A 72,089-nucleotide genomic window follows, 5' to 3' on the forward strand; every position below is an offset into this window, starting at 1 on the left:
TTATGCTGTAATCGTTCTGGAAGCTTCATTATTCCAAGCATTGGTGTGAAGGGCGGTCTGATCCTGCAGACGTGCTGATGCACCGACGGCAGCGACAGATGTGGTGCTTTTCATCCACGACCTGGGCCTCTCGCCGATTCATCTGCTTCCGTTTCCATTTCCCTGTCACGGATTTATTAATGATGTCTTACTTATCTGCGGCTCTCTGATGGGGTGGGCTTCCTATGGCACTGTCTCAAGAAAGATGATCCGCCCCTTCCTCCAGCATCAAAAACCCAGCCTCCACCTTCTCCAGTGTTCTTTATCATGGTTCCAGAGATTAGAGACTTTAATCACTTAGTAACTGAAATAACCTCCATGGCTTGCAGAGTTTATGGCCAATTTGTCTTCGGCACGCAGTTTTCAGCTGCTTTTCCTTGCTGAAGAATGGGCCATGCCTCTTGGTGGTGCTCCTTTGCTCTGTGGGCAGGAAGTGAGTTGGCTGCAGGCCCGAGGCAAATTCTAGGTGGTTGCAGGCAAACAGCTCAGGACCAGGAAAGCCTGGCTCAGCATAGCCTAGAGAACACACGGATGCATAGTAAGTGGCTATTAACATTGGACTTGCTCAGAGAGTCAGTGGGTGGTTTTAGCATCAAATAGCAAAGAAAGGGAGATGGAGACAGGAGAGTTGAAGTTCAGGTGTAATTTACAGAGCCATCATGGAGGTTGTCTATATCGAAGAGCCCTGCTTAGCAGATCCTTGTCATTAGGCTCCTGCATGTTAGCAGGTGGCTGGGATGGCAGATAGCATGATTCTCTCTCTGGCTGCTCTTGGAGGGCTCAAGTTCTCACTCCCCCATCTTCCCAAAGCCAACAGCTTTAAGTCCTTGACTGGAATGAGCTCTGGCTTAAAGAGGGATGGTTACCTTGCCAAGTTCACACACTTTCTTCCAAGGACAGCCCTTACTAGGTGGCCACTGGAGGCCTGCAATCACCCATCCCCAGGTCCATGCCATTCCCAGAGCTACCTGTGGGGTTAGAGAAGTATTCTCCACAATCCAATCAAAGTTCCCTCTTCCTGATTGTTTCTTCTTTTGCTCTGAGATCGACACCAAGAGTACCCTCACATCCCAATAAGTGCTCTGTGCATAAATCTTTATCTTAACCATAGCAAGTGATAAATCACAAACAAAACACTTCACTGCAGAGATATAGATCCCAGTCATAGGCAGAAACACTGAACAACAGGCCAGGGGCAGAATTCTTTAGCAGAGAGAACTCAGAGAAGGTTGGTTCTTCACCTGACATTTCTTCCTGGGCTAGGAATGGAACCTTGCTACCTGGATTGGGGGTATCTGAGTAGATGGATGTCCACTGGGCCCAGTTATGGCTCTTCCTTTCCTGGTAACAGCTAGTTCTTTTCTTTCGGCTGAAGGTGTCTTAGAGGCCTCTGCCTTATGAGATAGCTCATGCTTTCTCCCCCAGATCCACGCACAGCTCCCCTCCTGATCAACAGGTCGAAGAGGAGTAGTTGGCTGGAGGAATGCTGGGTCTACTTAGAGAAGAAAGGACTCTTCACGGAGAGAACTGCAGGACTTAGTGAGCCTAGATCAGCAGAGCCAGAATGCCGTATCTAGGACTATACCCCTGGGTATGGAAAGTAAGACCTGGACAAGGAAGAGCTCATTATCTCATGATACAGAACACGGTACATTGATTAGGACCTCAGGACAGCACTCTGAAACACTGCCGGAATCGCTTAAAGCTTGGGGAAATCCATGGCTCGTGCCATGTTAAATGGCAATGTCAGTAGGTTGGACCAAATCAGCAAGGATGCTAAAGTAGATGTCCCCGTGAGGCCACAAGGACTGAAATACACTGCTTCTGGAACTCTGACACTCATAAACTGGGAATAGGGAAATACTAAACATTTTAGGAACTGTGTGGAGGCTGAGATGAGCTAACACTGAGGGTACAGGGGTATTGAATAAGCTCCCTGTTAAGAGTACACAGAGGCCAGGAAATAGGTGAGGTAATCAGGTACAACTCTCAGTGTCCTCTGAATACATAGACCCCCCCAAGTGGTCTATTTTCAGACACAGAGCGTATCATTGTAACAGACCTAAGTACTAATTAGCAAGACAGCCATGTTCATTCCTTAGCTGTGAGGTCATCTTTGCATAGAAGGTTGTATGGAAAATGTCCTCCCTCTCCACTGGCCAAGATAGAAACTATATCTACAACTATAATTCAGGGTTCTCCAGAGAGACAGACCAATCTTAGGTACCTGTGGACACAGGAGAGGAATTGGTTGGTGAATATCGAGGCTGGGAAGTCCTGTGATGAGCAAGCTGGAGAACCAGGGAAGCCAGTAGCATGGATCAGTCCCAGTTTGAAAAACTAAGATCCAAGGATGTGGGTAAAATCACTAGACTGTCACTGATACACATCCCAGAATACAAAGGCCGAAGATTAGACTTCTGGTAATGAAGGGATGCTAGCCCACGGAGCATGCGGCTCCGGCAGGCCTTGCCCTCCTGCATCCCTCTGCCTTGTTAAAATCTGTCACATTCCTAAAGCTAGCCACCTAGATCTATTCCCTCATTTGGCCACTTCCTCCTCCTGGGGCTGACCACTAAGTTTCAACTATCAAAGTATTGAAGTCCAGCATTCAAAAGCTCCCTTTGGCTCACCTAATTAACATGCCCAATTAAAATCAAACACCTCATGCTAACATTGCCCCCTTTACCTTTATAAGCTGGCATTTGTGTGTGTGTGTGTGTGTGTGTGATGTATATATACACCTGTCTCTTCTCTTTCCAGAGGCAGTCCTTTATCCTTCCAGGACAAATATCCCTGACCCCTTGTTCCCTTCCCCTTCTCCCTCATCCTCTATCCCTTGTGTTAGTCTCTTATTCTCTGCCCTCTGTCCCTCTGGGGCAATAAATCTCCTTGGTGCTGAGAACTTGGTTTTAGGGATCCTGAGCCCATACTTTTCAGGTAGAAAATTCACATGTGCTCTTCTGTATCTGGACTCCCACCCCCCTCAGTATATTCAGGCCGATGATTCAAACACTGATCATCAAAGTTGTGGAGGGAAGGGATAGATAGCATAATCAAGATATACTATGTGATGTGATTGTTAAAAAATATGTATTTTCAGTAAGAGGAGAAAACCCGAATAGCCATCATGTTTGGTCAGCTTCCTGCTGTGGAGACAGCCGCCTGAGATAATCAGCTTACGAGAGCGAGAGGGTTTGAGCTCTGTCACCCTGAGCTCCATGGTGAAGAGGTCTTGGTCTCAGAGGGGATTGTATCCACTGCAAGACAAGCATCGCACTAAACTTGGAGCTGTGGATTCAGCTGAGACCTGCAGGCTTCCCACACCATGCAGTTAGCATGTAAGGAAGGGCATAAAGACCCTAGTCAGTCAGTCAGCAAAAGCCAGGAAGGCTGCTGTCACGACCAAGGGAAAGCAAACATGTGTGTGCTACCCAGGGATCTGCTTAGATGCTGCCTGACCCTGCGGAAGCAGTACCTGTGGCCCGGGTAGGGGTGGTGGGAGTGATGGGTAGCTATTCAGGAATGAGGGCATGAGTTCCATCAGCAGCCAAGCCAATCAAGCTGCTAGTTAGAATACAGGGCTCTAGAAAGGAAGAAAAGCAGGATGAATGCCAGATATACCCCAAGACTAGCCTCAGTGACAAAGTTTGCGGTTTATATCACCAACTTTTGTGTTAGAAGCTGAAAGTGGAGTCTCATGCCTGCAATTCTAGTACTCAAGATATAGAATGCAGGAAAATTGACTCCACTCTCGGGTCAGCCTCATTTACATTATGAGTTCTAGCCTAGTCTCCCAGAAAAAAAGAACATTCAGTATTTCGAGAAGCTACTCCCAGAATATGCTCTAAGAGATAGAGGATCAGAAGAGTACAGAATGATTGGGTTTTGCCAGCTGGACACAAACCTGGACATATCTGGGAAGAGGGAATCTCAATTGAGTGGATGCTTCAATAAGATCGGCCTATGAAAAAGCGTGTGGGGGCATTTTTTTTTTTTGATTATTGATGTGGGGACCCAGACCACTATAGGTGGTACCACCCATAGGCAGGCGGTCCTGAGTTAGATAAGAAAGCAAACTGAGCAAGGCCTGGGGAAAAAGCCAGTAAGAAGTATTGTGGAATATTATTTGAAGATGTGTTACATTTGTTTATGCTGTGGGGGGTAGGAGGGTGGATCAGAAAGGATAACCCAGGAAAGAGGAACAATAATACAGAGGTTGCTACTCAGCCACAGGGATTGTAAAGTGCAGTGCAAATGTCCTTCTGCTGCCCTCCTCTGAGCCCATTTAGTACAAACCTCAAAGAAATGCCCTTGAAATTTTTCTCTCACTCTATAAATTAAATGTACAATTAGCCCTCTGGGTTTAGGGCTGCGTCAGGTCTGAGCCTCAAAGCCTCTCACATGAACCAAAAAGCCTTCTCTGCGCCCTTCCCTCAGAGACCGCCCCCTCTGCTCTCAGTTCACAGCATGCATCCTGCTGTGAAACTAGACACAGCTAGTTTCACCAGCTCCCCGTGGTGCTATGCACTGTTACCATACCACTGCTGGCCTGCTATTGCTTTGATAAAGACTATGACCAAAGCCAGCTTGGGGAGCTCAGGTCCCAATGGACCACAAAGGAAAGCCATCAAGAACCTGGAGACAGGAACTGCAGCAGAACCCACAGACTCTATGGCATAGAGGAACACACTGCTTACCGCCTTGCTCCTCAAGCCCGGCTCAGTTTGTTTTTTTACACAACCTAGGACCACCTGGGGGAGAGGGGGCACCACCCACAGTGGGCTGGGCTCTCCCTCATTAATCATTGATCAAGAAAATGCCTCCCAGGCTTGCCTGTAGGTCAACCTGATGAAGGCATTTTCTCCTTTAAGGTCCTCTTCCCTAAGGCCTCTAAACTCAAAAACTAACGGGTACAGCCACATTCCCCTCTCCTAGCTTGAAGGTCTTCAATATCCACCTACAATTCCTGTCCTTCTGGGTGGCTTTCCTGCTGCTCTTGTGCTAGGGAAACCCCTCCCGTTAGTGACACCATGGATGGTAAGTGATGCTGTCTCGGGCTGCATGCAGGCTTCTCGTTTTCCCACCTCAGAGCTTGTGGAAGCCCAGGAGTGCGGCTGGACCATGGCTTTAGTCCCAGTATCCACCATTTCCATCTTATTGTGTCTTCTTCACTCCAACGGTGCAGCACTGGAAGCTTGGAATTGCTTGCTGCTGATCCGTACTGGCTGACAAAGGAATTCTGTGAGGGGAAGATCTTGAGAAACGTGCGCCCAGGCCTCAGCATGGCTGCAGACACCCAACTGGGTTATTACGCTATGATGTGAGGTTAACGATTCTTGTATATATTTGTACGCACTTTAGGACTTTTTAAAAAGCAATATCTTTACTGAGCGGTGATGGCACACACCTTTAATCCCTACACTCAGGGAGCAGAGGAAGGTGGATCTCTGAGTTCAAAGCCAGTCTGGTCTACAGAGCCAGTTCCAGAACAGCCAGGGCTACACAGAGAAACCCTGTCTCAAAACACAACAACAACATCAGATCACTTCACATGAAATGCACACTCGACTCCAAGAAAGGCGAAGTCCACTTGAAATGCAGGCTGGGAAATAGTAGCCTAAGCCTAATAGCTGTCTTCAGCTCTTCTCCTGTGTGGAAGCTCCTGTGTGGAAGCTCCTGTGTGGAAGCTCCTGTGTGGAAGCTGTGTAAACGGACTTTCATGCTGCTGTCTTCCGAGAGCTAAATTCTGAACTTTGGGTTTGACGTTAACGTGACTAATGTGCTAACTGTCCTGAAAGCTACACCCCTCAGGCTTCTCAGACTCAGGGGAGAGGGAAAAGAAGGGAGTTTTGTCTGGGCATTTGCTTATTTCAGAAGCAGGCAGGCCAGGAGCAATGTTCTCACTGGGGCGGTCTGAGTGAGGTCTGCTAATCACTTCCTGATGTGCATCCTCCATGTGCCTCAGGTGTGGCAAAACCCTCTTGTTCCATAGTTACCTAGCTACAGGACATAATCAGAGTTTGAAACTTCTCTTTTGAGGAGAGAAACTAAGAAAATTAAAGTCCTGTGCAGTTTGGGTGAGTAAACACACACACACACACACTCACTGCTGCTGGAAGGCTATTCTAATCGTTTTGAATCTGAATCCAAAGACAGCTTATAAACCACAGGTCTGACCTCATTTGCCTGTAGTTGAATTCGTTTTCTTTCTACTGCCTTGACCCTCCCAGGAGCTGACTCACGGGAATAGCAGACGTCCAGTACAGTTCTAGTGGGTCTGACCCAGTGTAGGGCTCGCTGAGTCGTCAAGGCATTAACAAAGCCACATCCCTTCTCGGAGGCACCAGGAGAGAATCTATCCCCTTTTGCAGCTTGTGGAGGTCTCCCGTATCCCTTGCCTGTTTCCATCTTCAGTCACCAATGGCTGGTTTTATTTTCCTCACATCTCACTTCTGACAGCAACCGACTTGATCTTCCTGTGGTAAGTTCCCTGATGCTGATAGCGGGATCTCCTCTGTCAAGATCTTCAGCCACAGGGCTGGAGACGTAGCTGGGCTGCTGTTAAGCAAAAGGACTGCAGTGGGCACAGGACACCCCGGGACTAAGTTCTCAGCACAAAAGGGATTTAAATGCCCCAGAGGGACACAGGACAAACAACAGGAGACAAAAATAGGAGATAGACAATGAGAGAGAACGGAAAAGGAACTTGAAAGGCTCCTGTTTCTATCAGTTTGATAAATCACAAATTAATGCTCACAGAAGTTTAAAGATTGGTTGAGGTTTTTTAGGGGAGCCTTGCAGACCCCCACTTTGGACATTGCTTCATCATGACCTGTGTACTTTCTTGAAGGAAGAATAAGGTGCTGTAGACTCAAGCCACAGGGGCCTATGGACATACCCAGTGTGTTCTGCCTTTCTTTAATTCTGCCGACACCTGGCACCTTGCCCTTGGAAACTGGCCTCTCCACCCAAGACTGCCTATTTGGGACTAGATGCAGATATTGTGAGGTGATGGCAAGAGGCTATGCCGCTGGCTGAAGATGAACACTGACATCATGAGCAAATGGTGAGGGAAGGAATTCTTCCCCAGATGTCATTACCTTCTAGGGGTCTTGATTAGAATCAAAAGACAGGAACAGTCTGGGGTTCCTTGCAGAGCAAAGAGGGGACCAAAATCCAACCCCACCCCCGAAGGCCTGGGGTTTTTAGTATTTTTGGTGGTGTGGAAGGGTAGGCTGATTTGGGGTTGATCAGCTTAGGTGAAGAAAGGAAAGCTGTTGGGCTCACAGTTTCAGGTAAATATGTTAAGGCCTTGGACAAATCTGGCCAGCCTGGACTGATCAGCCAGAGAAGAAGGGAGACCTGTTGGAGGGAGAAAAGGCCCCCCAGGATCAGGAGGGTGAGGAAGAAGCTGGACATTTGCCATTTTCACTATCTCTCTGTACTCCCCCCACCTGTCTGCCTCTCAGGGAATCTGCCGAGCACCCAGCTCCCCACACCCACATGGGGACCGGACCTTGTTTAGAAGAAGGCGGTCTCCTTCATGACGGTTACCCTTGCTGTGTTCTGCTGTGCGGCACAGCACAGCACTGCTCCCAGAAGCTGCCCCCCAACCCCTGTGTGATAGAAACATCCCGAGTTTCCTCAGGGAGAATCAGGACTTCATTTAGGAACTGGCTCCTCCTTCTCGGTCTCTGCCAACACAGCTGCAGCTGGCTCCTCCGGCTAGAAATCTGGCAGGCATCCCAGCTGGAAGCTACCTGCCAGCACCACTGTGAAGACCAGTCAGAGGAGAGAGGAGCAGGAGGGCAAGGGCTGAGGGGTGAGGGTGGAGATGGGGGGGGGGGAGGGAGGGAGGGAGGGAGAGAAGGAGGGAGGAATGCACCTCTTACTACTTGGCCTCCATCCGGTCCTGGTCTCCATGAATCCCAGGATGACGACATCCCTGTATTCAGCAGCCAATACAATAGTGCTTGGAAAAAGCCAATTATGTGTGAGCATGTTTTCCCCAGGATGTTTTAGACTCTAGAATTCTCCTCCTCCTCTTCACTTTACCGTTTTGCAGAACTAGAGCAATCCTCGCCAGCTAGAATGATAGATAAGTTGGTATAATTATGTCTTTCTGTCCCCGTGTTTGCCAGTAAATATACACCCCCTCCTGCCTCTCCAGCGAGTTTCAGTACTGTTAACTCTTCTAGGATGAGGACCTCTTGTTAATGTCAAATTTTCAGCCCTCTCACAAGACAGTAATTATAATTTTACAAAAATACGTGATAAAAAAAATTTGTTCTGCAGGCCTTAGGTAAATTCGTGGTTTGCTAACCACAGTAGCATCTAAATCTTTTACAAAACTAGGGAAGATGGGTGTGCATGGCCCAAATACATAAGGATGAGTGAAGGCCGCAAGGCCTTCTGGGTTTGGATTCATAGGCCTCTGTGTAGTAACTTGACTCCTTACAGGGTTGATGGCACAGCAGATAGGACCATATAGGACAGAAACAGGGATCAAACCTGCCTGGGGTTTCTGTGCCTGGCTGGGCCTTTCCAAATGTGTTAGTCTTCAGAGGGGAAACATTGGGGCTGAGAGCAGACCACCCACAGACTCACTGCTGAGACCTCATTTTCATGGGTCAGAAAACAAAAAAGCAACTCTACAAGCTGGGACTCTAGTACATAGCTGGAACCCTGGTACATACAAGGCTAAGTGACCCCTGGGCAGCTGGAGCTAAAAGGAAGACCTAAGTAGACAGTCACTGACCTAGACAGGCAGCCCACTAAAGGGCCTCTCTGGAGAGAGTGAATTCGGCTTCTTCTCTGCTATTCCACAAGTAAGTCAGGGACTAAAGAGAAGGCATAGGGTGAACACTAGTCCCTAACAGAGGAGACCTGTAAGTAACAGCCAGCTAGCTAGACAAAAGAAAAGAAAAGAAAAGAAAAGAAAAGAAAAGAAGACATGAAGCATGCCTCATGCCTTCCCTCCAACCCATTGGCTTTTTGGTTGGAAAAATAAAGAGAAGGCGAGGGGCCCCAGGGTGGCTGGCATTGTCGGGACTTGGTGAGGAGGTACCTCGGCAGCCTGGGAGGCAGCTTCGGTACTTCACTAGAAGGGCTGAGCCTGGCATGCTGGGTGGGAGGTCTAATGGAGACCGTCAAAGGAGGATGGGTATGAAGGCCTACAGTCCCAGCTATTGGAGAGGCAGACACAAGAGCACTGCTTGAGCCTAGGACTTGAAGGCCAGCTTGGGCAACATAGTGAGAGCAGTCAAAAACAAAACCCAAGAAGATCCCGGTGGCTTATCAGGGCTTTGGAACCCTGGGGAAGAAGTGCTGGGGAGGAAACTCTGGAGGTAAGAGTCCCTTTGGGTTATCTCAACACTTAAGTGACTACTAAGACCCAGATGCTCTTCTGAGAGTGAGGCCTCCAGGTAGAGCCTTTCCTCCCACGCTGGAAGGGAGATTGCTCCACACTGCGAATCTACTGTGTGTTGGTTTGAAGCCTAGCACTTGAAGTCTTCCTTCCCCTTAGGATGATGGAACATAATGCATCATCCTTCTAGTGAGAATGGAGACAATGGACCACCTGCAGCGGGTAGGGGAAGCACTGGAGCTATTCCAAAAGCGTGCCCCTCCTGGAACAAAGAAAGCACGGGGATGCTACTCAGAGAGGCTATGCGTGTATGTGGGGAAGCGCTGTAAGGGATGAGTGTTGTCATCCTTGGGCCTGGTATGTCACCTGGGTATCCTGTCCCTTTAAGTGACAAGCTCCGCCCCCTCTCAACCTCCCCCTCCCTCCCGCCTCCTCTCCAGTCCCGCCCCCCCCCCCTCTTTCTCACCAGCTGCCCATCTTCTGGAGAGGCTGCTTCTGTCTCTCTCTCCTCTTCCCCATTCTCCCCTTCCCTTTCCCCTCCATAACCCACCATGTAAACTCTATACCCAAACCCTCTCTGCTTGGCGTATCTGTCTGTCTCCTGCCGAGGCCTCAGGCCACCGGCCAGGGAACCTACCAAGGCCTCTGGTCAGTCGCTGCTGCCCCTCACGGCCTCCCCACATCTTTATAAATGATAACAATTAGGACTTTAATCCGTGCATACTGGGCATGCACCACTGACAAGCAAGAAGCAAAGAGGGCAACTGTTGGCCTGGAACCTAGAGCTGAAAGAGCCCCACTCCTGCCTCTCCGAACCCATCCCTTCAGAAAACTGCCAAGTGGTATTTTCTCCCCTGAGGCTGCCAGCTGCTCAGTCCCCGCCTAAAGTATTGTAAGTGGGCGCAAACCCGGCTAATGGAGGACACATCCACCACCCTCCCCGCACCTACAGGTATTTAAGCCCCCTCCTTTAGACCAGCTACGTGATTTCTCTCCTGTCTCCTTCCCCTGCCTCATCTCTGGGCCCTGGAGAGTTGCCTGGGAGTGCTTTGCTCAAACATGCCTGGTCTTTGACTTTTTAATTTGGCTTGATCTGGCTTACTGTGTCAGCGGAGAAACCTATTATGGGGCACAGAAAAACCTATCAGAAACCACATTTTTGTGCTCACACAGAACGTATGTTTGAAAGGTTTGTGTCTGGGTATCACAGACATGATGGACAGGATTGCCTTTGAGCATGCTCACTTTTCTCCAAAATGTGTTAGCTGACAAAACAAAAAGTGTTTTGAAGATGTAGTGCTATTAACTTTCCCTCTTAAGCCATTTTAGAAGCTAATGTCACAGCACAGAACTGAGTGGGTGGTGCCATTCAAGATTTACAGATAGGGAGCCTCCAGCAAAGGGTGGAGCCAAATGGTCAGCTGACAGCTCCCAGCACATAACACTACCAGCTGGTTTTTGGTTTGGTTTGGTTTCTCACAGGCAGGCGTTGGTACTGTGTTCTTCATCAAATAGGCCTGTTATCTTTGATTCCTTCCCCATCAGTCTTCCTAGTAACAATATTTTCACTTTTATTAACTCAACTAGTAACTTGTCAATCAAGGTAATCAAACTGAAGGTATTCCTTTTCCTGGGACAGAGGAAGAAGCCATGGGTAAAATATCTGATACTGTAGATGACAGCCCTTTGGGCTATTTTCTTTTTAAACTTAAGTTCCCTTTTCAAATGTGAGAGGCCACGCAGTTACACACACACACACACACACACACACACACACACAAAGAAAAAATATCCCAAAAGATAAGGATTACAGGAATTTTGCGATGTTTCCTCGGCCTTTTAATCGAAAGCATTTCCCATGGCAATCAATTCCATGAACTTGCTAGTATGAGCAAGTGCCTCCTGATAGTGATTATGTCCTTTCCTGAGCGATTTCCAGCCCATCCCCCATCACCCCTCAGCCTTTTTATCTTCTCCCGTGTGTTGATAATGTATTGATTATCATCAGATGCTCATCAGAAACAAATCAATACTGATAAATGTCCACTTGCAACTCATTTTATCTTGCATCAACTACAAACTAGATTGTGAAAAGTGGGTCAATGAGAAGAGCCTTTCTGGGGAGGAGCGAAAGTTTGTGGAGCAAAATACCATTGTTTCTGATTGTTCTTTTCCTTCCCCCATCTCCCACCCTCCTTCTCCTCCCCTCTTCCTCCCTCTTCCTTCCCTCCCCCTCTCTCCTTCTCCTCCCTCCTTCTCCTCCCCTCCTCCTCCCTCCTTCTCCTCCCCTCTTCCTCCCTCTTCCTTCCCTCCCCCTCTCTCCTTCTCCTCCCTCTTTCTCCTCCCCCCTCCTCCCTCCTTCTCCTCCCCTCCTCCTCCCTCCTTCTCCCCTCCCTTCTCTCCTCCTCTCTTTTCCTTCCCTCCTCCCCCCCTCCTCCCTTCTCTCCTCCTCTCTCTTCCCCTCCTCCCTTCTTCTTCTTCTCCTCCCTCCTCCCCTTCTCCTCTTCCTCCCCTCCTCCTCTCCCCTACTTCTCCCTCCTCCTACCCTTCCTCCTTCCTCCTTCTCCTCCTTCTCCTCCCCTACTCCTCCCTCCCCTTCTCTCCTCCTTCCCTCTCCCTCCATCCTCCTCTTTGGGTGGGCTCAGCCTCCCCGTGGCATCTGTCCAGATTCCACGAGCTAAAGAGAAGATTGCGCTCCTCTGGGGCAGCCTACAGGAAATCCATGAAGGACGGTTCTCAGAGGACTTCGCAGACTCCAGGCCAGAAGAAGAAAGGCAGTGCTCTGCCGCTTTAGAATTTCACTCCAGAGCAGCCCAATTTGCTTTCTCTTACCCACACGGAGATTTAAGCTCTGTAGGCCTGCTGGGGAGTAGTTTCTCTGAACTTCTGAGTCTTCCCTCAGACTCATCAAGGACATTAAGTTTTAAAAGATACCCTACTGACCTGTTTTCCCACGCAGGGAAGAAAAAGATACTGAAAAACAAACCGAGGTACTTGACTCAGAGATCAGACTCTGGGGAAACACTTCAACCTGCTTCTGTTTAGTGGCTACTTGGTAGAGCTTGTAGCTTCCTTCAGTCACTTCCTGACCCTGGGACCCAGGCTCTTGGCTTTGCCAATCTTTTTCAGGCCCTGGAAATAGCCCTGGGGCTCTGACCTTGCTCTTTCCATAGCAGGGACCACACCAGTTTCAAGTCTGTGGATTAGCCATAAAAAAATCTTGAATTTAGCTATACGTTTATACGTTTGCCTCCATCCCCATTTTTTTTCATGGCTACATCAGATAGTTTCTTGTGGCTGCACTTTCCAGAAAGTTCGAACACAGGTCCCATGACTCGCAAGAGTCCTTCATGATGGTCTGAGAGGCTAGAGGGAGCTCACCAAGCTCTCTGAACTTGAGTTATGGAGGCATCGTACCCCAGCTTTGGAATCTCAGCCCTCTGCTGACCCTTTTGCTGACGAGATGGCTGTTTGAATGGGCACAAGGTTGAGCCATGCCTTCTGTCCGTGAGCCTCACATTTTCCAGCCATGACACTGTCCTGGCTTGAGGGCAGAGGACCAGAGCGTTCGTCACTGAGTTCTAAAACGGCTTTGTGGAGTCATTTTTTGGTAAAGAACGGGCTCTGAGGATCACATTTCTCTTTGGATGTAGGTTTTGGTTGAAAATAACATTTAAGGCCCAAAGGTTTTAAAGAAAAAAAAAAAAGCAAAGCTTACTGGGTCCCCTCCCCCATGGTTCCCATGTATTATAGCCAAGTAAATGCCACCCCCCCTTTATTTATGTCGTAGGCCAGTCATTTCTCCTTACACAGGAACCTTATTAAAACGATAAATCAATGTTAACCTGGGTCTTAAATTGGTCCAATTTGTTTGGAGAACTTGCTGGTTTAATTTTCCTATTTTTCATTTTTCAATTAACTAATTTAGCTTTCCTGGTGAGGATACCCCAAACCTGAACACAGCACATATAACCAGGAAGTTCCAGCACACAGCTCCCCAAGAGAGAAAGAGTCAAGAGAGTGAAGCCTGGTCCTGTCATAAGCCATCAAAACAGCACAGATGCAGAAGTCACCTGCCATCATCACTGCGAGCTGACTCACCTGAGCTTGGAGAAGCAGTTCCACCACCAGCTCGCACTGTGTGCTGTGTGCTCGCCACACTTCCTGTGACTGGCATTTTTCATAGCATCTCTGCCATAAGCCAACAATTTGAATGCCACCTCCTGCCAGGTTCCATATTGAAACCTCACCCCTCCGTGCAATGGCATCTGGAGACAGGGCCCTAGTGAGTTAGGTTAAATGATATCACAAGGGTGGGGCTCTGATCCAATAGAATGAATGACCCAAGATGTTGCGGGAGCGCCTTCCGCTGCTTCAGCCAATAGCTGCTGAGATACCAGCCCATTGGGGTGTGGTCTCTCTCTCTCTTTAAAAAAGCGGCCACTGTCCTCCACTCACGCTTTGGCTTCCCGCTCAGCTTCCAGCGGCTAGGCTCCCTCCTGATTGCGCAGAGAGCTGTTGTCTGGGACAGTGATCTGTAAGTTTTTCCCCCTTAAATAAATAACCATTCTATTAATCATAATTTCCACCTGAACTCAGGAGGGAGAGAGAGCTGTTGCCAGAGAAGAATGCCAAGCAGGAAAAGTCAACACACAAGTACACAACAGAGACACAAGGGTTGTGTGATTCTGGGCAAGTCATTTAACCTAGGATCCTCAAGTTCTAAATTCATCCTTCCTCCTTTCCTCCCTCCCTCCTTCCCTCTCTCCCTCCCTCCCTCCCTCCCTCCCTTCCCTCTCTTCCTTTCTTCTTTTTTGTTTTGTTTGTTTTTTGAGACAGATTTTCTCTGTACAGCCTTGGCTGACCTGGAACTTGCTGTGTAGACCAGGCTGACCTTGAACCAGTGTCTCTGCCTCCCGAGTGCTGGGATTAAAGGTGTGCACCACCGCTGCCTAGTTCTGGGATTAAAGGTGAGCACCACCACCGCCCAGCTCTCAAACTCTTTCTTAATGAGATGGCTATACCACTATCTAAGTGGAAAACAGAAAAAATTGACTATGTTTCTAGCATTGTCAAAGACATAGAATGTGTGTGTGTGGGGGGGGGGGGTGCATGCAAGTGTGTGTTATATGCCTGTTCATTCATTCCCTTCTTCCTTGCTCTGCTCCTGGACCTCCTTAAGGACTGGGAAGAGCTTGAAAAAAAAAAAATATATGCCAGCATAGAAAATAAAAAGATGAAAGTAACTAACAATACCTCTCTCTCTCTCTCTCTCTCTCTCTCTCTCTCTCTCTCTCTCTCTCTCTCTATCTCTCTCTCTCCTCCCTCTCCCCCCTCACACCACTTTGTGACTCATTTGTCTACACGTTGAAAAAATATGAGTACCTGTGCTCCCTCCACATCTGGATTTTCAATGGACAAGATCAGAGAAGTGACTCTTAGGATGCTGACCTCACTTGCGCCACCTAGAGGTCTAGTACCGCAACAGCCACTTCTTATTCTTTTCTTCCCCATGCGGAGCCACATACTCCTGTGTGTGTGCCTTTGTGAATTCAGGTGTGCATTTTCTGCATGTAAATCCATACGGAAAGTCTTGGGCATCATTCCTTGGGTTTTGAGGCAGGGTCTCTTATTGGCCTAGTACTAGGAAAATGCAAGGATTCTCCTGTTTCTCCCCACCAGCTCTGGGATTACACGCACATGCTACCATGCCTTACTTGTATTTTTACATGGATTGTGGGGTTTGAACTTGAGTTCTCACGCTTATGTAGCAAGCACTCCACCAATTGAACTGTATCTCCAGCTTTGCCTTTCTTTTTTAAGCTTTTTATTGATTGTGTGTGTGTGTGTGTGTGTGAGAGAGAGAGAGAGAAAGAGAGAGAGAGAGAGAGAGAGAGAGAGAGAGAGAGAGAGTATCAGTACACACAGAAGCCAGAAGAGAACACTGACCCCCCCCCCCCCAGAGTTTCAGGCAGTTGTGAGCCACTGGGAAATGAACCTGGGTCCTCTGCAAGAGCAGCAAGCATTCTTACCTTTGAGCCATCTCTCCGTTCCGTGCCCCTCATTCTCAAGCATTGTCCTAGGAAATCCAAACGTTTCTCAACAAAGAGTATAACTTGTTATCCCCTCTCTGGACAATCAGTGGCTCAGTTAGAGTAGAAATTTAGGGACTAGGAAAGGTGATTCTGAAGCCAGGCAAGGTGTCCTCATCTGAATCCCAGTGCTCAAGGAGGCTGAGGCCACAGGGTTGTCACAGCCTGGGCTAGAATGTGATAGCCTACCTCAAATCTCAGAAAGCTGCCCCCACCCCTGAAAAAGGAAGATGGTTCTGCTAATAACATGGGACCTGGGTTTCGGGATGGGAGAATATGCTGGAAGTGGTTTCGTGTGAGACCTAAGTGGCCCTGGGGATATCCCTTCACCCGGGACAGTGTTGTATGAACAGATTCACCAAAGTAGAATGGTTCCCAGGGGCCTTGGGGTCAGCGGAGAGGCATGAGAAGGAAGAAGAGCCACGTCAGGGCCTGACTTGACCCCTCTGAGGGACTCCAGCAGTTTCCGATTTGTGTAATTTGGGTCTTTCATTTAAAAATCCATTTTCTCAGGGCAATTTCATTATGTGGTACTTGCTTGCAGAACTGCTAATTTTCAGAGGATTTCTCTTGACAGGCTGAAGAAAAGCCCTTCGTGTGCACTGCACGGGTGGGAGTGGGAATCGACAGTTTACCCAAAAAGCAGCCGTAACAGTGTCTAGCAGAGTGAAAAATCCCAAATCCTACAGTTATAGTTTGTAAGTAGGCCCTACTCACATAGTGGTATATGGGTGCCCAGGGGCTGTGTATATACCCAAGCAGTAGAATAAACCCAAATCCTGCTTAGTAAAGAAGTGGCAAGATTCACTATAGAATTCTGTGGCTATGGGCTGGAGAGATGGCTCAGCGGTTAAGAGCACTGCCTCCTCTTCTAAAGGTCCTGAGTTCAATTCCCACCAACCAGATGGTGGCTCACAACCATTTGTAATGAGATCTGGTGCCCTCTCCTGGCCTGAAGGCATGCTTGCAGGAAGAATACTGTATACATAATAATAATAAAGAAAACATTTTTTTTAAAAAAAAGAATTCTGTGGCTACATGAAAATCTAGAATAATCTATACTTGATTGTTTTTGTTTTGTTATTGTTTTTGAGACAGGGTCTCACTAGGTAGCTCTGGCTGGCTTAGCCCAGGCTACCCTGGAACTCAAAGTGATTGTCCTACCCCTGCTTCCTAGAGTGCTGGTACTCAAGGACAACACCACTTCACTTGGATACAATCTATGCTTGTGTCAACGGAAAAGAGCAAGACAGAAAATGGTGTGTATATCTATTGCTTCCTTTTGTGGAAAAGCGGCAAGTCAACGCATGAGAACTGTTGGAGGAGCACTAAATGTTATCAGGGGTGGTAACACACTACCAGGGGTCTGAACCAAGAGAGACATGTTTGTTTCCCTAGGATTAAATATACTGTGTCCATTTTTTAAAATCTTGCTCAGACGTTTATTAGCTAGGAAAGACACTGAAGAACAGGAAAAAATAGACCTCCATGGAAAGGGGCCTCCCTTTCCATGACAATACTGCTCCCACACAGGATGGGCTGTGCAGAGAGACGCTGGCCCGTTTGAGCACTTGTATCTTAAAGATCACGGGATTGGCGTTCTGATGAAGTGGAGGGGCACGGAGTGGTTCCTCTTGTCTGTCGTATTGCTGAGCCGCTCTCTCTCAGGGTTGATCTAGTCTCATTCCCGATGTGGGGGCTCAAGGGATTGAGAGCAGGCATGGTTCCAGAATGCCTTCCCGTCTGGTGTGGACCAAACACTCCAAAGAGTGTACACATTTTTATAGAGCAGTGGTTCTCAACCTTCCTAACATTGCAAGCCTTTAATATAGTTCTTCATGTTGTGGTGACCCCCCCAACCATACTGCATAACTGTAATTTTGTTGCTCTTATGAACTGTAATATAAATAGCTGATATGCAGGGTATCTGGTATGTGACCCCTGTGTAAGGGTCGTTTGAGCCCGAAAAGGATCAAGACCACCGGTTGAGAACCACTATTATAGAGGGATAGAGAGATGGAGGGACATGTCCTCATTCTCACGGGGGTACAAGGTGGTGAGGGGAGGGGAGGGGGAAAGATGGAGAGGCTGGGGAAAGAGAAAAAAGGGGCTAAAAGTCAGCAATATCACCAGACCCAGAAGATAACTATCGATTTTGATACCCTCTAGTCCTAGGAAACTGAGAAGGAGCCACTCTGAGACTGATAGGAACATGCCCTGCAGTATCGTCTGATGACTTGTTAGCGTCTAAAGCTGGGGGAAGCTTTAAGAAGTACTCAATTGACTCCCACTGCCGCTTACCAGTTTTAAAATTTGTTAATTAGCTCTGGCTGGTGAGACGGCGCCACAGACAAGGGCACTGGCTGCCAAGCCTAACTTGAATTTGATCCCTGGAATCTGCATGGGAGAGAACAGGTTCCCTGCAAGTTGCCCTCTGACCTCATACACATGCCATGGTGCCTGTGTCCTGCAACACACACACACACTCACAAAGAATAAATAAATGTAAAATATTCTCATTAGTGATATATTGTTAACTATCTTTTGTAGAACATTTTATATCTTACATAATAATAAATCCAGGTGTAAGATGCTTAAACAAAACATCTTTATCAGCTTAGCAATGCTTTAGTGCTTACAAGCGTAAGTACAAGTCTGAGAGGAAAAGGGAGAGGCTGATGTGTATAATTACAGTGGGGGACAGTGAGGGGCACTTTTACTGCACATGTCACAGTTAAGATGTGCACAAACCCTGACCCAGCAGTTCTCTTTGTAGAAATTTATCTTGCAGGAACACCCACAGAGATGAAAGGGGACTGTTGTAGAAGCGTCTTCTTTATTTAGCTCCTTAAGGTCATCAGAAACAGTCCCAAATGCATAGCAGCGGCTGGCTGAATGGTCGGTTGCAGCACTTCCGCAGTGGGGCGCTGTGCTGGTGGGATCCCCAAATCCAGAGCAGCAGCAGGTTGGACGGTCCTAACTCATTAAATGCTTCAGCAGTGGGGCTCTGTGGTGAAAGAAGAGGCAAGCAACCCTGCTTGACCCTCGTAGGTAAGAGTCCAGTGTTAGGACTTACGAGCCAGGCTTGGTGGCTCTTCAGCACTCAAAGGCCAAGGCATGGGGATTGCCGCAAGTTCAAAGCCAACTTGGGCAACATAATGAGTTCCAGGACAGACTAAGACAGAATGTGGGAGACTGTGGCAGTGGGGAAGGGGTGGGAGAGGCTGGCTGTGCAAACATGAAGACGTTAAGTTCTAGTCCCCAGTACCCGCTTAAGGCCCAGCATGGCCACACATGCCGATAACCTCCTCTGGCTTCAATATGTGCACTCACAGATGTGTATACTTGCACGCACGCACGCACACACACACACACACACACACACACACACACACACACACACAAAGCTTGAGAAATGATCAGAAAGAGAGCATGCACAAGCGAGCTGTGGCGACCTATGCCTGCTGTCACCACACTTGGGAGGTGAATAGAGATCAGGCATTCTAGGTCAATCCTCTGCAACACAGTGCTTGAGACCAGCCTGGACTACAGGAGAGTGACCTTGGCTGCTCCCCAAAAGGGAGGAAGGACTAAGATCCAAATTACAGGGAGAGAAACTGCAGGGATAGCCACACTGTGTCCAAGCGCTGTAAACACCTGGGATCACAGCCTCTGGAGAAGGCTCTGGTGCTTGTCTCTGGGGCTGGAGGGAAGTTCCTGGTTCTGTAGCATGCGTGTTGTAGCCTGCAGCATGGCCACATGCTAGTTTTATTGTGAGAGATAACAACAGCAATGTAGTAAGCAAAACTGTTCTGGGCAGAGTAGAGCACCGCTCACCCCTTCATAAAAACAGCTCACTCAGAGAGCTCATAGATGCGCTCCTTCCCCCGCTCCCCCCTTTTTTTGATCTTTTAAGACAGAGTTTTTCTGTGTAGCCCTAGCTGTCCTAGAACTCACTCTGTAGACTAAGGTGGCCTTGAACTCATAGAGATCCGCCTGTCTCTTCCTCCCAAGTGCTGGTTAAAGGCACCACCACCAGGCACATAAACACAATTCTTAAGTCAGTGTCATCTTGTGAACAGATCTGTGCACCAGTGGCTAAAATCTGGGAAGATACACTTCCTTTCTGTGTCCAGCTGGTCACATCCTCCCACCCTGGACCGTTAAACACACACACTGTCTGGGTCAGCAGGATGGCTCCTGTGGTCAAGGCACTTGCTCCCAGTTCAATTCCCAGGATCCTTGGCGTGAACGAAGACACTGACTCCTGCAGGTTGCCCTCTGCCCTCTGCTGTGGCCTATGTGTGCACATGTGAGGGCACACACAAACACAAGTATGTGAACATCACACGAAGTGCACTTTCCCATTGACTGGGGATACAGAGAGCCGAGGCCTCGTCTCCTAGGATTCGCCCAGAATGCTCACAAGTTGTTTTGAAGATACTTAATGCAAACACAGCTTAAGAAGTGACGGGCCTCTTTACGTACATTCAGTTTTATTTCAGATGAATGAGAAGACAGAGATGGAAAGGAAGGCAAAAGGCAATTGGAAACATCTAGGAGTCTTCGTAAATGTTTACTTCCACTTCTGACCGTGGACACAGCACGCAAGCCTTCTGCTAGACGATGTCTGCTCAGCATTTCTCTTGGAAAGCCCTCCACCCTCCCTTCCTTTTGCTTTTTAACTTTTCATGCCTCACGGTTTTGGTAAATTGAGGTTTAACTTCCAACACAGTTCTGAGAGTAGACAAGTTCTGCTCTTATTGGGTGGTTTATGGCGCCCTCTCTTGGACAGCCTTTGAAGTTCCCAGGCTGGTGGAGATCTTGACCTCCCTCAAATGAGCCAGCAAAGGTAGCAGGGTCTGTGTCCCTTGCTCAGCTACTTGCTTCTTGCCACTGGGCTGCCGTTTATTGTGTGTGTGTGGGGGGGGAACTCCCATTCATACTGTAGGGGAGGGACTCCCATTCATACTGTCGCCTGCCTAGCCGAGAATGCCGAAAGGGACTGGGCTGGTGACCAGTTTGAGCTTGGTTTTCAGTGAGGAACTGCAGAAGTGAATGAATTGCTTGCCGGCTGCAGCCGAGTACAAGCAGTGATGTTTTGCCCTCCGGGCTGCTAGCCCAGGGCTCCCTCCCACAGCTGCTTTGCCCTTGCCAGGGTTTGCAATGAAAATCGCTCAAATGAAGATTTATGCCTTCACGTTGGTGGACTGTCTCAGGTGTTTGGCTCTAACGACCCAAGAGCGCTGTTGCCTTTTAGCTCACGCAGTCTGCAAGCTTCTGCCAGCATATTCTGTTTAGGCCTGGCTGTGGGAGACCGTGGCATGAATAATAAAACCCAGAGCCAGATACTGGGGTTCAAGGTGAAGAACAGAAAAACAAAACAGCCAAGCCACTAGAGAAAAGTCTTACCTCTACCAAGGCTGACTGCAGACTGAGCCCTGAGTTTCTGTCTCCTCCCATTTTATAGTCCCCTCTAGTGCTGGGATTAAAGGCATGTGACTTCCTAGTACTGGGATTACAGGTGTGAGCCACCACCACCTGGATCTGTTTCTGCATTGATCTTGTGTAGCCCAGGGTGGCCTTGAACTCAGAGAGATCCATTTGCCTCTGTCTTCCAAACTCTGGGATTAAAGGTATGTTCCACCACTGCCTGGCCTCCAGTGATTTAGTTTTGCCCTCTGACTTTCAGGCAGGCTTTATTTATTAAAACGTAAATAAACTATCACTATAGGAGACCTGGTCTCTACCTTAGTAAGACCGGCTTCGCTGCATCTCTACATTCTAGCATTTTTGGTACAGGAAGGTACTCTACATACTATCAACAGAGAAACAGAGCCATCCACAAACCCTTTGATCTACAAAGGTGTCCTGCTTACACGACATGCTAGAGCAATGGTGGCACAAAGCTTCTGGCAGTGACCAAATAATAACGATTTGACTTATGGCCTATTCTATGAGATGGTCACCCAGGCAGTGTTGGGTGCCCAAGGACCAGAGAGTAGATAGCCCAGGGATCTAGTGGAAGAACAAATAATGCTGATCTTTAAAAAGAAAAAAAAACATAATGATAAAATGACTCCGAATGATATTCTTCTATACTTATAGATCATCGATCAGCCATTATCAGAGAAGCTTCCTCCTGCAGCAGAGGGGGAACAAATACAGAGACCCACAGCCAGACAAGCAGAGAGTGAGGGGCCTTGGAACACTCTGCCCTAAATGGGATGTCTCCATCAAATCACCTCAGAGCTCAGGGAATACCGCAGAAGAGGGAGCAAAAAGAATGTAAGAGCCAGAGGGGCTGGAAGACACCAAGAGAAGAAGGCCCTCTAAGTCAACGTGAGCAAAGCTCATATGGTCCTACAGAGACGGAGCAGCACGCACAGGGCCTGCGCGGCTCTGCACCTCTCCTCTGTGTGCGTACCATGGCTTCTAGTTCAGTGGTTTTCTAAGTTTGGTGTGAGAACGAGTGGGTCTCTGATTCTTGTGCCTCCTCTTGGACTCTTCTTTTGTTGGTTTGCCCTGTCCAACTTCAATGCGATGGTTTTTGTTTTATCTTATTGTATTTTATTTTGTGATATGTTAATATTATCTCCTAGGAAACCTGTTCTTTTTTTAAATGTATTTATTTATTTTATTATGTATACAATTGGATGCCTGCAGGCCAGAAGAGGGCACCAGACCTCATTACAGATGGTTGTGAGCCACCATGTGGTTGCCAGGAATTGAACTCAGGACCTTTGGAAGAGCAGGCAGTGCTCTTAACCACTGAGCCATCTCTCCAGCCCTGTTCTTTTCTAAAGAGACAGAAGGGGAGGGAATCTAGATGAGAGGGGAAGTTGGGAGGTAGGAGGAATGAGGGGACTGTAATCAGGGTATAGTATACAAGGAAAAAAAAAGGCAAGGCTTCAGGTCCAGGAGCTGCCTGTCTCTGCCGTCCTGGCAACCCTGGTGTCGTCCAGGACCATCATGCTGCTGCCTCCAACCTGGGAAACGAGACCTAAAGTACTCTGGAGGGCAGGGTACCAGCTTCTCCGAGGATGGCAGCTATGGATGAGCCTCCAGATGAGGCCAGGAGCGCTCAGCTTGCTACAGGCTGTGTGTGGGGCTCCGTGCTCTGAGAGGCGGCAGGCTCCAGCACTCCCTCCTCTGGATTCCTCTTCGGACTCCAGTGTGAATGCCATCAGTTTAAGGAGTGTATGAAAGCAGCCAGGACCTGACACGACTGGCAACGGCCTGCAATCCTCAGTTCATCACAACAGTCTATGTCCTGAGATGTGTGTCCTCAAGGGTTCTCCAGGCCGAAGACGCGCCTGCAGTTCACACGCCATTTCCAACAACCAACTGTGAAAGAGAAAGAAAACTGTCCTAGCATTAATATTAAAACTGCATTTCTACCTACAGTTCTAAGAAAGAATTAATTTATTTTCTATGATCTTCTTAGCAAACGATACTGCAAAATGGTTGAGATTCGGTGGGGCAATCAAAATAGGGAATTCAGCCTGTGAGGACAATCAGGGGTGGAGAAATACAGGGGAGAGTTAGGCCAGTCTCTCTTATGTCATTACTCTGGTTGTTCGAAAGTTTATGGACGTTGTCACAAGTTTTAAAAAATTCGTCATGATTTATTTTCTCCCATGTGTCTTAGCTAGCAATAATCATCAACTTTACACAGCTTAGAGTTAATCTGAGACAGAAACCTTGATGGAGGAATTGCCTTCATCAGATTGGCCTGTGGGCGTGTCTGTGGGATAGTATCTTGATTATTAATCGATGCAGAGTCCAGTCCACTATAGGCAGCACCATGCCCTGAGCATGTTGTCCTGAACCGTACTAGCCTGAGAGCTAGCCGGCAAGCATTCTCTCATGGCTTTTGCTTGAATCCCTGCCCCGATGCCCTTAATAATGGACTGTGACCCGGAAAGTAGAACGCAAACAAATTCTTTCCTAGGTTGCTTTTGGTCTAAGTGCTTCATGGCATCAGCAGAAAGAAACTAGAACACCCTCGAAACAAATATTCTTTTGGTACCTAATTCTGAACTCTTAAAGAGGAACCGGAGATTATATAATGCTGTGCTCTCATAAGCCCAGATCATCTTTCATACTCGCCTCTTGACTAATTCCCAGACGCCAGACGCACATGTGTGTCCGGTCAGTGTCCAGGCAGTCCAGTCCAGGCACATTCCTGCAGCTATCCCCAGTGTCGTCATCGCCCTCTCCGAGTGTCCATTGCTCCTGACTTTCCAAAGCAGTCTCACGTCTGCCATCTCAGATCTAGTTAGACAATGGGTTCTTTATAGCATGCAGTTATTTGAGTGCCCCGAAAACTTCGTCTTTTCATCTGTACAGTGGGATGGTCCTTGGGCCTATCTTACAGAGTTGATGTGGAGATTAAATGAGTTAACACAGGCCAGGTGTCTGGAAGCAGACCAAGCACAAAGTGAGTATCATGTAGGCATTTATCCATTGCCTACTATTTATATGGACTCCACGGAACACAATAGAGCAAACCCTCTCCTGCTCTTTACTATGGTTATATAGGGAACTGAGAGGGGGCAGGGAAGTCATTTTAGGACTTGGGGAAGAGGCAGCAAAATCTTCTATATATAGGATGTCAACAGACAGTATAAAGAGGCATAAAAACAAGATAAAGTGTGTTGGAAACAGAATACAAGTGATAAATACCAGAAGAAATAGCTATGAGATTTGAAAATTGTGGCTTGTGAGGGGTTGGAAACTGCTGTTTTCCATGGAAAACCTCCTGTCTTTTCAGTATGAGCATGCAAAGCTTTGCTTTTGAAAACGTAGCCATTTGAAAATGTTCCAAACACAATATTTGAGTAGAAATCCCCTTGGACGGGATTCTTTGGTTGTAAGATGGTGTTTATCCCCCTGGTGGGATGACAGTGCTCTTTTACTCCTTGTAGCCACTTCAATAAAAAAAAATTAATAAGCAGGAAATTGCAAGGAAAGGGGGAGGGGCTGTTTAGGTAAACGGTAGGTAAGCATCCCTTGTGGGTGGCAGCTGGCGGTAATCCGTCCCCTTCGCTGTGTCTCATCTCGGTCTTACACGTGTAGCTGCCTGTGCTTGTGTTTTAATAGACGCCACGTCATCGGAGGCTTTTCTGCTGGCACGAGTGGATATAACTGGAGGAACTCCTGATATTCTTGTCCTAAAAAGGCAGTTACTTTTCCCTTCAGTTCTTTCTTCCTGTATATCCCGGAGGTACTGAGCTGCAGCTGGGAGGAGCTGGACTGGGTCCCTGGTCGTCCCTCCCTCATCTTAGCATCACATGGCATTGCCACCCCCATTCATTCACACACACCCCATCCAGAATTGCGGCATTGGGTGTGGTCCTCCCTTGATCTTACCATCACACACTATCACCACCCCTATTCATTCAAGCCCACTCCATTCAGACTCTAAGGCCACACAAAGGAGGGTAGAGAGTGGGCTAAAAGTTGCTCGGATTAGCTAAGAAGTGCATACCCTGGTCCACTGAGTGCGAGCCTTCCTCCAGGAAAAGCAGTTTCCTGGGCACCACGTGGACAGACAGACAGCTTGACAAATGGGAAAATATCATCCGCCCGAGCAGATTTCTTGTGTGCCTGGGGTGTTTCTTCTAGGTCTGCTGGACATTTTACCTGTCATTACCATCTAACAAGTGGCCTCAATCACAGGCCCATTTCTCCATGACTCATGGGAAATAGGAAGTGAACAGAGCATTTTGCTGATTCTCTTTCTGGTCCAGGCGAAGGTGCCTCTTGGTGCATCACTGTACCACAACGCATGTCACAATCAGACCACATGAAGTACTTGGTGAATATTTACATGGTTCTTTTTTGCACGGTTGATATTTGATTGAGATGTTACCTAACAAAAAGATATTAAGAGAAAATAAAGGGAAAAAAAGAGAAAAGTAATTACAGCCCAATTGTCAGCTGCTTTGCATATTTCTTTTAATTATTTGCTTTTTTGTGAGCTTGGGGATTAAACCCACAGCTGTTGGAGGAAGACTGTTTGTTCGTTCCCAGCTGCCTGGCAGCTCAGACCTGAAATAATCACACAGAAACTATATTACTTAAAACACTGCTTGGCCAATGACTCTAGTGTATGTCTAACAAGCTCTCATATATTAAATTAAACAAATTCTATTATGTTATATTTTACCATGGAACTTGTGGCCTAGTGGCAAGGTTCCAGCCGGCAGCTTGCGTCTTTCTCCCATCACAGTTCCATGGCGTCTCCCTGACTCTGCCTTCTTTCTCCCAGCATTCAGTTTAGTTTTCCATGCCTAGCTCTACTCTACCCTATCACAGGCAAGGCAGATTTCTTTATTCATTAACCAATAAAAGCAACACATACATAGAAGGACCTTCCACACCATTTCCCCTTTTCTCTTTAAATAAGAAGGAAGGTTTTAACTTTAACATAGTAAAATTATATATAACAAAACAGGTATCAAGCAAGAATTACATTTACAACAAATATATCTATTTTATCTTTTATCATAACTAAGGAAAACTATAATTATAACTATTCTTCAATTCCATCAAAGACTCCAGAGGGATATAATATTACCTAAGTAAACAGGAAGTGCATTGTAAGCAACTTCCAAAACTCTAGAATTGACAGAGGCATCTTGCTGCCTAAGCAGTCACCCAAAGTTCTTCTGTACTGTTGAGGCATCCATCTTCAGTCTACTGGCCCATAATACCCAGCAGACTTTTTCACAAAGCAGGAAATTTCAAAGACAGTTCTGCATATATTGGCAGTTTGTCAGTCACTTTCTTTTGTGTTCTACATAATGTCTGGCAGACTCTTTTATGAAGCAGGAAACCTAAAGGACTATCTCACCTTTAGGCAACTTCAGCAGTCATTTTTCTGTGGGTTCTGCATGTCCAGATCATAACAGCAAAACATCAAGCAGTCCAGGCAAGATCAGTTTCTTGCCCAAATGGCTAACAAACTCCACAAGGAGCCTCTTCGATGCCCATCTTTCTCTTGAAGTAATTGGTGCTACCAGGAGCAGATGTGTCTCATTGTCATTGGAAGTCCTAACTTCTTAAAACATTTTAAATGCCATATTCTGTTAGTCTTTGAAAGATTTGAAGAATGCCTTATAAAGGGTGGAATAGAAATTTTGTAGGCTCAGAGATAAAAGAGGGAAAACTGAATGATAATAATAAGTAGATTAGTGTGAACTTACTCACACTAATAATAATAATAATAGTGTGTAATAGAGTAAATACTTGTGAGCTACTATTTATGGACAATTTATATTGGTATAGATTTTTGTATGTTGATACAAGTTCAAATTATATTTGTTATATTGAATATGCTCATATTTCTCTTTATAATATTTGTACACCTATGCAAAGTTATTTTGTCAGATTGTATTCATGCATGTTTCTACCTCTGTTTAAGATATTTTGTATATTGATACAATTTTAGGATATGTTTATCATATTGCATCATATATTTCTACCTCTAATCAAGATATTTATACATTTTTTACATTTTGAGGCCATTGTCCTCTTTTACTGCACAGGTGTTTAAAGATTGTTTAATATTCTGATATGAAGTCTTAATCTTTAAGTTATATAGGTATTAAGTATTATAGGTCAATAGTCATTCATGTTTATTATACTTTTAGTCAGACTAATTAGGTTCTTTAGATACATAGAGATTGTATTCTGCATAGATAGGTAACTTTAAAGCACTTCAAAGATCTGTAGAACACAGTATTTAAATAGCTTAGGATTCTATTGATGTGAGACATGATTGCTCCTGGCAGTACTGATCTAGCCCTTAGAGAGTGTTGAGCACCAAAGACACTCCACTTGGAGTTTGTTTTCTTCTTGGCACAACTGGCCTTTGGGCAAGGAACTGCCCATACCACTGACAAAGCGCACAATGTCCAGACTGGACAAATAGAATACAAGAAAAAACACTGTCAAATCTCGCCAAGATAGGATAAGACAGTTTTGAAAATTTTCATGCCTCTGAAAATGGTCTGCCAGTCTAGGCCTTAGCCAAAGTTGATCACTTCAACATTGCAAATGACACTTTGGGTGATTGCTCAGGCAGCCAATTGTCTCTGTCATCTACTGTACATTTTGGAAGCTTCTTGATTGCACATCCTGCCTACTCAAGTAATATTATTTCCCTTCTTAGGCCTTTGATAGGGTTGAAGATTAGATAGTCATAGTTACTATCCTCTTATGATCTAGCCAAGCCATTTCCAATACAAGATTTAGACTCCTTAGGATAAAATGTTTTTAAAAATATTTAGCATATGTTCCTTGCTTAATATTGTTTATGCTTGTTGTAATTCTAACTTTATTCTTGATATCTGTTCCTAGTGTACATAGTTTTGTATTGGTTTTGGAACTCTCTTACTTAAACAAAAGGGAGAGGTGCTGTGGGAACTCCTTTGGCCATTAGCCTTTAAGATATCAGCTCACTTGAGCAGAGTCTCTTATACTATAAATGCAGCTGTAAAGCATGCATTTGCTCTCTTACTTCTGGTTCTCACTTCCAGCTGTTAGATTCAGTTCCTGTTCCCTGTTCATGCAGAGAACTGTGATCTAGGACAGTGATCTGTGAGTCTCTCCTAAATAAATAACACTTTATTATGCATAATTATGAATTAGTGTGGGATTATCTTTTATTCTCCATAATCACAGAGCCTTTGTGGAATGCTAGGCAAGTGCTCCAGCACTCAGTAACATATCCAGTCCATTGGTTATTTTATAGAGAAAAATTAGGACTTTCAGAGTTTGGCACATAGAACAAAGTATGTCCTAGAACAAGGTAGGTGATAATCCTTGTATTAGAGACTCAACAAGGAAAGTGCTAAAAGTATCTTTGCTTAAACATAATGTGATATTGAACTGTGAAGACCTGATGTGAAATAAAGTGAGCCAGGCACAAAACAGTAAGCCCACGCTGATTTCACTGACCTGGGCTACCTAACACAGGTGGGTTCACAGGCAGAAGGTAAAATAGAAGGAACCATGAATCAAAGAGGAAGTGAGGAGTCATTTTGTTGTGGGTGTAGAGTTTCAGTTTGGAGTGAGGGGGTTCTAGTTGTGCATGGTGGTGGTGACAGCAATCACTGGGGATGTGTTTAATGTCACTGAGCTAGATGTCCAGTAATGGTTAAAACGGTGTGTTTTAGACTAAGGAGATGCTTACTCAGCAGAGCACCAGCCATACATGTGTGAAGACCTGTGTTGGGTTATTTCCAGAGCCCATGGGAAGCCAGACCTTTCCATCTCTCCCTATGATGAGATGGGAGGTGGAGACAGGAGAGTCCTCAGAGTCTTTCAGGCCATCTAGTCTGGTAAACATGAGGTCAAACAATAAGAAATTCTATCTCAAACAAGATGGGAGATTAGGACCAATGCCTCCCTAAGCATGCCGTGACATCTGCATACCCGCACTCATATCATACATACAAACACACACATAAGTACATCATACACCACGTGCAAGGAAAAGGTAAATTTTATTTATATGTCTTTTGCTACAGCAACAACAAAAAATCTTAAAGGCTGAATGTGGTGGCACACACCTTTAATCATAGCACTCTTGAGGCAGAGGCAAGTGAATCTCTGAGAGTTTAAGACCAGTCAGATCTACATAGCAAGTTCCAGGCCATCCTGAACTACAAAATGAGACTCTGTTTCAAAAAATAAAATATGGTAAAATTCAGTCCTTTTCATATAATACCAGTACGGTGTACAGGATATAAGGGCATTGTGCAATTTTGGTAAACTCAGAGATGTTTCCTATTTCCTCCACTCCTCACTCACCTTTTGCCTCTTTCTCTATATCACATAGGCTAGGGAAAGGAAAGATAAATAAATTCAAATTTGAAACTATTGCTGGTTATGGGTTTCACCCACAGTCCTCTTGGAGACATAAAACTTATTACAGCTGATTAGAAATGATCATTGGGTTTCCAGTTTTGTACCCCAACTGTGACCGTGTAGGTCTGAGGATATACAGTAGGCCACAGCCTTCCCTGCTTTCCTCCAGTCGTGGTCAACCTCCCCAACAGTTGCAGAAAGGATTTCTACAGAACCTCAGCCAAGGGGACTCACTGGGAATTCTCAGGAGGGGGGCTGGAATGTGGGGCCAGGATGCTGCAAATGGACACACAGGCTCCATGCAATGGAGAGCTCTCACAGATGTTTCCTACCTAACCATTGTGTAAAAAAGACCAGGCTGGTAGACAAGGCACTCTGTGTCAGCCAGCAGACTGAGGCAGGGCTCTATGGGCAGCCTCTGTGTCAGCCAGCAGACTGAGGCAGGGCTCCATAGGAGCCTTAGTGGTGGACACCTCCCTAGTGTTTTACTCCCATAATCATCTGCTGTCTCAAGACTAAGTGCTTGCTCCAGACTGGCCCATAGGCCTTAGAAAGGATGTTGGGGATATTTGTACACTATGTGAAGACATATTACTGTGATTAGTTTAATAAAGAGGTCAACATCCAATAGCTAGGCAGAAGGTATGGGGGAACTTCCTGGTAGAGAGAAAGAAAGTAGATGAATCTCGGCTTGCATCAGATGCCAACATGACGTGGAATGAGTCAGACATACAGAATTTAAAAAAGGCAAAAAGCCATGAGGCAAAATGTAGATTAATATAAATGATTTTGTTATAAGAGCTCATAGGACAAGCCCAAGTTAAGGCTGAGATTTCATAATTAATAAGTCTTCATATCACTATTTGTGAGCTGGAGACTGACAACAATGCCACATAGGGCATTCAATGTGCAGCGTGTGCACAGAGCCCACTGCTCGCAGTGTATAGAGGCAGGGCTCCTTTAAGAGTCCCTGCTGTGCAATGGAGCACTTCAGCAACTGGCTAGGTAAAAAATACCTGCTGTTTGGTGTTGAAATAAGGAGCGGCGGGGCTGCGTCCCCAACACCCCAGCCGCTTGGCTAGCTCATGCCTGAAATAACAACACACAAACTGTATTCATTTAAAAACTGCTTGGCCCATGAACTCTAGCCCTTACAGGCTAATTCTCGCACCTGGACTAGCCCATTTCTAATGATGTGTGTAAGCACCCCAAGGTGCGCTTACCGGGAAGAGTCTAGCCTCCGTCCATCCTGGTGTCTCTGCTCCAGAGAGCAGAGCTGTTGAGTCTCTCTGGAAGCAGAGCAGAGTCTGACCTCACTTCCTCTTCTGCCCAGAATTCTATTCTGTTTCCTCCTCCCATCTATCTTTTAACCTATCAGGGCCAAGGAGTTCCTTTATTGCTTAACCAATGAAATCAACAGATTGATATATGACACTCCCACATCAGTTTGGACTCAGGGAATTCCCAGAGCTGTAAACTCAGCTCCAGCCTGGTATTGCTGATATGAGGCTAGGCTCCCAGGAAACCTAGGGGGCAGAGTTAGCTGCCAAGGCCACACAATGGTACTTAGCAGTTTAAGGTTTGACTTATGCATCAGAGAATAATGCAAGAACATGACTGCAGGCACTTAGTAAAGTCAGGTCCAGATTGGAAAAAAAAAAAAAACACTGAACAGTTATAGTATGTGTAAAATGTTCTTAGAGACTAAAGAAAGAAAAGAAAATGAGTATAGACAGTCATTGAAAAAATAGTTTAAAAATAATAAAGTCTTTAAAGAAGGAGTAAAGTAATGTAAAAAGAATAAGCCACGTAAAGATGGGAAATGCCCAGGGTGTCTGGATCCTATATAGTGCTTTGTTGACTTTGAATTTTTTAGATGCTAATATTACAAAAGAATAGCTACTGAGAGACACTGGATTATGGAAATTGCTAAATTTAACCAACCTACGTATTTTAAGAATGTATTAACTTCAAAATGGAAGTCAGAAAATACGTTGTATTGGGGGAGAAATTATGCAGTTTTATCCACAGGAAACAAAAAGTTATGGTTCTCTTCAAAATTAATAAAGATCAGATTTGGTCAAGGGAGACCTCCTGAGAACCTTGGCTGCAGATGTGAGGAAAAAAAAAACAAGAAAGACTATAGAACAGGTGATGTGTAAGCTGACCCTTTGGTATTGGAACAGCTCTGAGATGAGATGAGACATGATAAATCTTGTTGACTACAGACTCCTTATGACTTATTATTATATGCCATCCTTTCATATGGCATGGATGGAGATTTATATTGCAGCCTGGTTAAAGAGCCAAAACAGACTTATAAAGTTGACAGATGCCTTTTACTTGCTCAAACACAGAACAAAACTCATTTTCCACTGACTTGTGCACACCACACCTTCCATACTTGGGTTAATACAGATATACATGTTAAAAATTGTGTTTTTAGAAAAAAAAGATCAGACACCAATAAAGACAAATGGCCCAAGTGATCCAGTCTCTCAGAATGCCTCTGTTGCAGTTTCCTCAAAATTCTGCAATGAGAACAACTTGAAAGCTGCAAACTGAGATGGTCCAGGCTCAGACTCCTCCAACTATGACTTTAGATAAGCTCTGCACATACACCGAGACTGGACAACAAATGAGACAGCTAGATCTCCCAGGACTTAGCCAATATCCCATCTTACTCAGGGTCCGTTAAATTTGCCACCATTCTCAGTCTAGAGTGTGTGTCACCCACATTCCAAAGAGGTAGGGTGGGTAGTTTGGAGTCATTCAGTGGTTTATGGATGCTTGTCACTGTTTGTAGGGTTTGATTACAAGTTGTTATTGGTAATGGTCAAGAAAAAAACTGAACAAAGGATATTGATATGGATTTTTGTATATTAATACAATTTAAGGTTATTTTTGTTATACTGTATATGTATTTCTATTATTGTTTAAAGTATTGTATCAATACAACTCATTTAAAAATATTATGTAAAGTTTTAGTTTTTGAAAGCTATTTGGGATAATTAAGAAACATGGGTTAGTAGTTAGTCATCTATAACAATCAAACTTGTAATCATGTTTGATATGTTTTTGAGGTTAAACAGAGATGCATTTTAAATAGATGATCTTCAAATACTTCAAAGACCTAAAGAATATGGCATTTAAAATGTTTTAATAACATAAAGCTTTTCATGACAGTGAGACACATCTGCTCCTGGCAGCATCAATCTACTTTAGAGAAGATGATGGGCATTGAAGAACCTCTATGTGAAGCTTGCTTTCTTGTGGCAAAAGTTAGCCACTGGACAAGATATCACCCTTGCCTCAACTGCTGACAGTATGCTGTCCAAATTGGACAAGCAGGATACAAAAGAAGGCAATTGCCAAACTTTGCCAAGACAGGATAGGATAGTCCTTCAAAATTTCTACTTCACAGCAAAGTCTGTCATGTATTCTAGGCCTGTGTACTGAAGATGGATGCCCAACATTGCAGAGGAACCTTGGGCGACAGTCCAGGCCACCAGATGCTTCTGTTATTTATATAGTTTTTGGAAATTGTTTGCTTTACATTTTCTGTTTACTTAGGTAATATTATATTCTTCTCAGGACTCATGGAGTTGAAGATAGTTATAATTATAGTTTTTCTTGTTCCTTACTTCAGAAAAACAACTCACAAAAGAGGTATAAATTATATAAAGTTGAGAGACATAAAAGTGTAAGTTATTTATCTAAGAAAGTATTTTAAGGTCTAAGAAGTTACTTTTATGTTGGTAATGCAAGCTATGATAGAAAATAAATTAGGTATAAAACTTTTGACTCACCCAGACATATAGATAATGGAATATTTTCTCTGAAATTCAGACAGACTGGACATTGTAAATATAATTCTTACCTGATAATTCTTATTACATAGTTTTACTATGTTAGAGTTAAAACCTTTCCTTTTTATTTAGACAAAAGGGGGAAATGTGGGAAATTTGTATGTTATATGAAGATAAATCACTATGATTGGTTTAATAAAGAGCTGAATGGCCAATAACTAGGCAGGAGGTATAGATGGGGCTTCTGGGCAGAGAAAAAGGAAGAAGATGAACTTAGGTATATGTCAGACACAATGGAACATGGAGGGAGTTAGATATACAGAATGGAAAAAAAAGGTCAAAGAAAAAAGCCACAGGCAAAATGTAGACAAATATAAATGGGCTAATTTAAGATATAAGAGGTAGTGGGACAAGCCTAAGCTAAGGCTGAGCTTTCATGATTAATAAGAAGCCTCTGTGTTGTTATTTGGGAGCTGTCAGCTGACAATGAAGTGTGCTGCAGAAGGTAAAAGCCAGAAAACAGGTATGCTTTCCTCCCTTCCAAAGTCTTGCAATCATGCCTGTGACCCAGCGGAAGCAACTACATTTTAGTTCTTCTTACAGTGTTACAACAGCAATGTACCAAGTGGATGGGGAGGCCACTGTGTCTCTGATGAAAGTATAACTGTGAAGACCTTAGCAAGTGACCAGCTCTGCTCGGTGGCATGTTGCAGAAAATATGACCAGTGACATTCAGTTCTTTGTGTGCATGTTGAATTCTTGCTCTAGGAGGACAAGTTACTATCGTTGACTAGAATACATTATTCTAGATAAAGGGATATTTATGGAGTGTTGAGAAAGGCTTGAAACCCAAAAGTGTGTTAACTCTATTGTTCTCTAAGTAATAAGCTATGTCATAGAAACCATAGTTCAGCAAAAAGAAACTTCAATGACTAATATGCCTATTGGATTTGAGAGCAAACTGTTATTGTTTTCTGATGTTGAAATATGATGCAGTTGAAACACCAACCCAACCATATAACCTTTAACCTGTAGTCTGTCCTGCGTATAGGATGTACCGGGGTAAAGTGGCACAGAGATTGTGGGCATGGTCAACCAATGACTGGTCCATCATGATACCCATACCACAAGAATGAGCCCTTCCCTGACACTGCCTGGAGTTCCAGGACCTAAAAGCTGGATAGCCCATAGACCTAGGATAGAACCAAACACAACTGACAAAAAAAAAAAGAAAAGAAAAAGAAAAGATCAGTGTAATGATGCCTCACTAACCTGGGTTCATAGGAGCTCACAGAGACTGAACCAAAATCCAGGGAGCCTGCCTGTAACTGACCTAGGCTTTCTGCATATATATGACAAGAGTACAGCTTGGTCTTCTTGTGGGACTCTAACAATGGATCAGGGGCTCCCTCTGACTCTTTTTTCTGGCTTTTGGGACCCTATTTCTCATACTGGGTTTCCTTGTCCAGCCTTAATACATGGGGAGGTGCCTAGTCTTACTGCAACTTGACTTGCCATGTTTTGTTGATATCCATGGGGAGCCTGCCCTTTTCTGAATAGAAATGGAGAAGGAGTGGATGGGGATAGGGCAGAAAGAAAGGGGAGGGATGTGGAGGAAAGGAGGGAGGAGAGACTGTGGTTGGGATGAAAAAATAATTAATTTAAAAAAGAAAAGAAATAAGATGTAAAAGAAATGAGGAAATATGCACACATCCAAGCTTAGAACTAGCGGGAAAAGGTTACATATCTTCCTATATCACCTTGGAATAATGTCAACTTAAGGAGCCTTAATTCTCTGAGGATCTAATACATACCTTTGTTTGACTTATGACTTACTGTGGTTTTATAAATTAAGAACTTTTAGTAAATTTAGAACAACGCAAATTATTGGTGCCTGATAGCAGCACAGATGACCTTTGCCCTGATAGTGGTACAGATGACCTTTGCCCTGATAGCAGTACATATGACCTTTGCCCACTGCCTTAGCTAATCTTCTATTGCTGTGACAAAGCACCATGACTAAGGTGACTTCTAAAAGAAAGGGTTTGAATGGGCTTACAGTTCAGAGGTTTAGTCTAAGATGGCGAAGTGGAAGCAGGGTGGTAGGAGCAGCTGAGATCTCCAACTGCAAGTAGGAGGTGGAAAGCATCCTGGGAACAACACAAAGCCCACTCCCCAGTGCCACTCCTCCAACAAAGCCACGCCTCCCAATCCTTCCAAAATAGTTCCACCAGCTGGGGCCCAAGAATTCAAATGTATGAGCCTATGGGGGCCATTTTCATTCAAACCACCACACACAAAGAGACAAGAATCCCCCCCCCCCGCTTGATAAAGGAGCATATATCTCCAATGTGTAAATTACATTGTCCATCATTAGCAAATTAATCACTTTTATTACATCTATTTATGTATTTGGAGTGGGACTGTGTATGCAGCCAGGGTACAACTTGTAAGAGTCAGTTCTTTGTTTCCACCATGTGAGCTCCTGGGGTTAGACTCTGGTAGTCAAGCTCTACAGCAAACGCCTTTATCTACTTAGCCCTCTCGCTGGCCTGCATTAACCTATTTTGTGTGTAACTTGATTTTAATGCCAATGTTGTTTATTTCAGTGAATACAAATGTACCTGTTTCTGTTGTGTTATTCCACAGTTTGACCACCCTACTGGACTTCCATTAATACGATGTGTGTGTTTTATTTGGTTTCATATAGCTCTCACATTGTGTGTGTGTGTGTGTGTGTTACATTTTTGAGTTCAGGTGTGCATACATATGTGTGAGCATGCCAGAGGTTGGCCTTGGGTGTCTTCCTTAACTGCTTCTCTGCCTTGTGTTTTTGAGACCATCTTTCACTGAACCCCAAACTGAACCCCAAACTCACCAGATTCAACCCTTATCTCCACCTCCTCAGGACTGGGATTATGGTCCCTTACCAGCACACTCTCCTTCTTAAATGGGAACTGGGGATCTGAACTCAGGTCTCTATGCTTGGAGAGCAAGCACTTCCCCGACTAAGCCTTCTTCCTAACCTCAACACTCACATTTTTAACCTCATGAAAATTAGACTTGGACACTAATGTGCTTCTCAGAGCCTACAAAGTTGTCAATTGATGGTGCCAATTTTCTAAATGCTGAAGACCCCCAAGTAAGTTTCCATGAGACATCACTGCCTACGATTTTTCCACCATACCCATAATCTCAGTGGTTTTGAAATTATCTAGGTTTGAACTGAAACAAACTAAGTTTACTATAGTGGACAGGATGCTGGGGGGGGGGGGGGGGAGGGAGTGACTAAATGAAAAGTCATTGTGATGTAGTTTTTATTGTCAACTTGATGCAATCTAGGATCACCTGGGGAGAGAATTTTAATGGGGAATTGTTTAGATCTGGTTGGTCTGTGGGCATCTTTATGGGGATTATCTTGATTTTATAGCAGTGAGAAGACTCGGCCCACTGTGGGTGGCACCATTCCCTATGCAGACTTCATGAGTTCTGGAACAGCAGAGAGCACTTTAAATCTGAAAGGGGAGAAGAGGATGAGTACTAGTCAGCCCCTGAGGGGTTGTGATGAAATTCTGGGACTTGTGGTGGAAACCTGTGACCTTAGGTCTTGTGTAGTTAGGAATTAGGCTCTCTCTCACTCTCTCTCTCTCTCTCTCTCTCTCTCTCTCTCTCTCTCTCTCTCTCTTTCTCTCTCTCACACTATGTGTGTGTGTGTGAGCAAAAGCGCAAAAAAATGTATATGTGTGTGTGTGTGTGTGTGTGTGTGTGTGTGTGTGTGTGTGATGAAAGGAGACACATGGAGAGGAGGGAACAGTAACCGACCACGACATCTGAGATGGCTGGGCTCAGGTTCTGCCCCACAGCTAGGAGGAGGATTTGGTCTGACTGATGAAGATACACACTACCCTCCTCTATTAGTTCCAAGAAAGTTTAAAATACAGGAAGCATGCATGTGGAAGGAGAACCCATTTCATTTTTCTTTCTTTCTTCTTTGTTATCGATTTATCTTTCTGAGATAGGATCTCACTATGTAGCCTTGGTTTGCCTGGAGCTCACTACATAGAACCAGGCTGGCCTTGAACTCCCAGAGATCTGCGTGCCTCAAAGATGCTGGAATAAAAGGAGTGAGCCACCACACCAGCCCCATAGTTTTCACTTAAAAAAAAATCCAAGTTGCATAAATATACCTTTAAGTTCTGAACTATGCAGTCAGGGCATTCTGTGTGTACTGAATTAACAAACTGCATCTCATGATTATGTATAATTAATATACACAAATAAAAGAATCAGAGATGACACAGGCCATGGGAAGTGGTTTGAATCCACCATACTCCAGTTACTGTCACGTTGGTTCACAAATCTTTCACGGACTTGGGATTCAGGGGAGCTGGCTCTAAGCAAGAGTTCCAAGTCACCAGTGTAAAGTAAGGGCTAGGGTTTCGTCAAACCAGAACTCTCCTGGAAGCTTTGTTCCATGACACATGAGCCCCGGCATCAGGCACTCTGAAAGCAGGACTGGAGGAAATGCGACGCCAGCCTTGGCTGGGATTTCATTCACGCAAAGCTGTAGTCAGCACAGTCCAAATTCACTGTGAGGCCCTGGTGGGCTTGTTCCTGCTTGAGCACAGTGACTGTTTTGGCTGTTGTGAGGCTGCCGGAGGGATAGAATCTGATAAAGGGAAGAGTTTTGCCATCTGGGGACTGGGCCATGGCAAGCAACAAAAAGCCAGGCACTGTGTGGTCCTGCGGAATACCGCCCTCATGAGGCAGCGTTTCCCTGGGCCCGGCTGGAAGACCCTTTGCTTTCTCCTCAGCCTGTAAAGCCAGTGTGAGGCTTTAGTGGTAATCTTTTCATTTCCGCTGTTTGCTCTGGAATCCATTAGCTTGGGTGGTCCTGAGTCTATTTTGTTAAAATTTCCTATTCCTTGTATCACTAATAGATTTTGGATTTTTGTTTTGTTTTGTTTCTTTTCTTATTTTAGACTAGGAAAGAGCAGAGCATTCACAGCAAGACAGATTGAAGACATTCATGCAACTTTTTTCAGAATAAATGCCTGCTTCTATATATCATCTAGATTTATACATTGTGTGATTCCATTTTTATGACACTAATTTCAAAATTCCTTATGCCACGTGGGATCTGCCACCGTTGGTTTCCCAAGGCCCCTGTAGCTTCTTGATCTTATAAGAATTTGGTAAGATTAATTATATCTGTAAGGGTCCCCACACCTGCCACCCTCCCTTCCCCAAGACTGGGTGAGAAAACTTCAACCCAGCAAAGTTCAAGAAATGCCACCCTACCCCCCACGGCCAGGCCAGGCCAGGTAGGAGCTCAGAGTGGATCCAATGTTTTCCTTTTCCATCTGTGAGTAAAATTCCCATTGATTTATTCTACGGGTTTAACCAGAGCTGCTGTGTCCTGGCGGGTCCTGGTGGCTACAAGGATACTCTCTTCTACTGAGAGCCAAAGACATCTGTGTTTAAGTGGGAAACCAGTGGGCGGCTGGTGGCAAGGACTGACGTGGGAAACAGACATGCTGGCAGTCTCCCAGAACACAGGGATGGTGATCTGAATAGAAAATGTGCCCCCCCACAAACACACATTGACTCACGTGTTTGAATATTCGATCCCCAGCTGGATGAGGTTTGAGAAGGCTGTGGAATCTTTAGAAGGTAGAATCATGCTGGAGGAATTACGTCACTGGTGAACTGTGCTATCTTTAGAAGGTAGAATCATAGTGGAGGAATTACGTCATTGGTGAACTGTGGGATCTTTAGAAAGTAGAATCATAGTGGAGGAATTATGTCACTGGTGAACTTGGAGGTTGTTTTAGACTTCCCCACTTGTTCACTGTCTCCTTCCTGAGTGTGGAGACAATGTTAGGAGCCAGCCTCCTGCTCCTGCTGCTGTGCCCTCTCTGCCCCTGGCTAGATCTTCCTCACCATGATGGATTCCATCCCCTGGCACTGTAAGCAAATATAAACCCTTCTTTCCCTTAAGTTGTTTTTGACAGGTATTTCATCATACACAGGAAAAGGAAATTAATACGATGCGGAATGGTCTTCCTTCTTCTGGAAAGTTCTACTGGTTCTGTTCACACTTTGTCCCCAGTTCTCCTTTCCTCTCTGGCCTCTTCTCCCCTCTCATTTGTAGTAAGTGCGAGAGTTCTTTGATGCTTGGTTTTGGCTCCTGTCCTACAGCTTTCTGTAAACAGCCTTCTTCGAATGCCATCAACTCCCAAACCATTATCTCCAGGCCTTCTTCAGTCTGATGCCTCAGCCTAACTGTGCATACCGTGTCTCAGAGTCTCAACAGTCTACAAGACAGAGCTTATGGCCTGCCCCTCCCCCAAACTCATTTTTCTCCAGGACTTCTTATCTATCAAAGTCTATCATCCAAAGTCAGGAACCCGCCAGTCGTCCCAGAGCTCCCCTCTCCCTCACCCTCTACAACCCGCACATCTGCATGTACTCATCCGGTGACCTTGTCAGCTTCCTACCCCCATGACAGCCCCAGTCCACACTGCCATCACTCCGCATCTCTCTTTACCCCACGTCTCTCAACGCTCTCATCTGACCAAGGTGAGAATCACTGCTCACCACTATTCCCCGGGCTGCAGCTGCTCTGTGTGTTCTTGGTTCCCAGCTGCAAACCATGTTCCCTGGCCTCTGCACCCCCAACCCATCCCAGGGCGTTCTCTTCTGTTTTCCTGCCTGGTACACAGTGATCCTGCACACCAGCCCCTTATCCTGCATAGCTTGTCTCAAATGCCCTCCCCTCACACCCATGGCCTGTCCCCAGGCTAAGCAGGCACATAGGACCACATTCTGGATAGATGCAGCTGGGGTTTGGAATTATAGGCAACCTTCCATGTCCATAGGGCTGACATCCACAGAATGAATCACCCACAGATCAAAATAGTCGGCATTTCTTTTTAGGCTGTATTGAACATAGATGGACTTTTATTTTTTTTTTCACTGTGTGTTAAAATGGTACAACTATTTGTACAAATCACCATTACATATGGTCAGCCACTGGGAGGTGACTCAAAGTGCACAGTGTAGTCTGTGCCAGGTGTGTGCAAATGCACTTCCTTTTCATATAAGGGACTTGACAATCTATAGATCGTGGCATCTTTAGGAGACAATGAAACCTTAATCCCCTATGGATAGCAGGAAGCAGGTGTATACATCTTCCTTTAAGTAATGACCCTTTGCTAAGGACCTGCTCTATGCCAGGTATTGTTCTGGACACTTGAGTATTACTCTACCAATAGAAAAGCAAATGGGAGTGTATTTTACTTAATTATTTAGATTTACTTATTTTTACTCTATAGGTGTGAGTGTTTTGCCTGTATATATGTATATGTACCACATGTGTGCCTGATACCCACAGAAGTCAGAAGAGGGTGTTAGATGCACTGCAACATGGTGGTTGTGAGCTGCCATGTGATGTTGGGTCCTCTGGAATAGCAGACAGTGTTCTTAACCACTGAATTATTTCTCCAGCTCAAACTTGGATATTTTCTAAGCATTCAAGAAACAGAAAAATTTAAATTACTTAATTTTATCCTATTAATTTCCATGTTTTCCATTCCAATTCCATCCCAGCCCTGGGCTCTGTGTTTAGTGGGAACTAGGACCCTTGGTGCTAGGATATATCAGGGGCTCAACATCTGGGAAATTAACAAACACTCTAATCTATAAACCAGCCAAAGGATGAATGAGTAATTTTAATACTTGAGTCTGGTTCACACTGAACTGGGATAGTTTTTTAATACTTGCAATATTGTGATAAATGATCAGGATGGAAAGTGCATGCGTGATCCACAGGGACACTTTTCCCTTCCCCATTAACCTTTAGGTATCAGCAGCTGCCCTGAATAAAGGGGACCCAAAGAAGTAGCTGAACACTGCTGCCATCTTTTGACCAAAGTCAGTGCCGCAAATATTAATACCACCACGGGAGTGACAAATTCTCCTCACTGCCTCTGATTAGCAATGAAAATCTTGCCGGAGGTCGATTTTTGCCTAAAAATTTAAGAGCATGTTGCCAGCTTGGAGGATAAACGACGTCCGTGCTTGGTGTCTGGGTCTTTTATGTTTAATTGTCGACCTGCAGGGCTACAAGCATTCCCCTCTGCTTCTGCATCTCAGCGCTGCGGTATAAAGCCCTGAAGGTGTGAACAACTGATTTGATGTTTTTCTAGTTCCTTAGCCTCCTTTCTTATTCTCAGTCCCATTCTCTTCCCTCTTTCCTCCTTCTCTCCCCTTCCCTGGAAAGTCTATCCAAACTACTTCGGGGGAGGGGAGCTGCCTGAATCCTGTTCAGTAAAAATAGAAAGCTCTGGTTGCAAAGGAATCAACACTTAAATTTAAGGTCTCCCACCGTACTCAATAAGTGCATTGGGGTATGGTGAAGGCCCTTCTAACACAACAGCTTTATAAAGAAGAAATACCTTATACATAGTCTGCGTCACAACGTCAGGAAAAGTATGCTAGGTTCCCAGACGGCTAGGGAACTTCTTAAAAGTACTGACTGGGGATGAGATGGCTCAGCGGGTAAAAGTTGCTGCCAAGCCTGATGACCGGGATTGGATCCTCGGAAGCCACATGGTGGAAGAACAGAACTGATTTCTGCAAATTGTCCTTCACTTCTACACACATGGCACATGTTTTCACATGCATGCACACACAGACATAAAGACACATACATGTAGTAAATGTTAAAAATATTTACTTTTAAATAAATACTTGAAAATTATGTTCCTTTAGTAAATTTACAAATTTGAAAGTCTGGCTGTGGTACCAGGGAGCCTTTGTGTATTTTGGGCCAAAAGAAAGTGACATCCCAGCATCCCAACTAACTTAGCATCTTCCAGCAAAGTCAGAGACGAGACACATTGGGATGGCCCCACGAGGACAGTCCAGGTCTGGAAGATGACACGGGCAGTTGAGTGATGCACAGACCCATTAAAAACGTAGCTAATCCTTGGCTTCTCCAAGAGACGTTTCTACCAGAGTCTGGTTTCAGAGAAGTGAAATTATTGGCAAATCTAAGAAAACAAAAACTGTAGAGCTAAGAGGTTTGTCACTCTTTGGAAATTAATTCTCTGGTCGGGACAGGAAATCCAGCTGTAGCCAGGGTGACCATTTTGTCCATTGTATGCACCTCGTGTATTGGCTGTTGGCTAGTATCTTCTCACTCTAAGGAAGATTTTGGTTAGCCAGGTTCTCCCTTTTCTCCAGTTCTCACTGCAAGTCCTGACACAGACTGAATGATTCTAATTGTCCACATTTAAAGTTTACTTTTAAACCCCTGATTCTGAATAGCCCTGTCTAAGAAGAAAAAAAAAAACGTTTTAAATAGCAAATGTCCATCGTGAGGGAGAAAACTAAACAAAGCAGCGATTTGTCTGATTTTATATCCAGAAGCTACACCAATGTGTTTCTTTCTAATTTACTGAAAACATTGCCCCTTCTGAATCCACACAGCAACATTCAGAGAACTTGGTCGGCACCTTTGCACCTCCATGTGGGTGGCCCTGTCTACCAAAGATGGGGCAGCTATGTGTAAAGGTTTTTCCAATCTCAGCTGAACGGTGTTCAAAGCCCTGAGCAGTACAGCATCTATATTTCTCTGCCCTTAGTGAAATAAAATACCTGCCAGCAATTTCCTGTGCTGACAGATTGGGTCAAAGCCCCTGAGCGCAGGAGCAGTGGAAACCTAGCTGGCTTAGGCTGGTCATTTTGGGAAACACTAACACTGAACAGGAAGCACCCACCTGAGATCACCTGGCTATTGCAAAATCTTTCTACAGTTCAGTACTCTCATGGGATTCTGCACAAAAGACAAAAAATCATTCTTTCCTCTCAAGTCTCACTTTCCAGAAGTGCACTCAAAACAGGAGGCTTCTCTCTCTGGGGAGCGTCAGCCCTCATGGTGACTTGGGTGAGAGAGATGTGACTTCAGTGGTGAAGGCAAATATGTTTCAGATGTAACGAATGGCTCTTGGGCAGGAATGTCTGGTGAGCATCTGGTGTCCCTTTATGCCCAATGAACGCCTGTCACCTAAGTTACACCTGCTGGCCCAATCAGACTCCCTGCAGCCCGTTGAAAGAGAAACTACTGCAGTCAAAGTCCCACCCCAGAGATGCTGATGTCATTTCTTGCGTCTGGCTTGTGAGTCAGGGTCGTTAAATCTCCCCGGATGATGTTAATATACAGCCAAGATTTAAAAACACTATGTCAGTGCAAGGAGACATTAATGGATTGGGAACTGTGATTTATGAATGTGAAATATTAAAACAAGCTGAACAGCTATGGATTGCCTATTGAATTTTATCAGATGCTTGAACCATTTCAGAATAACTTTATTTGCATTTTAAAATCATTTTGAATTTTCTAAGATTATTGTGCTCTTATCTATATTAGAAACCCATATAGAGATGGATGGTTAACCACCATGTTTATTATAGATGATTTTTAACAAATAGGAAAAATAGCAAATCTACATATTTGTCAGGTGTCTACACAAGCAATCCCTTCTCATGGGGTAGTCCTGTAACAGGATGCCTCTTTAATCTACAGGGGCTTAGAGAGATGGCTCAGTGGGTTAAGGGTACTGACTGCTCTCCTAGGGGACCTGGATTTGATTGTCAGCACCCACACGGCAGCTCACAATTGTCTGTAACTGCAATCAAGGGGACCTGACACCCTCTTCTGACTTCTATGGATACCAAGAGTACATGTGATACACAGACACACACGCAGGCAAACACTCATATGCATCAAATAAAAACAAATAAGTCTCAAAACGAAAATCTGGGTGAATTTTGGGTGCTTTACTACCTTTCTGATTTTGTGGCAAGCTCACATTGTTGAACGTCCTCGTATCTGTCACTGAGCACACCTGACTGGGTAGACAGGCGTGGCAGAGTGAATGGAAATGGCCACCATTGGCTCGTAAGTTTGAATACTTGGTCTTCATCTGGTGGGGCTGTTTGGGAAGGATTAAGAGGTGTGGCCTTTTGGAGGAGGTGTGTCACTGGGGGTGGGCTTCGAGGCTTCTAAAAGCCCACACAATTCCTTGTTATCTCTCTCTGCATCCTGCTCTTGGCTAAGTATGGAAGCTCTTAGTCACTGTTCCAGCTCAACGCCCGCCTACCTGTCTGCTGCCACATCAAAGTCATAGACTCTGACCTACTAGAACTGTTTCTCCCATAAAGTTTTCTCTAAGTTGCCTTGGCCGTGGTGACTCTTCAAAGAAATAGAGAAGTAACCCAGACACTGGCAGAGAATCTTAGCATGGGAGGAAACAAGCTCACTTACAAATGCAGAAATATGGGTCTGAAGAGATTACCGACGGCGTCCATTTGTGCTACTGTAATAAATGCCGTAAACTGGGTGGTTTATAAAGAATAGAAGGTTCATTGCTCACGGTATGAGACGAAGGGGTTCAAGACCATGGTTTCAGAGAGCCCAGATTTTTCTGGACTTGAACTTTCTTTTCAAGGTGGTGCCTGGCTCTGTCCTCACACAATGGAAGGAATTGGAGGAAAACATTCGCCTTCACTCTCTCAAACCTTTCTCTAGGGGCGCTGGTCCTATTCAAGAGGACAGCCCATGTGATTGAGTCATCACTCAAAGCCATCACCATTGTAGAAAAATTTATTTTTTAATTCTTTATGATTTTCATACACCCTAATCTGATCATATTTACCCCCACCTCCCCTCTTTTCTCTATACCCACTCCCTCCCTCTTAAGTAGCCCCACTTTAAGTCTTGGGGGTGGGGAGAGACACTATCTAACAGCAGGTGTTCTGGTCTTCTAGCTCTTCTCATTTCTCTGCTCGCTCTTCCAAGATGCTTCCTGGGTCTTAGGTATAGGAATATTGTGCTGCAGATGCAGCCATGGACTTGGTCCCCACAGTCAGTTGTTCTCTATTTTAACCCCCTGTGCTTTCAGGAATGGTCCCTCCCTGTCCATTGCAAGAGAAGCTTCTCTGATGAGGACTGAGGGGTGCACTTACCCACGGGTCTATGGATAAGAATTTAGAACATGGTTAGGAATTATACTCGTTAGGGAAGTGACCGTAGAAAGTCCTCTTCTAGGTTCTATGGTCTCACCAGCCATAGGTAGTTGACTGGGTTTACAGCACCAGGTTTGAATTCCCTCACATCAAGCTGTAGGTCTAATTAGGTAGCTGTTGGTTACTTCCAGGATATAAGTGCCAGGATTGTGTCTCTCAAAATATCTTGTCATTCTGGTCATTGCTGTAGTTCATAGGTGTTAGAGACGAGTAAGACTGTTGATTGCTGGAGCTGTCGGGTTTTTAAATCATCCCAACATTCGTAACTGGCCAGTTAGCACGATCAGATTTCTTCTTAATTACTGTCATAAATATAAGTTTGAATAGTTCAAAGATAGTACAACGAAGGTGTACTGTATTCTGGTGACCCTCCATTTTAGGGACAGCAAAGAAGTTATTGTTAAGGTAATATCAAGTTCAACGACCATTGTCTATTTTCTTCCTGTTGGTTGAACTTTCTTTACCATGATTATGGAACCCAGCCCAAGGTATGTTAATAGGTGACAACTAACATTTTCATGGATACACTGAGCTAATGTCACAAAGGGATACCTGTTACTATCTGCACTTCTCTGGCTCTTTGAGAGTGTTCCACTCTATTGCCTCCTGCGAGCCTGCTGTTGTAAACTTATCATGCCTTTTCAGCCGTGGTGAATCCGATGATTGTATGAATCCAAAGATTCCCACTTAGCTCAGCCCAGTGAAAAGGGGAAAGGGTGGGCATTAGCCCTCGTCACCTGGATGATAGTTGTGGCAAACAGGTTTTCCCTCATTCGTGACATCTATAATAAAACATTTAGTCCCGAAGGTAATTGCCACAAGACGACAGATGTTCGTTTTGTTTTGAGACAGAGTCTCACTATGATGTCCAGGATGACCCTGAATTTGCTCCCTAGCCCAAGCTGACCTCAAACTTGGCAATCCTCCTGCCTCAGCCTTTAAGGTGACCAGGAGTGTAGTCACTGTGCCACCAGATCTGTCAAAACCCTTGTTGCCAATGCTTCTTTCCAAAGCATCCCCAAAGTCCCTGTGATAATCTTGCTTTAAGACTTTCTACAGCACTTAGGCGCTTCTCTGCAGCCTGTGCCCGGGCTTCCCATTTGCGCTGCTTTAGTGCCCTCTATTGGCTCGACGATTTTTACCAACACAATAGCAGGAAAAGCAGAGCCAGTTTGGAAGTGCCTAAAAAACACTGTTTTAAATGAGTTGGTGTGACCCAGAAAGATCATCACAGCCACCCCTTCTTTGTGCACAGATGACTCTTCTTATCATAAACTACATGTCAATAGCCGATTCGGCCTGATGCAAAGAGACTGTCTAAGCATCATCTAGACCTCCTCCCCTGTAGGGCTTGAAGAGTTCAGCAAAGTCACTTGTCTGACTAGGCACCTGTGACACACGCTTGTTTGGGTTTAATGTGCCCCTGACAGACTCTGACTTAGGCAATGAACAAGAAGACCGCAGAGTGCACACAGCACAGCATGGCATACACAGACACGAGCTTAGTTCTTGGTCTCACAAGGCTAACACCGTGTGATTTCACTCCCACATCACAGAGCAACAGCCAGTCAGCCTGGGGCCAAGTCATTGTCCATGGGACTTGTTTCACAGACTTGCAATTTATGCTTTCTAGAGATTTCTCTTCAGAAAATGCCTAAAGTTCATTTGCTTTCTGTGCCCATTTCTGAAAGCTGAAAACGGTTGCATTTGTTTCTCCAGAGTTACCCAAGAGCCCTCTCTAAGGCTGTGAGGGTACCCGCTGCCTATTAGAGAAAGGGTCAGACAGAGCAATACCCTCAGACCGTCCAGCTTCACCGTCAGACCCTCTGCTGGCCCCCATTCCCTGTCTTTTTTCTTCCCCCTCTCTTAGTGCCATAGCATGTTAGATAAGGTTTTGCACGTATGTGTTGCTCACCTGTGTATTATGTTTAACAGCGACCCGTTTGCTCCAGCTAGCATCCTAATCTCTGTGTCCCCAGCTTTGCAGAGGAAGAGGGACAAGTGTGGGCTGTTGCACCAGGAGTCAAGAGAGTGAAGTCAAAGAGAGAAGACAGAAAAACCTGTGTCCACATCTCTGCTTTGTCACTAAATGACCTTGGGTAAATCGCTTGTCCTGTTAGTGTCTCCGTTCTGTAAAATGGAGCCATTAACATAATGCAGGTGGGCTGTAAGCACAGAGAGTGATGGAAATACTGGAACACAGGAAGCCCTTTAAAGTGCTTCCTACATGACTGCACCATCATCACTCACCCCAAATCTCCTTCTGTTCTGCCAGAATCTGCTCATCTGCTCTCAGAAGCACTGAGGTCCGCTCTGCACCTACATGTCTGGTTAGGAAGAAGGAATGCCTATCTTTAAGAGGAGTTCCTTGAATCAACTTCATCGCCCCTTTGAAATCTTCAGCACCATCTGCATGGATTCCAGAGCCCTGGAGCCCAAGCCTTCCGTTCTGGCTCTGCCTGGGGTCAACTGTAGGATCTATGGTCACTTACAGTCTTGGGCTTTTGGGGGTCAGTGGACTGGAAAGTGGAAGTTTATGAGTACCTCACGAAAGGGTTCAAAGAAATGGCGTCAGGCACGCAGTGCTCGCTGGGTTTCCTGTCACACTTGCTGGCATAGCACTGCTCCCTTGGCTCACAGGGATTCCCCGATTTTGCTTGTGAAAGAAAAGAGTTGGTTCAAATTTCCCCCCAAGGACTTTAACCCCAGTGTCCTACAAGTCTTTGCAATGCATGATGCAGTCCCTACAACACAGAACTGGAAGAGGAACAATTCAAAGATGGCTCCGAAGCCCTGGCTTCCTAAGCACTAACTTTTTCCTTGTTCACGTTCTCATGGTGCACTCTGGGGACTATTCTTCCTGATGTTCTCTGTTGAGTTCCATGTCTTCCCTCTCTCTTGGAACAAGAATATTTCTTTTTATTAGTCCATTGTCACTGTGTATCATAGTCTTTAAAAAGTTGTTCTTAGCCATGAAGGCATGACCCAATCTGCTTACCAATATCCACTTCCTAGCCAGTCTCCCCCATCTCAGGCAGTCTCCCCCATTTCCTTCCATTCAATCAGTCAATTAAAAACTGACCATTAAAAACTGGAGAAATGGCTCCCATTTCCTGTGGTTCCCAGCACCCACATGGTGGCTCAGGACCACCTGTAACTCTAGTTCCAGAGGATCTGGTACCATCTTCTGGCCTCCTGGAGTACCAGGCACACACATGCAGTGTGCACACATACATGCATACACTTGCACACTTAAAATAAAATAAATAAGTCTTTTAACATTCTGAGCATTGTTCTTGAATCTTCATTTTCCCTTCTCATCCCTATCCAGGTATTCAACAGATCTTTCATTCTGCTCCGAGATGCGTTCGTGTGTGTCAGCTCTCTCCGTTTCCACAGTGCTGTGCTGGATCAAGCTGCCACCATTTCCATCCGTGACTTACTGTAGTAAATCCATCTCCTCATCCTTTCCCACACAGTTTATTTTCCACTCAGTAACCAGACTAAGCTTTTAAAGAATGTCCGTCAATCTGTATGTTTCCCTGCCTGACTTTGTCCAAACCACTTTCCTTTGATTTTCTGAGAAGCCGTAAAAATCATCCCTGCCCTTTCCACCCTCAGGGTAGAGCCCAGGCGCTCTGAACATCTTACTAATCAAATACCTCCGACGCATGCCTGCTTGGAGAATCTTGCGCAGACTCCTTCCCTTGCCTGGAATGGTAGCTTTCAGCTCTTGGGTGAATGTCGCCTGATCACACAATGCAACACAGCCCTACTCTACCTCAGTGCTCTATTTTCATACTTGCTTCCTGAGATTTTCTTATTTTATTTTCATCCTATCCTACTGAAGCCAGAATCCCCTCGTATCTTCTTTGCTGGTGCCATTGTAGAGCCTAGAACTAGACATGACATAGAATAGTGGTTTGATAAATAAGTGTATGAAGACAGATCAGCCCGCCTTGGCATTAGAGCACTCTTATCCTTCCACACCGCTAGAGGGCAATCAATCACCTAATTAGAAAGGAGAAGAGGGGTCTTCAAACTGTCCAACGTAATCTTAAACAAGACACATATTTAAGAAAAACAATTTCTCTCAAAAGAAAAGAAAGTCCCTAGTTTTTCAAAATAGCCACCAGGCATAATTCTAGGAGACAAAGTTTATTCTAGAATGATAAACAGTGACATTTTAAGCAGGTTTCCTGTTTAATAATGTTACTCAAGTTTGAAAAAAATTCGTTATATAGAGTGACATGTTTACTTTGGTGATGTAAAATTGTCTAGGAATTCAGAAGAAAATTAGTATCAATATCCCACTTTTACCTATCTCTTGTGTGTGTGTGTGGTGTGTGTACACGTGTGTGCGTGTGTGTGTGTGTGTATGGAGGTACCATCAGAGGTTTTGACCCTGGCTAGTCTCATGAAGGTGGAAATTCTGAGAGGAATTTCTTTTCCTTGTTTTTTGTAACTCCACTTATTTCCAATCTTTTGTTTGTGGTTTTCTCTGAAAGAAAACCATACAGTACATCTACTACATCACCAAAGGGAAGACACCGTGTTTGGTTGACCAGCCAGCCCTGTGGGAAGGCTAGGAGGAGGGATAATGCTGCCTCTTGGGCCAGGGACTAGCAGAGGCAGCCATGTTCCCGGTGAACTCGAGGGGGCAGTGCAGAAATGCTTGAAACAAACTCCTTCATGGGTGTCAAACCATCCAGAGAAGAGCTCCCAGGATGACTGGTCCCTCATAACGGCACTTCCTAGCTCTACTTTAGGCTATTGCCAGGGCACCAGAAGGTTGTTCTGGAGTCCTCTAGTTGTCCTGTCTTCATACTTGAGAAGTTACTCACAAAGGGAGAGTTTGAGCCTTTTCTTCTTTTTTCCTGCTCTTCTTTTTCTTCCCTCCCTCCCTCCCTTCCTCCCCATTACTTCCCTCTCTCCTTCCTTCCCCCCCTTTCTCTCTTTCTTAGCATAATAACGACATCCCAGAGTGAGTGTTGGTGGCTGTGGAGACTAAATTAATCAGATGAGCTTGGAGCCTATAGCTCGCCAGGGATCCCCTGCAGCAGAGAGTGTCCTAAGTCATTCTGGTCAATGAAATAAGAGTGGTACAGGACACACTTTCTCTTGTTTTAATGCCTCATAATGCAGACTAATCTCTGCCATGAGTTTTAGAGTGCACCAACAACAGTAACCTCCTAACTAGAGGGCATGGAGCCTCCAAGAGGGGAAAAGAGGTCCTCGAGGAGAAGATGGAAGAGCGATAAGCCAGAAAAGCCAGATCGTGAGGCAGGAACATCACATTAGGAACATACATACAAAACTTACTTCTGCCCTTGGTGTTTTCTGAAGATCTCACACTGGATGACAGGCCTAGGCCTGGTTATGCACACCAGTGATCCTCAAACTCAGGACACTGAGGCAGGAGGATAGTGAATTTGAACCAAGCATGAGCTACAGGGTAAGACCTTATCTCAAAAGCAACAACACAATCTAAGTCTCGATTATTCATAGGAAGGGGTGTGTGTTTACAGGCTTCGCCATCTCCAGAGCTTTCAATGATCAACAAAGTCTTCAATGCAGTGGTAAGTCCCTGGTTATTTTTCTTATAGATTTTTCTTTCACTAAGCATGCAGGAAGAGCCTAGTAAATTTACCCTTGTGTTAATCATTTCTGTCTTGGACTTGAGATGTACTTGATGCTTGTGGCTAAAGATAGCCAGTAGCCCCCCGTTATAGAAATAATCCTAAGTGTTAACCTCAGAAAGTGGCCATGGAGACCTGGTTAGGCCCGCGAGCATATCCGACCTTGGCCTCACATGCCTGGCTCATGTGCGTGTGCCAACTTCTGGTGGCTCATAAGTGTTTGGTTCAGCAAATGAGATGGCAGTGTTGGTGACAAAGATAAACAGGGTCTTCTGCCACGAGGAAGAGCTGAAACCTTTCTGATAATTGGAACCTGGCATGTGCATGGCCCTGGGATCATGGGTGACTCTGACGACTGCACACAACACGGTGGCTGCCACACTTGCTGCATTAGAACGCATGACCAGGGCAGAATGGACATTAGGAGGGACATACACAGAGCTGGCCAGACATGGATGGATTCCTGTACACCAGCTTGAGCAAAGCTGTGGCCGAATGAGTTTTGAAGACAGAATGGGAAACCTCTGCTCTGGGTTTGGCTGCAAGTGTTTTATGTCATAAAGCAATGCTTGCCATTGCTACCTCCTGAGAGTCCTGAGTGTCGCGAGGCTTGCTTTGTTGCACGAAGAGAAGTTCCACATGCGTGTATTCTGTGTTTATGACTAATGTTCTGTGCTCCTCTGAGGACACAGGTCACTGCCATCTTTTCTGTCCCTCTTCTTACTATATTGGCTTTTAGTGCTTCAGTTTTGGTTTTGTGTTGCTTCTTTGGGCATCGTGTTCAAGATCAAGAGGCAGGCGGGAAGGGGGCGCTCATGTTGGCCTCTCCTGTCTCTTCTAGAGTAGAGAAGTAACTTCCCTGCTAAAGATCATGGCCAAGAACTGGATCATCTGGGCACTGCAAGCTCTGAGGGAAACAAGAGAATCACCGTGATGGGTGGAATGGCCATGATTCATTGCCAAGGGCAGGCTATTTGTCACCATAAACAGAACTGGGTTCTGGGTTCCATTGGTGTCAAAGGCAGAGTGCTCAGAGACAGCTACCAGCTGTTTCAACCCTCTGCTGTCACTCAGGTGCTCTTGAGCATGTGATCTTCAGCTGTCTTAAAACATAAGGACACTGGCTCCAATGCTCTGCAGAAGTGACCACAGCCTCAGATGCCTGTTCCTAACTTCCTCCTTCTTCTTAGACAACTTCTCCTACAGGAGGGGGGGTGGCGGCACTGGTCAGTCTTCAGCATGTCAGACAGCTCCTGCCCTCACAGACAAGTCCACCCTGGCACACATCACAGTGATCTGTGGCGCTTTGGGTTTTGTCTTTGTTCACCACAAGAGTGAGCCCGGAGCCTGGTACATAATGTGCATTTGGAAGCTGTGAACTGCATATGAGAACTGCGGAGCTGATCTGCGTGCTGTAGGTGGCGCTGGACAAAACACACGGAGAGACTTGCATTATTATCGCAGAGGAGTACAGCTTTTAGAGAAGAAGGGCTTGTTTTGAAATCAGCTTTTATATAATGTGGACCATAAATCTTTGTTAGGCAGATAACTTGAAACTACACTGCTCTCCCATTCTCTGGGGGAAGCTTTGCTTGCATGAACTGCAATGATCTGTTCTCTCTTCCGTGGCTTGTACTTTCAGCATCTGATATAAAGAACCACTGCTTCATTCAAAGCCACACCTGCCTCTGGGCTTTAAGACTGGACAGTTTTAGATGTTACATTTATGTCTTTGATCCATCGTGAGTTCATTTCTGTATATTGGTATGAGATAGTGGTACAACTCCATTCTTTGACATGTTTATGCCATGTTGAAAACATTCTTTCTGCATCTACTTGTCCTCACACCCTTGTCAGAAATCAATCGGAGGTCGTAAATGTAAGAATATGAAGGTTTGCTCTTGGGGTTTATTCTCAGTCCTGTTTTGTTAGTTATGTCTTAGTTAGAGAAACAGACCCAAGAGAAAAATCACACACACACAGAGAGAGAGAGAGAGAGAGAGAGAGAGAGAGAGAGAGAGAGAGAGAGAGAGAGAATACAGGTAATTAGTCTGCACAATTGCAGCAAGTCCAACATTATCAGGAAGGATAGACCACACCCCTCAGGCAGGTGTGAAGCTTCAGTTGACAGGGAAAACTTCCTCTTCAAGGGAGCTTTGGTTCCCCCTTCAGATGATTGACTCAGACCCTAGATGGCCTATGATGCTCCTCTCTGCTTCAGCTAAATTGGTGATACACTTTAATGACATCTACAAAATGAAGCCACACTAACACTTAGATTAACAGAAGACTATAGTCATATGTAGGTGAAGTCATCAAACTGAGCATCATAATCTCTGAGTCTTTGCTCATACCACACCACAGTCTTCATTACTGTAACCTGTAATCAGATTTTTCTTTGGGCTGCCAGCTCACAAATAATGATATGAAGACTTATTAATTATGAAATCTTGGTCTTAGCTTAGCTTTGTCCCACGAGTTCTTATAACATAAATTAGCCTGCTTTTACAAATCTACATCCTACCATGTGAATTTTTTTTAAACTCTTTTTTTCATTTGTATGTCTCAATTATCTCCTCCTACTTCCTCTCTCAGCCTGGAAGTCCCGCCTGGACCTCCTGCCCAACTGTTGGCCCTTCAGCCCTTTGTTAAACCAATCACAGTGATACATCTGTTTACAGATATCCACAGCAGTAGCCCTGTAGTCAATCTGCAATAGAAATGTGTGCATTCTCTAAGGCTTTTCTTGTTTTTTATATTTATTTGTGGATGGCGGGGGAGTGGCTGCAGAGGCCAGAAGAGACTCTGGATCCCCTGAATCTGGAATTACAGGCACTTGTGAGCTGCCCACCCTGAATACTGGGAACTTAATTTAGCTCCTCTCTAAGAACAACAGAGTTCTTAACACCTGAACCATCTCTCCAGCCCGTGCTCTTCTTTTTAAAGATTACTTGGGCTATTCTGGTTTGTTTGTAGTCCCATATGAACTTTAGAATCAACTTGGGACTTTCTGCGTATAAATTCATTATCATATTGAGACGCACTGGCAACTTTGAAATCTAATGCACATGACTTCAGAGAGTGGATGAGATGCTCCCTTGGTCTTGGCAGGAGAGAAAAGGCAATGCATTTTCTTCATCCATGATAAGGCTTACAGCCAAGATGCCTGAGAGACAGATTAGTTTTAAAGAATGACACAGTTATCTAATATAAGTTTTATGTGATATGGTGTCTTCAGAAATGAAAACACAAAGAAATGAGGAAATGGTGTTTTTAAAAGCAGCCACGCATCAGTGTGACTGGAGGACCAAACGACACGATGTAACGCTTGTGAGGAAGGGAGAACCTAGCACAGCCTGCATGCCAGGATGCTGTGTCTCTCTGTCTCTACCCCTGGACCCTAGGGCCAGGCCAAGCCCTTCCGGAATGAGGGCTGGAACTTTTCTGTGACTGTTTTAGAAGACAAAGGCAGTGTCTGCTGTGTCCTCAGTGCCTGAGATCTGCACTGGGGATAGCATGTCTCAAATCCTGTCACCCTTCAAGACTCCTTACTGCATGTCCTATCTCCTGCAAACAGCACTGTCTTCTGCCTGCCTATGTAAGAGGCTGAGACGAGACGGCATCATGAGAATAAATGAGTTAATGCCCTGTCCAAGAAGCAGTTTCAGGTGTCAAGCACTGTAATTAGAAGTACCTTTTCTCACCGGGCCGTGGTGGCACACGCCTTCCACTCCTTCAGCCAGTAGCCGCTGAGATACCAGCCCATTGGGGCATCGCCTCTCCCTTTAAAAAAGCGGCCACTTCCCTCTCCTCTCTCTCTGGCTTCTGGCTCCGCTTCCAGTGACTAGGCTCCTTTCCTGACTGTGCAGAGGGCTGTTGTCTGGGACGGTGATCTGTAAGTTTTCCCTTTTAAATAAATAACCATTCTATTAATTATAATTCCAAACTGGTGTGGGATTGTTTGTGATTTATGCCTTCAGCCTTTAATCCCAGCACGTGGGAGGCAGAGGCAGGCAGATCTCTGTGAGTTCGAGGCCAGCTTGGTCTACAAGAGCTAGTTCCAGGACAGGCTCCAAAGCTACAGAGAAACCCTGTCTCGAAAAAACAAAACAAAACAAAAAAGTACCTTTCCTCTGTGATCATGAAAAAGTGGCGTGTTACACGCGTGTGACTTAGTGTGGCTCTCACGACACGATGATAGCTCTTCCTTCTTTGGAGAGGAATGGCAGGCAGTTTACTCAGCAGGAGTCTGCTCACTGGGCTGCCCAGAAGCTATCTGAGGATTTCTAAGCTCACCTGCCCTAAGAAGTTCCTGTGTCTGGAGAGATGATGAATGAACATGGTTCCTTTCTGTGGAAAGTTTACTCGACGTGAAAACAGACACAGCCCACTGGAATGAAGAGAGAAGAAACCAACTTGCCTTATAGTTTGGTGGATGACATGTTATATTTTTAAATTGTGTATGTGTGCATATGTGAGTATGGGTACATGCATGTACGTGTATGCACATGAATGATCAACCTCTCACTTTCTGCCTTTTTTTTTTTTTTTTTTTTTTTTTTGGTCATGGTCTTCCAGTGAATTTGGAGCTTGCTGGTTGGCTAGACTGAGTGGTTGATGATCTTCAGGGACTCACCTGTCTCCGCCCCCGTGCTGGTGTGTCAGTGCACACCACCACACCCTGCTTCCACTGTGGGGCCTGGGAATGTGGATTTGGTCCTGATGCTTGTTTAGAGAGCACTTTACCAAGTGATGACGGCTTTTAAACAATTCGAATAGCAGCTATGCAGTGCCTCCATTGCCTGCACCACTCTTGGCCTTTTCAAAACCAACCCGGAAGAACGAAGAGGAGCCTTGAAGTCTCCGCTCCATCAAGACAAGGGAAGGATTAATCACTGGGATGTGTTCCTGCCTCTTTTTTCTTGATTGCCCATTCTGTTTTCTGGGAAGGTTCCTCAGGAACCCATCTACCTGAAAAGATTTGAGAAACAATAGGTATTGTTAAAAATCAGCAAGTAGCTCCCAGCCTGGAAAAACACCTTGTGAGCAGGGAGAGAGTTGGGGCTCTTGCTCTGTGGAGGAAGTCAGCGTGCCTACCCTCGGGCTCAGTAACTAGTGAATGGCTGGGCCTCTCCAAGTGCTCTAAGCATTTTCTAAACAATGGGGCCAAATGTTCTTTCCCAGATTGGGGAAACAGGGTTATAGGTTATGAACAGACTTTCTTTGGTTTTCTTGTTCAGGAAAATGGGTGCCTGTGAAGGGAGAAAAGAATTGAGATTCAAGAACGAGAAGCTAAGTGTTCCCTGCTGCTGGGAAAATGCACACTTCCACCTTTAGAGCCTGGAAATGAAGGTGGTACATATATGTGCTTATGTGTATGTGTGTGTGTGTGTGTGTGTGTGTGTCTGTGTGTCTGTGCATGTGTGTGTGGTGTATGTGTTTACATGCTCATGTGTCCAGATCTATGTATGCTTGAGTGTGTGTAGTGTACATGTGTCAAGCATGTGCCTGCACTTGTAGAGGTTAGAGATTGACTCTGCGAGTCTTCCTTCATTGGTCTCTGGCTAAACCAGGAGCGATTTCACCATTTCAGCTAGGCTGTCTGACGAGCAAGCCGTGGGGTATCAGATTGCCTCCATCTCCCCAGCCCTAGATCTCAAGTGGGCACCACCACACTAGACTCTGCATGGGTAATGGTAGGAACTCAAACTTTGCCCTTAGAACTATCTCCTCGGCCTAGCCCTTAATTGGTAATTGAAGACCCTGTGAGTTATTGGTGAGTGGCAGCCTCTCACCCCACTGCGAGTGTGTGAATAAGAGTCACTGTGAAAAGATCATTCAAAATACACCCCCAATGACATTCACCAAAACCTGGGTGACAGTGCTAGCTATGGCTCCACAGGGAGGCGAAGTGGACAGTTTGCTCCCCAGAGTAAAGGTGACCAACGGAGATGTAGATTATTCCTGAGATTTGCTACCCAGTATGCAGAACCTGACCTGCTCCCCTCCCCCAGACCGGTTTAAAGTCAGCGTGAACGTTGTGTAATCTAACCAACAGGATTGATCCAGGTCAGGTATTAAGGGCTAAAATGGATTAAACAAAAGACACTCCCTTGTAAGAAGAAAGAAATACTTCAAAGGTGGGATTTGCTCTTGTTATGACAAAGGAAGTGGTTACAGGCTGCCTCCAGGCACACCCTCAGTGACTTTTCAGTTTGCTCTCCTCAGTGTGAAGAGAGCTTTTTATTTTTATTTTTTTTCTGTCTTTCTTCCCTCCCGCAACCCAGGCTCTGCTCCCAGAGTCTCTCTCGGGTTAGAACTGCAGGTTATGAGGGTCTGATTTCTTGTTTTCTAAAGACCAGTCACAGGTGTCACTCCGACAGAATTAAAAAACGACATTCCTGGGTTCCTATCGAGTCGAAGTGAAGCAGGGGACAGAAAGCAGGTGAAACAATGGCACTCTGCCGACCGAGGGCATCAGACTCTGACATCAGGGCAGACCGAACACGCTACCCTGGTGCCTGCACTCTGCAGGAAAATCCTGAAGAGAGAAATGCAAAGAGGAGCCAGGACATTCAAATAGATTTAAAAAACCAATCCATTAATATTCCCCACTGCATAGACTTACGGGGTCAGGCTTGGACACTGGGATTTGTTTTCAATTCCTTGATGCAGTGTTATAACCTTTTATTGTACTGATATAACCCAACAAAATGGAGGAACATTGGGTAAGTGCAAAGCCCAAGCAACATGCTAAGACATAAAATGGTGGAGAAAGATACCTGTGGCAGCTAAGGAGGGCTCTGAGAAGTTTCCTCAAAAAAAAATAATAAAGGAAATTGGGGAGAGCCTATATATTCATATAGAAAGCACTTAGAGGGTGGGCACAATAGTGTGCATGCTCACTTTAAGGTAGTAATTTAAGAAGGGAAAGATTGATCCTACAACACAGTGGAGAGTGCTTGCTTTGCATGTATGAAGCCCTAGGCTCCATCCCAGTACTGGAAGGCGGGAGGGGGGGGTCCACTGTCTTAGGACCTTGGCAGTAGTAAGATCCTTTGGTCACAACACACACAACCACTCCATCTGCTCTGACACCTTGCCCAGGCAGACACACACACACACACACATACACACATGCATATGACTGCCCTTGATCCCACCCTGCTTCGTTGCCTGCTGTTGCGTTAGGAGCGGCAGGGCTGCGTCCCCGGCACCCAGCCGCCCACATGGCTAGCTTATGCCCCAAAATAATTACACGGAAACTGTATTTTTTCAAACACTGCCTGGCCCGGCTAGTTCCAGTTTCTTATTGGTTAGCTCTTACATATTGTTCTAACCCATTTCTAATATTCTGTGTAGCCCACGAGCTGGCTTACCAGGGAGGATCTTAACCTGTGTCTGTCTGGAGTGGGAGAATCATGGCGACTCCTCGACTAAGCTTCTTTCTCCCAGCATTCTCTTCTGTGTACTCCACCCACCTAAGGGTTGGCCTATCAAGGGGCCTAGGCAGTTTCTTTATTAGTAAGAAATCACTCCCACATCAGCCTGCCACAGTACTTTACCAAGCAAAGTGTTGCTGGTGGTAAGACCCCTGGCAATGTCTTTCCATGCCCATCCTATGCCATTTGGTGCTTCCTGTCCTTGGATTTTGGCAGCCACACACATGACAGTCAGCGGTAAGACCTACCTACGCTGATCTGCTATGCCAGCTGCCCATCAGAAAAAACAGCTGACTTCTGAATGTCTTTAAAAGCCAAAACAGCTTGAAAAGAAATGAACTTCAAGCCCTAAAATCCACAGACACTAACACTGACTAGTCTATCTGGTAAAACTGTCTTCCATAATTGAAGGAGAAAGAAAACCTTTCATGATATAAGAAACTAAAAGAATCAATATACCAAACCAGCTCCAAAGGGAACACTGTGAGGAGTCTTCAGTGCTGAAGAGAATGAGTATATCCAGAATGTTGCAGGAAGAAAATAAAATAATGTCATGACTAGATGCAAAATAGCACTGAAATATCGAGCACCATAAATGCAACAAAATGACAGCAATAAACACACACTTTTTAGTAATACTAAATATTAATCCTCTTGACTCCCAAATCAAAATCCATAGGCTAACTGATTAGATTAGGAAACAATACCCGTCTTTTTCTGCCTTCATGAAGTACATCTCGTCTGACCTTTAGACACTGAGTAAAAAGATAAAGAAAAGTATTCCAAGCAAATGGGGCAGTAAGCAAGCAGAAATCACTAGCCTAACATCTGACAAAAAAGACTTCACAGCAAAACTAATCAGAAGAGATAAAAGTCATTTCATTCTGATCAAGGGAACTACCCTGCAAGAAGACACTACCCTCCTAAACACATTTATGAAACAATTACTCTTGGGCATTAAGCCAGTAATAGAGGTGATTTCAACACCCCACATTTGCTGATTGACAGGGAGCCCAGACAGAAACAGAAACGTTGGAGTTAAGAGACATTATAGATCAAGTGGTCCTAACAGATATCTACAGGATATCTCACCCAAACACTATAGAACACACATTCTTTTTAAAAAGCCCATGGGCATTTCTTTAAAATATACCACATATCGGAGCACAAACCAATGGTAAAAGAACTTCAGAAAAATATATGAACTCATGGAGATTAAATTAAAAAAAAAACTGAGCATGTGTGAAAACCCCCGAGAAACTCCCTACTTTGTAAGTCAAGTTTTAAAAAAAAAAAGGTAAATAAAAGTAATAAAAAAGATTATTCACCATGATCCAGTTGGGTTTATCCCAGAGATTCAGGAATGGTTCAGCATACAAAAGTCAATAAATACGATGGATTATACGAATATATTTAAAGACAAAATCACATGATCATCCCAATCACTATAGAAAAGGTCTTTGACAAAAACCAAAATATGTATAGAGGGAATATGACATACCTCAACGTAGTAAAGGTGCTGTATGACAAACCCATAGCCAACATCATCCTAAATGAGAAAAACTTAGAGCAATACCATTTAAATCAGGAATGAGGCAGGGCTGTCCACTGTCTCCACTCTTATTCAATACAGTGCTCAAAACCCTAACTAGACTAATAAACCAATAAGAAAACACTGAGAAAAAAAAAAACAGGAAGACAGCCCCATTCATAGCACCCTAAGGGGTGATGACAAATATCTGAGAGCAAACCTAACTAAAGGAGGTAAAGATCTCTACAGTAAAAACCTCAACTCTGAAGAAAGAAACCAAAGAAGATACTAAGAGATAGAAAGGCCTTCCAGGCTTGTAGATTGTTGTAATTAATATTGTGAAAATTACCATCCTACCAAAAGCAAGTTAGAAATTCAGTGTAATCCTAATCAAAATCCCCAGGAAGTCTTCATGAAAATTAAAAACAAAAACAAAAACAAACTTAATGTTCATATGGAAACACTAAAGATCTCACATAGCCAAAGCAATCCTGAAAAGAGACTAATGCTATAGGCATTGCCGTTTCTGATCTCAAGTCATACTATCTACACAGGTACAAGAAACAGAAATGCAGAATAGAAAACTCAGAATTAAGTCCTCACAATCATGGCTATCTTAATTTTCAACAAAGTTGCTAAAAATATACACTAGAGCTAAAACAGCATCTTCAGCAAATGGTGTTGGTGCAAGTGAATGTGGCCATGTTGAAGGGTGAAACTAGACCCCCTACGTCTCACTCAGCATAGAAACCATCTCCAAGTGGGCCAAGGACTTGAATGCAAACCCTGAAACTCTGAATCTTCTGGAAGAGAATATGGGACTAAATGGACTATAAAACTCCATTTTCTCAGGAGTAAAGTCCAAATAATCGACAAATAAAACCTCAGGAAACTAAAATGCTTCCATACAGAAAAAAAATTCTAATGAAAAAGAAGCCCACAAAATTGGAGAAAATCATCTCATCACCAGATATACATCCAGTAGAAGAATATCGTGTAAAATATTTAAAAGACTCAAAAAACAAAGCACCAAAAAAAAAAAAAAGAAACTCAAAAAAATTGTACTGTAGAACAGTCTTTGTTAGGGTCTCTATTACTGTGCAGAGACACCATGACCACAGCAACTCTTATAAAAGAAAATATTTCATTGAGGTGGTGGCTTACAGTTCAGAAGCTCGGTCCATTATCATCACAGCAGGGAGCATGGCAGAGTGCAGACAGATATGATGCTGGGGAAGGAGCTGCTATATGTTGGTATGTAGGCAACAGGAAGTAGACTATCTCAATAGGCATGGCTTGAGCAATATGAGAACTCAAGCCCACTTCCACAATGATATACTTTCTCTAACAAGACCATACCTACTTCAATAAGGCCACACCTCTTAATAGTGTTGCTTCTTTTGGTGGCCATTTTCTTTCAAACTGCCACATTCCACTCCCTGGCCCTCTGATGGGGAACCTCCTTCAGCCAATGGCCTTTGAGATAGTGGACCAGGTTGGGTATAACCTTGGGTACCAAAAAGGTGTGCCCCCCCTCCGCCCCTGGATTCAGTTCCTGTTCCCCATTCATGCAGAGGACTGTGATATGTAAGTCCCCCTTAAATAAATTATACTTAATTCAGAGTAAGTGTTGTATTAATTTATTTGTGTTCTCCTTCATCTGCTGCCCAATGTGGGTACAAGCCCACACCTACCAGACTGGTTCATTGCTTCCCACTTGGTCCCTCCCACCTGCAGCACACTGCTGCAACCTCTCCAGCAGCCCAAGATTTTTCCCCACCACCATGTCCACAAAGCATCATGTTGGCCAACTAAGCACAGTCCCCCATTCAAGGCTCGTGACTGCTCGCAAGCTTTGGGTTCCTTTCTTATTCTGGTCACCTAAAAACTCTCTCTCTGTACAGAACTTGTGAGCTATTATTTATAGACAATTTATATTGGTATAGATTCTTGTATAGTGATACAAATTCAAATTATATGTTATATTGAATATGCTCCTATTTCTGTTTGCAATATTTATACACCTATACAAAGTTATTTTGTCATATTATATGCATGCACACCTCTACTTAAAACATTTTGTATATTGATACAATTAGAATATATTAATCATATTGCACTATATATTTCTACCTCTGATCAAGATACTATACATTGTTTACATTTTGAGGCTATTGTTCTCATTTCCTGCACAGTTGTTTAAAGATTGTTTAATATTCTAATATAAAGTCTTATTCTTTAAGCTATATAGGTATTAAAATTATAGGTCAATAGTCATCCATGTTTGTCATACTTACAGTTAGACTAATCAGGTTTTTTAGATACATAGAGATTGTATTCTGCATAGATCTTCAACCACTTCAAAGAACTGTAAAATATGGCATTTATATAACTTAGAGTTCTGTTGACATGAGAAATGATTGCTTCTGACAGCACAGATCTATTCCCGAGAGAATGTTGAGCACCAAAGACACTCCACTTGGAGCTTGTTTTCTTCTTGGCAAAACTTTCCTTTGGGCAAGGAACTGCCCGTGCCTCGACCACTGACAAAACACATGGTGTCTGAACTAAGCAAGCAGTGTACAAGGAAAAAACTGCCAAACCTTGCCATGACAAGGTAAGATGGTTTTGACAATTTTCCTACCTCTGAAAATGGTCTGTCACTCATTCTAGGTCTTAGCCAAAGTTGGTTGCTCCAACATTGCAAATGAGACTTGGGATGATTGCCTGGGTAGTCAGTTGTCTCTGTCACCTACTGCACGTTTTTGATGTTGCTCGATTGCAGTTCCTGCCTACTCAAGTAATATTATCTCCCTTCTCAGGTATTCAATGGGGTTAAAGACTAGATAGTTGTAGTTACTTTCCTTTTATGACTTAGTCAAACCATTTCTAATACAAGACTTAGACTCCTTAGGATAGATAATTATTAAAACATTTAGCATATGTTTTTTGCCTAATTTGTTTATGCAGATTGTAATTTTAAATTTTATGCTTGATATCTGTTCTTAGTGTATTAGTTTTGTATTGGGTTTGGAACTCCCTTATTTAGACAAAAGGGGAAGGTGATGGGAAACCTTCCTTAGTTAATGGCTTTGAGAGGCTGAATCAGGTTGGGTGTGGCCTTGGGTACAAAAAATGTGCACATTTGCAGGACACCCCCTTCCCTCTCCCCTCTTGCCAGGATGTTGGATTCGGTTCTTGTTCCCTGTTTGTGCAGAGGACTGTGATCTGTGGTCCCCCTTAAATAAAGAACCCTTTTGGTGTAGAAGGTTCTCCTGTCTATGTGTTGCTTTCGTTGGTTGAATAAAGAAACTGCCTTGGCCTTTTGACAGGGCAGCACTTAGGTAGGCGGAGTAGACAGAACTGAATTCTGGGAGGAAAAAAGCAGAGAGAGAGATGCCATGAAGCTGCCAGGTCAAACATGCAAAATCTTTCCTGGTAAGCCATGACCTCATGGTGACATACAGATTATTAGAAATCGGTTAAATCAAGATGTGAGAGTTAGCCAATAAGAGGCTAGACATAATGGGCCAGGCAGTGATTTAAATGAATACAGTTTCTGTATGATTATTTCAGGGGTTAAGCTAGCCAGGCGGACAGGACAAATATGGGGCCCCATTCCCTACTACACCCCTTATTATACTTAGTTCTGAATAAGTGTGGGATTAATTTATTTGCATTTTCCTTCAGCCCCCAAAGGCTTGTAGCGATATCATAATGCAAAAATGCATTCAATCCAACTTCCAAAGTCCCCATAGTCTGTAACAGTCTCCAACTCACTTAAAAGTCTAAAGTTCCAAGTCTCTTCTGAGAATCATGCAATCTCTTAACTGTAATCTCCCATGAAATCAAAATCAAAAAGCAGATCACATACTTCCAACATGTATAGGATATACATCGCCATCCCAAAACATGGGATGGGAGCACAGCAAGGAAATACTGACCCAAAGCAAGACTGAAAACCAGCTGGGAAAACCCCAAACTCTGCATCTCTGTGTTTTTGTTGACTGCAACACACTTCTTTATTTTGGGCTGATTCCACTCCCTAAAGGGACAGTCCTCAAAAGGAGAAATAGAAATGGTTGATACATACCTGAAAAGGTGTTTGACATCATCATGCAGCAAGGAAATGCAAGTTTGAACTACCTTGAGATTCTTTCTCACCCCGGTTAGAAATCAAAAACAGCGAAAGCTGGGAGGGGAGGCGGTGGATGTGGGGAAAGAGGAGCCTTAACTCATGGCTGGTGGGAGTGTGAACGATGTGGCCACTGTGGAAACCACTGTGGTGGTTCCTCAGGAAGCTGTAAATAGAGCTCCGTGCAGCCCAGTTGTGCTGGGATAGAGCATAGCCAAAGGACTCTACTTCCTACTAGAGAAACATTTGCTCCTCCATGTTCACTGCTGCTCTAGTGAGATTAGCCAGGAAATGGGATCAGCTAGATGTCACCGGCCGATAAGAGGATAATAAAAATGCGGTGCACATATACAATGGGATTTCATTCAGCTGTAAAGAAATACAATTCCCAGGTAAGTGGGTAGAACTAGAAAAACTTACCCTGAGCGAGGAAACACAGACCCAGAAAGACAAATGCCCAAATGTACTCTCTCATTTCTAGTTCTGGAGCTTTAGCTATAACCTCTAGTTCTGGGGTAACCCCGGAAACCAGGCCCAGGAAAGCAGAAAGGGGCTGTGAGGTGGGGAAGAGATCTAGAGAAGGGGACAGCAGGATGCAGCTGCTATGGGAGGGAAAACAGAAACAAAACACAGAGAAAGGGAGGTCAGCAACTGGGGAAGTGGACACAGGGGCGATACAGAGGAGGGAGGGTGGATAAATGACACAAGGGGGTTGGGAAGGTCACAAGGAATCATATTATTTTATGCTTACCTGAAATTACATTATATATATTTAAATGAGTATTAAAGATGCATATAGTTTATGTATGTATAGTTTGTAAATGAACTGACACCATGCGGAGCGATAATGCTCCCCCAAAAGCTATCCATTTAACAAAACCCCCAGTACCAGGCTGAGAAAACGCCTTTCACATTGTTGATCAGGGGAATACATATAAGTATAACACATCTAGGAATTCAAAGCCATTTGTGGGTTTTGTTTTATATATATTCATATTCTTGAATATGCACATATAGGGAACCCATGTGTTTATCAACAGCTACATTTGAATTACCCTTAAAATATTTAATTTCTCTGGAATTACAAAGTGAAAGTAGCGCTGGAATACAAAGGTACTATAATAGCCTCTTCTGCATATAGCTGTGCAAATGCTTCAAAAGTATCTCCCACTGTTCTCCAGATGTTGACTTCAATTATGCTTATAATAATATTACTTAAACATGTATGGGTATAAAGCTGGTTATGAACTCCTTACATTGTAGTTCTTATTCAATTATAAAACCTGAGTGAATGCACTAATTACAAACAAATTGCAAAACCAATAAAATTCAAATTAACAACATTAAATTAATGTGGCACAAAATGTTTTATTGAAATTGAATTACCATTTGCAGCATGAATATGGTGCTGGAGGCCCCTCCCACATTCTTTTGAGTTGGGCCTGCTAATTTTTCTAGACAGCCTTTTTCCCTAACTAAACACCATCAATTACTTGACGCTGGTTATTATTTTCTTTGAAGAGTGATCATAATAATTTTTCACGGGAAAGATACACTGTTTCATTTCGGCAGTGGAGCTGTAAAGAGTCTGCCTGTTGTTCTGCATGCTTGCTTAAAACAGAAGAAATATACTGTAAGCCACTGACTCTGACTGCTCAATCCAGGGAACGTGAGAAGGTTTGGATTTTGACATTGGGCATCTCTGTCATTAAAAATAAAAACAGTTAAAACAGGTGTCAAGACTCTCTTACATGTTGTCATCCAGAGGATGCAGAATACAGTAGGTTACTATTGAAAGTGTCACCTATATAAAGACAGAAAGGTAACAGCTGTTTATAGAGAGCCTGCAGGTTCCTGAGACATGTGCTTGGGTTTTGATTTAAGAATTATTAATACTTCAGATGCTAAGCAGTGTCGGTGTGTCCTCAGATCCATTCTCTTGCTACAAGACTGAACACCTATAGTAGTGAAAAAGAACAAGCTGGGCATGTTGGAACAAGTCTGCAAACCTAGCAACTCAGGAGAGTGGGGCAGGGCACTGCAAGTTCAAGGCCGGTCTGGAAAATTCAGCAAGACCCTATCTCCAACGCAATAAGGAAACAGGTTTACATATAAATATATATTTCATTGTATATAATCCTTAACTATTGGTGTGGTGGTTGTAATAAGAAGTGCCCTCCAGAGGCTCTCATGTTTGAACAGTTGGTCCCAAGTTGGAGGCACTGTTTTCAGATGGGCACAATCTTGCTAGAGAAGGGTCAAGGTGGGCGGGCATGGAGAGTTCACCCCACTAACAGTTTGCTCTCTCTGCTTCACAGTCGAATTGAAGATGAGATCTCTCAGGTTCCTATGCTGTCTGCAGCCAACCTCCCCCTCCCTCCAAGCCCATGATTGGCTCTCCCTCTGAAACTGTCAGCCTAAATCAACTCTTTTCTTCTGTAAGTTGCTTCTGGTTATGGTATTTTACCTGGGCACCAGAAAAGTAACCACCATAGTTTAGGTCCCAATCACATAACTAGTTTTCTTTATGTAGCCAATTTGTACTCCCTGACTATAGGCAAACCAGCCAATAAACCAGTAAACGGGCCAGCCCTCTCTTTAAGGAGATAATGCGCACACAAAAATTACTATTTGAGAATGTTCAAAGCTTGTGAAAATGTCATCGCTTCTTAGTCAGAACACGAGGTTAAAGGTTAGAGAGTTGGTGGCGATATTTGTCATTTACACCCGAATGTGTCCTAATGTCTTAAATCTTTCTGTGCGGTAACAGTGCCGGTCCATCTGATGCCACTGACGGTTTGAAGCAGGAAACTCGGTAAGATCTGGGTTTTGACGTTTGACGCCTGTGTCATTGGAGCGAGCCTGGAAATTCTGGTCATCACAGTCAAAACAGAGACGTTTCTGTATGCCAGCTGAGCATTAAGACTTTTCAGAAGAAGTGTGTGGGCGCGAGGAACAAAAGACATGGAAGGAATGAAAATTCCTCGTGCATTTCAAGGTCTTTAGACAACGGAAAGCACAATCAATCTGCTGGTTTATGGGAACAAAGCTGAGCCCTCAGATTCTGTGACCACAGAAAAATGAGAGGACAACAGACAGTTCAAATCCAAGGCAGTGGGCTGTGTGAGGCCACCCATTCACAGGGTCATTCAATACACTGTGACAAGAGCAGAGAGGCCTGCCAAGGTTGCTGATAAAGAATCATGCCTCCTTTGCCCTGAAACCTGTCAATCCGCAGTGTCATCCCCAGAGTGGCGGGAGGTAATGCGAGTTCTTCAGTTCTGAGAGGAGGAAGAATTAGATCGAGAAGTGCTAAGTACAGTTTCAATGCATTTCAGTAAAGAGAGATCCCCGTGTGTCTGAGGTCATGGTGCTTTAAAAGAAGCTGTCCTGTCAAGACTTACCACTTTTATGATTCCAGTATGGAAATAAGTGACCGGGGGACTGGCAAGATGACTCGGTGGGTAAAAGCACTCACCAAAAATGTCTGATAACTTCAGCTTCATTCTCAAGCTCATAGGAGAAGGAAAGAGTAGACTCCCAAAGTTGTCCTCTGATCTCGACATGAGTGGTATGGTACACAAACACATGTGCACACACAAACACAAATGCACACAAACACATGCACACACAGACATGCACTCATGTAAATACATCCATACACACATGACAAAGGATTGTGCTTTTGATTAATAAATCTAAAAATATCAACTCTAAACTGAACTGATTTTCTTAATTAGCAGCTTTAATAATCAGGTGAAGAGACAATGGAGACGTCACATACTGCTTACAGACGGAACGTTGTTTACCAGATTGTCTGACAAATTAAGGAAAAAAATTCCAGATCAAACAAAAGGAAATGTTTAAATATTCTTATTGGAGTGTACAGTAAGTAGCAATGGTAGCCTTTGTCTTCTGCCTCTGTCCCCCGCCACAGATAGATTAGCCTGTAAACTAACACCTATACCATGACAGTTTGCAGTGGTTTAATGAGAATGCCCCCATAGGCTCATAGAATTGAATGCAGTCAGCAAGGAGTAGAACTACTTGGGAAGGATTAGGAGGAGTGGTCTTGGAAGAGGAGGTGTGTCACTCAGGGTGGGTTTTGGGGTTTCAAAAGACTCACCATTCCTGAGATGCTTTCTCTGCCTCCATCTTGCCGAGCAGATGTGAACTTTCAGCTACTTCTCCAGCACCATGCCTGCCTGTCTGTCTGCCTGTCTGCCTGCCTGCCTGCCTGCCTGCCTGCCTGTCTGCCTGTCTGCCTGTCTGCCTGCCTGACTACCTGCCACCATGGTCCCTGCCATGATGGTTTTGAACTCACTCTCTGAAACTGTAGGCAAGCCCCCAACTAAATGTCTTCTTTTAGAAGAATTGCCTTGGTATGGTGTCTGCTCACAGAAAAGAAAGACACCACGTGACTTGCTTCAGTCAGGGTAGTGTCATTTGATAGCCTACAGGGAAAGAGTGAAGGGGTGGGGTTGCACCAGGCTTGCTCTCTGTTGTGCTCTTGCTATCACAGGAGGCATATGCACACCCACATTCTACAGCACCCGTCCTTCCAGGGTAACCTCAGAAATGTAAGGGAACCTCATTGGGGTCTAGAGATTGACCTCACGGACTCCCAGATGTCCCAGAAACAGAAGGCTTCAACATAAACAGGCAATGAGATAACTCAGTTCCTTGTGGTCATTCCCACTAGAAGAGACAATGGGTCTTTCTTGATTGACATACTTTCACAAAGAGACCAGGAGTGGGTGTAAGTCTCAACAACTATGAAAAGGGTATGATGGTATTCTTGTTTTCCTTCTTACTTGAAATCTCTTTTTAAAAACATAATTTTTTTATTGATTCTTGGGGAATTTCACTTCATTGGAACTACCTTTATATAAGACATTTCCATTACACTAGGTTTCCAAACCTCCCTTAAATGCCCTTCAACTCTGTCTCATCCATCACTTCCTCCCTCAATTCTATCTCCCTTGTTCCTTTCAACCTCATCCTCCCATTCTCGTCCCTGCCCTATCCAGCTTTGGTTCATAATATCTATTCTATTTCCCCTTCCTATGGAAGTCCATGTGCCTCCCCACATGAGCACCCTAATTCTGCTCATTTCCCAGTCCCTCCATATCTGCCCTTCACCCTTGCAGCATCCCACCCTGAAAAGAAGGTTTAAAAAAAAAATAAAACCAAACAATCCGACAAATAAATAAACAAACAAAAGAACCCCACTTTGCTCTTCTGTCTTTCGCACCTCTCCAACACCGCATCATTCGTCTTAGTAGCCTTGGGAGCAGCAGTGTGCCCCACAGCATACTCTTTTGTCCTATTGGCTTTACTTGCAAATGTTCATTGCCATGAGTCACTGGTCTGGCTCAAAGCCTCTGGCCCCTGGCCCATCATCACCACTGGACCCTCACTGAAACTCCTCTTGAATATCCCCGAGCATCCTGGAGTCATGGAGATCCTGTGGTTGTCTTTCCACAGGACCAGTCCCTTCACACACTCTGGCAGTAAATGTTGGGCTGGGCCAACCAAGGCAGTGCATGTGGGCCTGGGGTGGTGGCTCATCTGGTCAGACTTGGCCGCTGGGGCCCGCCTTCCTCAGGCAGAGTGTGGAGCCAACTCTCCTATAAACATGCCATCAGGGCCAGCTCTTGACACCTATGGTGAGGACTTGAACTCTCACTGAAGATTTATTTGTTGATTTATTTAATGTATATGAATGTTTTGCTGTGCACCTGCTTGCAGTGCCTGCAGAGGGTCTCAGAACCCTTGTAACTGGGGTTACAGTCTGCTGGGAATCTCCATGTGGATGCAGGGACTGGAACCCCTAGTCCTCTGCAAGAACAGGAAGTGCCTTCAGCTGCTGTGTCTCCAGTCCCTAGCATGTTTCTCACATGACTTAATTATTCTGTGGGGAACATGCCCTAGTTAACGTCTTTTTTCTAAACAAGCAAGTGTAACCACCAGAGATCATCATAGGACCTGCCCGTGAGGGCATTGCATGTGCGTATGACTTCTTTTGTTGTAATTGTTGTTTTGAACAGGGCTTCTCTGTGTAGCCTTGGCTGTCCTGGAAACCACTCTGTGGACCAGGCTGGCCTTGACCTCAGAGACTGGCCTACCTTGCTTCCCAAGTGCTGGGATTAAGGGTATACACCACCATCACCCAGCATGCTGTGACTTCTTATGAACTATGGTGCCCCTCAGGGGTTGTCAGAATGGTTCGTCCCAAAGACTGCTAAATCTAAGAAGAGTTTTTTTTTTCTATTTAAGTGGCTAGTTAGTATTCTTCTCTCTTCCTGGATGATAGTTAAGGAAACCTGTTAGATCTCTTACATTGCTAAGTAATATGATTTGGATTCCAGTAACAAAATGAGAAAGAAGTTCTGTGAACCATTTTAAATCTAAAGCTACTCTCTGGGGGAGAAAATGACCTTGAGGAGTTAATGTCATGCTACTCAGGAATTAGATCTTCGTTGCTTAGTGAAAAAAATTCTACACCAAAGGCAGGGTAATTCTATTAGAAAATGAATCTATGATATTGTACAGTTCTGAGGCTTCTGAATTTGTGTTTAATTATACAGGTGATGCAATTATACAATCATTTCTCATCTGCTATCAAGAAATAAAGTTCTTGGTGAGTCTCTGAGACTGTTTTCTGCAAGGTTTTGTGAAAGGGACATGCAATTTACTAGTACACACATAATATGGGAGTGTAAAGATATCTTCGCAAGCCTATATCCCCGTCCGCACATAGACACTGAATTAGCTGCTTACATCCTTGCCGTTGCTGATGTGCGTGTGGCTCCTTATCTTAGCATGTCCGTTGGTAATAATTAGCACCGTGACTGAACACTGACCTTGGCTCTGCGCATGGCGGGGCTCAGCTTTTGCACGTTGTTCCACAGAACAACTGAAACTAATGAGGAGCCAAAAAAGAATTTCGATTCTCTTAAACGTTTATGAGAAATGTCTTTCACATTCACGGTTTTTATTTAATTTTCTAGCAGAAACTTATATACCTCTTTTACCTTTTCCTTCTAAGCCAATGGGACAGTTTTGTATGATAAACTAAACAGAAGCATTGGTTAACATAGAGGGCAATAGCAAAATCAAAACAAAGCAAAAAACAGACTCCTGGTGCCTTTAATGCTGACACTTTCACCAATTATGTCCAAACAAACACGCACTGTTTTATGTCTTTGATCTGTGTTCACAGTATTTAAAAGGGATCAGGGTTTCTTGCCACCCTACCAAGGGCAGCGCCTGCTTAACCCTGTTCATCATGCTGGATGGCAGTGGCTCACGTGACATTATTCAGATGCCCTAGGTCAAAGCCTCTAAGACCCCGAAATCCCCAAGTGTCATGCTGTATCACACCAGTCATGCACAATTTGCAACAATCCGTCTTGCAGACACTTGGGTGATATCACTCTAGTGCAGCGTCCCCAAGGATGTCGTCTTCAGTTGCTCCTCTTTGGTCCATGCTGTAGAAGCGTCCCACGGTGGACAGGGCACTTTGGAAGCTGTCTGGGGAAGTCTGTCTTGAAGACAATGGTCAAGCAGCAGCCATAGTGGTCATTAAGGAGCACTGTGTAGCAGTAAGGCCAGCAGCACACTCAGAGGTGACAGGAGATTGGCTTTCAGAACTGGGAGCTGCACGCCTTCCTAGGCGTCTGCAACTGACATGGCACTGTAGTGACTGACCTAGAACAGGAGCTCCCGTTGGCAGAGAATCTAAACCCATGTGTGCACCAGGCTGCAACATGGAGGGTCTTGTTTGTTTGTGTTTTCTGTCCTGTCAGGTTCCCCAGCTGTTTAGTCCCAGAGAAAAAATCACACAGAGATCTTTATAAGTTATAAAGCTGATTGGCCCATTAGCTCTAGCCTCTCACTGGCTAACTCTCACATCTTGATTAACCCATTTTTCTGATCTATGTTAGCCATGTACCTTTTTCAGTGAGGCAGATCACATCCTGCTGCTTCGGTGGTCTGGACAGGAGTGGGAGGAATCTACTTCCTCCTTCCCACAATTCTCCTGTTCTCATTACA

Source organism: Alexandromys fortis, unplaced genomic scaffold (genome assembly GCF_014885135.2).
Source record: "Alexandromys fortis isolate MF-2015 unplaced genomic scaffold, M_Fortis_MF-2015_v1.1 scaffold_130, whole genome shotgun sequence".
Lineage (NCBI taxonomy): Eukaryota > Metazoa > Chordata > Mammalia > Rodentia > Cricetidae > Alexandromys > Alexandromys fortis.